The 57,730-nt window shown below is 56.7% G+C and overlaps 2 protein-coding genes across 4 annotated transcripts; one reads left to right on the forward strand and one right to left on the reverse strand.

Moving 5' to 3' along the window:
• The first annotated feature begins 6,683 nt into the window (after positions 1-6,683).
• On the forward strand, positions 6,684-16,717 carry PLK5 (polo like kinase 5 (inactive)). Its single transcript, XM_063620633.1, is given in 15 exon segments — positions 6,684-6,886; positions 7,911-8,024; positions 8,194-8,310; positions 9,078-9,207; positions 9,295-9,382; positions 9,491-9,586; positions 10,430-10,652; positions 10,806-10,932; positions 11,144-11,220; positions 11,627-11,711; positions 11,968-12,045; positions 13,910-14,013; positions 14,016-14,066; positions 15,556-15,666; positions 16,326-16,717. Coding segments are annotated over 15 exon segments (1,695 nt in total). The 5' UTR covers positions 6,684-6,778; the 3' UTR covers positions 16,512-16,717.
• Positions 16,718-36,680: 19,963 nt separating this feature from the next.
• MEX3D (mex-3 RNA binding family member D) lies at positions 36,681-50,167 on the reverse strand. Of its 3 annotated transcripts, none has more exons than XM_055249092.2 (3): positions 49,540-50,167; positions 37,597-38,937; positions 36,681-37,393 (listed from the first exon to the last, which is right to left on the reverse strand). In XM_055249092.2, the coding sequence occupies exons 1-3, from the start codon at positions 50,132-50,134 to the stop codon at positions 37,335-37,337; spliced, it is 1,995 nt and encodes a 664-aa protein (XP_055105067.1). In that variant the 5' UTR covers positions 50,135-50,167; the 3' UTR covers positions 36,681-37,334. The 3 variants fall into 3 exon arrangements, with proteins under 3 accessions (XP_055105067.1, XP_063476104.1, XP_055105068.1); XM_063620034.1 differs by having other exon boundaries at positions 36,681-37,383; positions 37,587-38,937; XM_055249093.2 differs by having other exon boundaries at positions 36,681-38,937.
• Positions 50,168-57,730: the final 7,563 nt, after the last annotated feature.

Below are 57,730 nucleotides of genomic sequence, written 5' to 3' on the forward strand. Positions count from 1 at the left end.
TGTTGTATTCAGTTCCTCAGAGGGTCCCTGATGAGTGTGGGACTCAGGGTGCCCCAGGGGTACCCAGCTCCCACCCTGCTCCCTGAACCAACTCTCTGCACTAAACCCTTGTTTCAGGCTCTGCCTTTGGGGGAACCCACACAGATGTGCCAGGAGGGTTGAGCAACCTGCCCCAGCTGCCAGTGCTAAAGCCCACCCACCTGGACAATATCAGTGGAGGAGGTGAAGAGAGTGGGTGAGGGGCCCCTGCACTAAACCCCAGGCTCCCAGGAGAAGGAGGAGGTGGCTTAAAGGAGAACTGGAAAAATGCATCCAGAAAGATGGGAAGGGGCCAGGCACAGTGGCTCACGCCTGTAATCCCAGCACTTTGGGAGGCTGAGGCGGGTGATCACCTGAGGTTGGGAGTTCGAGACCAGCCTGACCAACATGGAGAAACCCTGTTTCTACTAAAAATACAAAATTAGCTGGGTGTGGTGGTGCATGACTGTAATCCTAGCTACTCGGAAGGCTGAGGCAGGAGAATCGTTTGAACCCGGGATCCAGCCTGGGCAACGAGAGCGAAACTCCATCTGAAAAAAAAAGAAAAAAGATGGGAAAAAATCAGGAGCAGGGGTGTCCCAGAGGACAAGAGAGGACGGTGCTTTTATTATTATGATTATGATTATTATTATTAATTTTTTTTTTTTTTGAGACAGAGTCTCGCTCTGTCGCCCAGGCTGGAGTGCACTGGTGCGATCTCGGTCCACTGCAAGCTCCGCCTCCCGGGTTCACGCCATTCTTCTGCCTCAGCCTCCCGAGTAGCTGGGACTACAGGTGCCCGCCACCACGCCCGGCTAATTTTTTGTATTTTTAGTAGAGACGGGGTTTCACCGTGTTAGCCAGGATGGTCTTGATCTCCTGACCTCGTGATCCGCCCGCCTCGGCCTCCCAAAGTGCTGGGATTACAGGCGTGAGCCACCACGCCCAGCCACTTTTATTATTATTTATTATTGTTTTTGAGACAGGGTCCTGCTCTGTCACCCAGGCTGGGGTGCAGTGGTGTGATCACAGCTCACTGCAGCCTCAACCTCCTGGGCTCAAGCAATCCTCCCACCTCAGCCTCCCAGGTAGCTGAGACCACAGGCGTGCACCACTCCACGCGGCTAACTCTTTATTTTTTGTAGAGAAGGGGATCTCGCTGTGTTGCCCAGGCTAGTCTCAAACTCCTGGGCTCAAGGGATCCTCCTGCCTCAGCCTTTAGAGTAGAGTAGCTGGGATTACAGGCCTGGGCCCTGCATCTGGACAATAGTGCTTTTAGAGGAAACAGGGCTGAGAGAAGGAAGAACAGGGCTTGGTTTCGGGGCACAAGTCTGGACTCCCCCTCCTGCGCTCACACTGGGCCATGTCGTGCAGCATAAACCACAATCAGTGGGGTCTCTGGAGCCCTGAGGTGGTGGGATGTCTCCTGCCTGCTCTGCTCCCAGGGCCATGGGTTCCTGGGGACCTGCGTGGTCAGGCGTCCAGGCACGTGAGATCCACGGGTGCTTGCTAAAGGCCAGGAGACTAGGCAGGGACCAGGGAGCTGGGCTGAGTCACATTGGCTGGTGGCCTCCACCCTGGCGCTTTCCGGAAGGAGGGGGCTGGGGAGGCCTGGGCCTCCGCTGACCTTGGAGGCAGCCCCATGAGCCTCCTGGGCCTCCAGGGAGTCAGGTGCTTGCTGTCTCAGCTGCCACGCCTCCACCTGCAGTAGGTATTTTGAGCAAAGCTTCCCGGCACTTCTCCGCAAAATCCGCTGAGTCTGTGGTTTTCTCAGGTCAGCAAAAGAACAGAGACTGGAGAGGAAATCGAGCCTGTGGCCTGGGATGTGAGGGGTGCTGGGGGTACAGGGGCTGCAGCGCTAGACCACCCAGGCCTCAAGAACCCAGGGCAGGGGACAGGATGGGAGGGCCAGGTGGCCCTATTGAACCCTGCCCTGCCCCTTTGCAAAACGGCATCCTGTGCTCATAACACAAGCCGTGCCTCAGTTTCCCCATCTGTAAACTGGGGCATTAGTAGGGCTGTGTGTTTTAGGGGGTAGGGAATCTAATATATTCCCCCCCCCCACTTTTTTTTTTGACAGAGTTTCCCTCTGTTGCCCAGGCTGGAGTGCAGTGGCGAGATCTCGGCTCACTGCAACCTCCACCTCCCGGGTTCAAACGGTTCTCTGGCCTCAGCCTCCTGAGTAGCTGGGACAGGCCCCCACCATCACGCCCAGATAATTTTTTATATTTTTGGTAGAGACGGAGTTTCACCATGTTGGCCAGGCTGGTCTCGAACTCCTGACCTCAAGTGATCCACCTGCCTCAGCCTCCCAAAGTGCTGGGATTATAGCACTTTTGGTGTGAGATTACAGGACTTTTGGTGTGAGCCACCGCGTCCGGCCTTATTTTTCCCTTTTTAAATTGTAGTAATATATGGCCAGGCACGGTGGCACATGCCTGTAATCCCAGCACTTTGGGAGGCCAAGGAAGTTGGATCACCTGAGATCAGGAGTTTCAGACCAGCCTGGCCAACATGGCGAAACCCCATCTCTACTAAAAATACAAAAATTATCTGGGCGTGGTGGCACATGCCTGTAATCCCAGCTACTTGGGAGGCTGAGGCAGGATAATCATTTGAACCCAGGAGGCGGAGGCTGCAGTGAGCTGAGATTGCACCACTACACTCCAGCCTGGGCAAGAGAGTAAGAGTCTGTCTCGAAAAATAAAAATAAATAGCAGTAATATGTGCATAACATAAAATTTATCATCTTTTTTTTTTTTTTTTTTGAGGCAGAGTCTCGCTCTGTCGCCCATGCTGGAGTGCAGTGGCGTGATCTCTGCTGACTGCAAGCTCCACCTCCCGGGTTCACGCCATTCTCCTGCCTCAGCCTCCCGAGTAGTTGAGACTACAGGTGCCCGCCACCACACCCGGCTAATTTTTTGTATTTTTAGTAGAGACGGGGTTTCACCATGTTGCCCAGGCTGGTCTCAAACTCCTGACCTCAGGTGATCCGCCCACCTTGACTTCCCAAAGTGCTGTGATTACAGGCGTGAGCCACGGCACCCAGCCTTTTTTTTTGAGATAGGGTCTCACTTTGTTGTCCAGGCTGGAGTGCAGTTTTGTGATCATGGCTCACTGCAGCCCCAGATTCCTGGGCTCAAGCGATCCTCCCACCTCAGCCTTCTGAGTAGCTGGGACCACAGGCATGCACCACTATGCCCGGCTAATTTAGAAAATTTTTTGTAGAGACAGGGCCCTGCTTTGTTTTCCAGGCTGGTTTCCAACGGCTGGGCTCAAGCAAACCTCCTACCTCTGCCTCTCAAAGTGTTGGCATTACAGGTGTGATCCACTGCACCTGGTCCTCTTTATTTACCGTTTTTTTTTTTTTCTTTTTCTGAGAGGGAGTCTCACTCTGTTGTCCAGGTTGGAGTGCAGTCAGCTCACTGCAGTCTCTGCATCCTCGGTTCAAGCGATTCTTGTGCCTCAGCCTCTTGAGTAGCTAGGATTAGTCTCACACCACCAAGCCCGACTACTTTTTTTTTTTTTTTTTTGAGATGGAGTCTTGCTCTGTCGCCCAGGCTGGAGTGCAGCGGCGTGATCTCGGCTCACTGCAAGCTCTGCCTCCCGGGTTCACGCCATTCTCCTGCCTCAGCCTCCCAAGTACCTGGGACTACAGGCGCCCACCACCACACCCAGCTAATTTTTTGTATTTTTAGTAGAGATGGGGTTTCACCGTATTAGCCAGGATGGTCTCGATCTCTTGACCTTGTGATCTGCCCGCCTCGGCCTCCCAAAGTGCTGAGATTACAGGCGTGAGCCAGCGCGCCCGACTAATTTTTGTATTTTTAGTAGAGACGGGGTTTCGCCATGTTGACCAGGCTGGTCTCAAACTTCTGACCTCAAGTGATCCTCTTGCCTCGGCCTCCCAAAGTGCTGGGATTACAGGTATGAGCCACTGGGCCCAGCCAATTTTTTTTTTTTTTTAACTTTTGAGGTGAAATTCACATAACATAAAATTTACCCTTTTTAAAAGTGCACAATTCAGCAGCATTTACTGCCCTCACAGTGTTGAACAAGCACCCCCTCTAATTCAAATATTTCATCCTCAAAAGGAGATTTGTACCCAACAGCAGTCCCTCCCCATCCCCTAATCTGTGTAAGAGGCCTTCAGGGAGAGCCGAGGGGTGTCTTTGCGGGCATTCATCCTTAGCCCCCCAAAACTCCCCTGGGGCAAGGCTGTGGTGAGCAGGGAGCCTGGGGCAGGGTGGGGGATGGGGACAGCTGGTTAGGGGGGCTCACATAGGCTGGGGGACAGAGTCCTTGCTCAGAGGGGCACAGGCTGGGACTAGGAGGCCTTTCCCAGCTCCCATAGTGGAGTCTCAGCCAGGAAGAGTCGTGGGCGGCCAGGGGAGAGGGAGGGCGAGCCGGTCTCTTTGCAGGGAGCATCAGCTGACAGGCAGGCTGCCAGGCTCTGGGCCAGGAACTCTGATTTCTCTCCCCCTAGGAAGGTCAGACACCCGCCTCAGCACGAGGGCCTTGCCTGGCACTGCTCCCTGGGACTGCTGGGGCTGGCAGCCTGAAAGAGGGACAGACCTATTGTGGGGGGACCAAGAGCTCTGGATCCACTCCCAGCCAGACTCCAGGCTCAGCCACGTGCAGTCCGCGGTGATCCTGGGCTGGCACCGGACGTTTGGAGCCTCAGTTTCCTCATCTGTAACACAGGGCTAAGAACAGCACCTGCCTCAGGGACAAGTTACTTCCCAGAACGGGCCTGGCTCACTTCCTTCCACCTCCAAAGCTTTCCTCGACCCCTGACTTGGTGAAGTCTTGGACGTTCTTGCAGTCCCTTAAGCAGTGGTCCTTTCACGACGACAGGGCTGGGTCTGCCTTGGGCTCGCACAGCCTGACACAGGCCCATACGCAGTAAGTGCTTAACAAATAAATGCCTAAACTGATGCCAGGATGGATGGGTGCTATCAGGAAGGAAGCGGAAGCCAGGCCTGGTGGCTCACGCCTGTCATCCCAGCATTTTGGGAAGCCGAGGCAGGCGGGTCATTTGAGGTCAGGAGTTTGAGACCAGCCTGACCAACATGGTGAAACCCGTCTCTACTAAAAATACAAAAAAAAAAAAAAAAAAAAAAAAAAAATCAGCTGGGTGTGGTGGCGTATACCTGTAGTCCCAGCTACTCGGGAGGCTGAGGCAGGAGAATTGCTTGAACCCGGGAGGTGGAGGTTGCAGTGAGCCAAGATCACGCCACTGCACTCCAGCCTGGGTGACAGAGCAAGACTCTGCTTCAAAAAAAAAAAAAAAACAAACAAAAAAGCAAGCAAGGAACTGGCCTTCTGCCCCTGGAGGATTCCAGGGTGACAGTCGTGTGACAGCTCAGACACTCGGGCCCTGAGCAGCCCACCTTGCAGCTGCCTCACCTGGTTCTCATCAGCAGGGGACTTGGGCTCCCCAGCTGCAACCGGGTGGCCCCAGGCTGGCCAGGAATCTTCTGCCCTGGCCCTGGGACCAGAACCCCCGCAAAGGTGCCCGAGCTCAGCCCCGTCCAATGCACGGGGGCCCCATTCGTGACGCCAGGTGGACATGTGACGGCTCAGGTGTTTCCTGTCCCTAGTGGTGTGGCTGGGCCAGATTCCGAAATCTAGTCCCTGGAAAATTCCAGCCCCACGGAGCCTGGTAACCCCTCCCCATTCCTGGTGTTATGTAATATTTGGGGATTAATACCTCGGCGTCCAGGGGCGGCTGCCGGGATTCAAACCCAGCGCTGCCCTTTCCTGGGCTGACTGAGCGACTTCGCATCCCTGAGTCTCAATGTCTCGCCTGTACCATAGGGACAAGGCCCATTTTTGTGTCCCAGGCCGGGTGGAAGGGTGAGGGGAGACCTCACCAGGAAAGGGGTGCACCTGAGTCTGGGGCAGGGCTTGGAGCAACCACCCCCACGATTCCGGGGGGGGTCCCAAGACCCCCACTGTCTTCCCACCCAGCTGTTCTCTGAGTTCTCTGAGGTTTCTGGTGCTCTCTGAGGTCGCCATTTCAAGGACATCCCCACCTGGCTGTCCGTGCAAACCCCAGCCAGGGTCCACCTGTTGCTGCACACAGCCCATCCCTTCTCCGAGCTGAAGCTCCCTCATACGGGACATCCACTACCCTGTAGGACCCCAGCCCATGGGTCCCCAAGCCCTGGTCGTCTCCTGGGTCCCTATCCCAAGCCTCCCCGCCCTCCCCACCAGCCCCAGCATCACAAACGCCGGGCTTCTCTGCCGCTCCGAATTCTGCTGTGGCTCCCCAGTGCCCAGGGCCATCAAGCCCCACGTTTTCTCCAGCAGGGAGGACCCGAAATGGCACACATTCAGAACGACGAGGCTCATACCTCAAGCGCACTTTGGGGGAGAGGCACCCCGGAAGCCCCCAACCCCCCACGCGCGAGAGAGCCTGTTTCCCGCTCGGTAAAGCGGGCGTATCAGCGGTTCCCAGCCAGCCTGGGGGTGCAGGGTCGGAGGAGCTTGCGGGTTGAGCGTGGCCCCTGGCGCCCGGTTGGGCGCGCTCTGGTCCGTGGAACTTCCCCAGCCGCGGCGTCCCCGCCGCTCACGCGCCCCCCACTCCCCGGCCGGGCACCTCCCGCCCCTCCCCCGGCTGGCCCAGCGCCCGGGCTCCGCCCCTCCGCGCCCCCGCGGCCAATAAGATGCGCCCCGGTGGCTCCTGCGCCCCCAGAGCGGCCCCAGAGCGGCCCCAGCGCGGTGGTCCCCGCCCGGCTGCTCCAGAGCCCGCGCGATGGAGCCCCGGCCGCGGCGGCGGCGCAGGAGTCGCCCCCTGGTCGCCGCCTTCCTGCGAGACCCGGGCTCGGGCCGCGTGTACAGGCGCGGGAAGCTGATCGGCAAGGTGGGAGCCCCGCGCCCCGAGTCCGCGAGGGGGCCAGGCCGGGCCGGGCTGGGGTCCCGGGGCGCGCGGGCGATCCGGCGCGGTCTGCGCGGCGCGTCCCTGCGAGCGCGGGGTCTGGCGAGGGCGCGCGTCCGGAGCCGCGGGGCCTCCCGTGCGGGGTTTCGCATGGCGGGAACCGTGTTGGGCGCGCTGCGCGGCGTGTCCGTGGGTTGCGTGTCCGGGGTGTGGGCGTGCGGCTCGGCCTCAGGATGCGACGCTGTGTTGCCTCTGGCTGTGTGTGCGAGCCTGGCGAGGGTCTCAGTGTGCCGCGCCTGTGCCTGCTGCTTCCAAGTGTCTGGGTGCTGTGCGGTGTTCGTGTGTGTGTGTGTGTGTGTGTGTGTGTGTGTGTGTGTGTGTTGTGTTGCATGTTCACCTGTTGTGTTTGTACGTCATGCCTTTGTGTGTCCAGTCATCGTGTTGTGGGTCTGGGTGTTGTGTTCATGTGGTGTGCTTGTGTGTTTGTGTGTTCATATGTGGTGTGTCTAGGAGTTGTGTGTTCATGTGTTGTGTTTGTGTGTCTGTGTCTTTGTCCATGTGTTGTACTGTGTGTCCGGGTGTTGTGTGTTCATGTGTTTGTGTGTCCCTGCGCTGTGTCTGGGTATTGCGTTGTGTGTCCACACATGGTGACTGTGTGTCCATTGTATATTCATGTGTTTGTGTGTTGCTGCGTTGTGTATCTGGGTGTTGTGTGTCCATGCACGGTGACTCTATGTCTGGGCGTTGTGTGTTCGTGTGTCGTATTCAGGCATGGTGTTGTGCATCCGGTGCTGTCTTCTGGTTCGTGGCCTGTATGCACCAGGCATGGATGTGTCTGTGTGTCTGTGTCTCTGTGCCTTCTTGTGTGCGTCATGTCTTGTGTGTCCAGGCGGGAGGGTGGGAGCTGTGTGTTCTTTTTTCCCCGGTGTGTGTGTGAAGAGACCTGGACGCACCTGCGTCCCTGGCTGCCCCGTGCCTCTGTACACGCTGCCAGCTTGCACACCCACAGGGCGCCTTCAGCCGCTGCTACAAGCTGACAGACATGTCCACCAGCGCTGTGTTTGCCCTCAAGGTGGTGCCGTGTGGCGGCGCTGGGGCCGGGTGGCTTCGTCCACGGGGAAAGGTGCGTGTCCCCATCGGTCCCCAGGGCCCGCAGCCCACAGCATGTCCCGAGGAAGGCCCTGCCCTTTCATCCCAGCCCTGGGTGGGCATGAGATCGTACACGAGGCAGGCGAGCATCCTGCAGCCTGTGCCCCCCTGCAGGCGGGTACATGTCGGGGCCGTGCCTGCAGGTGGAGCGTGAGATTGCCCTGCATAGCCGCCTGCGACACCGCAACATCGTGGCCTTCCACGGACACTTTGCTGACCGCGACCATGTGTACATGGTGCTGGAATACTGCAGCCATCAGGTGTCCGGGGGGCGGGGAGAGGGCAGGATTCATGTCAGCCGTGCCCGTCTGTGTCCACCCCGTGTCCATCTGCCCCTCGCCGCTGCCCCCGTACCATCCTGTGTGCCCTCTGCCGTCCATTCGCCAGCGCTTCCTATGCCTACGTGGGGCCATTTGCGTCCATCCTTTACTCACCTGGGCACACCTAGGCTCTTGATCCACCTGGGTCCAGCTCATGCTGTGCTCATCAGGCCCATCTCGGACTCACCTGTGACCGCCTGGGCCCATCAGAATGTATTTGCCTCTTCTTGGCCCCCTTGGACTCACCCATGCCCACCTGTACCCACCAGCATGCTCCTGTGCCCCTCCTGCACCCCGCTGTGCCCACCGTGGCCTAGCTGAACTTTGTCATCATGCCTTCAAACACCCCTTTGAACTCACTGTGCCCATTAAGTAGACCTGAGCTCACCTGGGTCCACCTGTGCCAGAATATGCCCCCTCTGTGTTCTTTCCTAATCACCTGGCCCTTCTCAAGCTGACCAGCGTGTCCACCAGCGCCGTGTTCACCCTCAAGGTGGTGCCAGGTGCGGGACCGGGGCCGGGCGGCTGTGCCCGTGGGGAAAGGTTCGTGCCCCCCTCAGTGGCCACTTGGGCCCATCTGAACCCGCATGCGCCTATTGGGGTTGGTCACCTGCGCTCACCTGTGCTCATCCCATAATCAGCCATACCACCTCAGCGAGGTTGAGCTTACCTTTGCCTTCTAATCCGGGGCCGCTGGTCACCTACAGTCTTTGGCCCACGTGCTGAGGGCACGGCAGACCCTGACAGAGCCAGAGGTGCGCTACTACCTGAGGGGCCTGGTCAGCGGCCTGCGCTACCTGCACCAGCGGCACATCGTGCACCGCGACCTGAAGCTCAGTGAGTGCCAGGAAGGGGAACTGTGGGCGGGGGCGTCGGGAGGTGGGCACGGATCCGCCCCCATGCGCAATGCCCCTCCCACTGCAGGTAACTTCTTCCTTAACAAGAACATGGAGGTGAAGATTGGCGACCTGGGGCTGGCGGCCAAGGTGGGGCCAGGGGGCCGCTGCCACGGGTGAGAGCCGGGGGGGCTCTGAGCAGTCTGTCTGGGTGGGCACGGCTGGCCCTGAAGTCTGGCACCGGGATCCCATCTTTTCTGAGCCCCCCATGACGCCCTTCCTAGAGTACTCTGTGGGACCCCTAACTTCCTGGCCCCTGAGGTTGTCTCCAGAAATGGTCACTCCTGCCAGTCGGACATCTGGGCTCTGGGCTGCATCATGTGAGTGGGGTCCTGGAGAAGGTGGGCAGGGCCTCCGGGGGGCAGGTGTGGCGGGGGGGAGCCTACACGGAACAGGTGGGGACCGTTGTGCAGGGTGGGGCGCATGGAACAGGCACCTGTCGCCACCAAGTGTGTGGTATGGACAGGACGTGTGTGGGGATGCGTGTGTGAGGGAGGACGGGGGAGGGTGTGCACAGAGACGTGGACAGCTGTGGGCGGGTGGCAGTGGCACAGGCAGGTCAGGGCGTATGTGTACAGGGATGCAGCGTGTGCGGGTGCAGGGTAGGTGTGAGCGGGCATAGGATAGCGTTGGAAGGTGGAGGCCAGGTGCAGTGACTCACACCTGTAATCCTAGAGCTTTGGGAGGCTGAGGCAGGAGGATCGCTTGAGCCCAGGAGTTCAAGACCAGCCTGGCCAAGTTGGTGAAACCCTGTCTCTACAAAAATTAGCCAGGAGTGGTGGTGTGCGCCTGTAGTCCCAGCTATTCAGGAGGCTGAGTTGGGAGGATTGCTTGAGTTCAGGAGGTGGAGACTGCAGTGAGCTGTGATCGCACAACGGCACTCCAGCCTGGGTGACAGAACGAGACCCTGTCTTTAAAAAAAAAATAGAAGCATTGAAAAGGTGTATGCAGGTATATGCAGGTGAGTTCAGGGTGAGCCAGGTGCAGGCAGGGGATGGACAGATGCTGGTGTCCACCAAGCAGGGTGCATGGGAACGCACAGGGTGCCAGGTGCAGGCGGATGTTGGGAGATGAGGAAGGCGATATGGGTTGCACAGCCAAGCTGTGTAGGCAGGTCTGGCCAAGTGTGCAGGGGTAGCTCTGAGCGATGCCTGGACCCCCAGGTTCTTGCCCCCCACCTGGCCCAGGTACACGGTGCTGACTGGCACCCCGCCCTTCATGGCCTCACCCCTGTCGGAGATGTACCAAAACATCCGTGAGGGCCACTACCCTGAACCCACTCATCTGTCTGCCAATGCGCGCCGCCTCATCGCACACCTCCTAGCACCCAACCCGGCTGAGCGGCCCAGCCTGGACCACCTGCTGCAGGACGACTTCTTCACAGAGGTAGGCGGCGGTCCCCGGCATGGGGTCCCCAGCAGGCAATGAGCCAGAGCCTGCCCTGCTCAGCCGAGGGAGGCCCCGCCCTGCCGCAGGTAACCCATGTGCTCAGGGGCTGGGCGACCTAAGGCGGGGATAACCCCAAATCCCCATCCAAAGGGTTTCACTCCAGACCGGCTGCCGGCCCACTCCTGCCACAGTCCCCCCATCTTCGCCATACCCCCTCCTCTGGGCAGGATCTTCCGGAAGGTGGGCCAGCGGCTGCTCACCCAGTGCCGGCCACCCTGTAAGTACCACCCCTGCCCACACCTGCCCATACCTCCCACACCTGCTACCTACCCCCACCTGCCACCGCCTGCCCCCACCTCCCACCTGCCCACACCTGCCACCTGCTCTGCTCTGTCTCCACATCAGGGGTGGGTGTGGGTGGCCGGTGCCCCCCTACCCCCGGCTCGGGGCCCAGGCGTGCCCCCTCCAAGGTCTTGTGCCTCCCTCAGGCCCCTTCACACCTAAAGAGGCCTCAGGTCCAGGAGAAGGTGGGCCAGACCCTGATTCCATGGAGTGGGACGGCGAGGTGAGACATCGGGGTGGGGGGTACGGGGAGACACAGGTGGAGGGCATGCCTGTTCCCTGCTAAATCCCCTCCCCCATGCCAGCTTCTCTGAACCCTTTCTGGGGTCTCCAAGCCTGGCCCCCTCTCCCTAGTCCCGTCCTGACACATCAAAGCTGGGATCCATTTGTGACCAAATGTACCCACCTAGGGTTCCCCAAGGGCCAGGCTCCAGGCCATGGGAAGGGTCCCATCCATGGCTTCAGTCCATCACATTTATTGAGCACCTACTGTATGCCTCCGAGACACTCCGAGGCTGCCTCCCAAGGGGAAAGCAGTGCGTCTGTGTGCAGAGTGCGGGGGGGGCACAGGCAGGGGCCAGAGCCCGCCACCCACCTCACGCCTCTCCCTGGGGCTGCTCCCACCTCAGAGCTCCCTGTCTTCGAAAGAGTTTCCCTGCCTGGAAGGCCCCATCCACCTGGTCGCACGAGGGACCCTGAAGAGCAACCTTGCCGGTGAGCAGATCCCCGTCCCAGCCCGGGGCTGCAGGTGGGGAGGGAGGAGTTACAAGTGACGGGGGGGCCAAGGCCGTGGCTTACCAGGGTCACAGCCGCTGTCCCAGCCTCACCTTTCCCGCCTGTCAAATGGGAATGCCGCCTCTGGGTTGAGGGTGAGATATTCCTGGATGCAGCTGCAGGGAGCCGGGCTGCTTGGAGGAGCCTGGTGGTGGGAACCCAGGCCTGTCTGTGGCACATACACCTGTCCTCCCAGGGCCCGAGGGGAGCCAGCAGCTGGAGGTGGAGGCGGCCCTCAGACACCTGCAGCTGTGCCTGGACGCAGGCCCCCTGGGTAGGAGCCAGCCCAGCCCCCAGGATCACCTTTACTCTTAGTAGCCAAGTAAAATTGCCTTCATTCCCATCCTGGGCCCTCCTGGGTATTTCTGGGGGTGAGGAGTAGGGGTGAGGGAGGCCCAGGACATGGTGACATCAGGGGTTAGCTCTCCTGTGTGCAGAGCCTGGCACAGAGGGCTCTGGGGCAGCCTTATGCTTCAGGGTCTCTTAAATTCATGACCCGGTCTTGTTAGAGACCCAGTGAGTGAGGAAATGTGACCTGGGACATTGGCCACAGAGCCCTGTGCCCACAGGCCACACTCCAAAGGGGGACCCCTCTTATCGCCAGTGTCCCAGAACCCAAACCCTCTTCCTCTCCCCTCCTCTCCTTGAGCCTCCACTGACCCACATGTCCTGCCCCTCTTGGAGAGGAGCCCCAAACTGCACGCCAGTTCTCCAGCCCAGAAGCCTTTTCCTTTTTTTTTTTTTTGAGACGGAGTCTCGCTCTGTCGCCCAGGTTGGAGTGCAGTGGCGCAATCTCGGCTCACTGCAAGCTCCACCTTCTGGGTTCACGCCATTCTCCTCCCTCAGCCTCTCCGAGTAGCTGGGACTACAGGCGCCCGCCACCACGCCCGGCTAATTTTTTAGTATTTTTAGCAGAGACGGGGTTTCACCGTGGTCTCGATCTCCTGACCTCGTGATCCGCCCGCCTCGGCCTCCCAAAGTGCTGGGATTACAAGCGTGAGCCACCGCGCCCAGCCTTCTTTTTTTTTTTTTTTTTTTTTTTAAGAGATGGAGCCTCACTCTGTTGCCCAGGTTGGAGCGCAATGGTGCCATCGTGGCTCATCGCAACCTTCAGCCCCTGGGTGCAGTGATTCTCCTGCCTCAGCCTCCCGAGTAGCTGAGATTACAGGCATGTGCCACCACACCTGCTAATTTTTATACTTTTTTAGTAGAAACAGGGTTTCACCATGTTGGCCAGGCTGGTCTCGAACTCCCGACCCCAGGTGATCTGGCCACCTCGGCCTCCCAAAGTGCTGGGATTACAGGTGTGAGCCACCACGCCCAGCCTCGAGACCTCATCTCTACAAAAAAATGAGCTGGGCATGGTGGTGCACGCATGTTGTCCCAGATGCTCAGGAGGCTGAGGAAGGAGGATCACTTGAGCTTGGTAGTGGAGGCTGTGGTGAGCTGAGATTGTGCCACTGCACTTCAGCCTGGGCAACAGAGCGAGACCCTGTCTGAAAAGCCAACAGACAAACAAGCAAAAACCCAGAAACGGGGCCGGGCGCGGTGGCTCACGCCTGTCATCCCAGCACTTTGGGAGGCCGAAGTGGGTGGATCACAAGGTCAGGAGATTGAGACCATCCTGGCCAACATGATGAAATCCCATCTCTACTAATAATACAAAAATTAGCTGGGCATGGTGGCACGTGCCTGTGATCCCAGCTACTCAGGAGGCTGAGGCAGGACAATCGCTTGAAACTGGGAGGCGGAGGTTGCAGTGAGCCGAGATTGCGCCACTGCACTCCAGCCTGGCGACAGAGCAAGACTCCATCTCAAACAAAACAAAACAAAACAAAGAAACACACACACAGAAATGTGTAGTATTTTCAGAGCATTGCAAGCATTTGAGAATTGCTCACTCCCAGGGGTGTGCCAGTATCCCACAGCCTCCCTCTGTAAGCCAGAAATTAGTTACGGTTCCGTGGCTTCTGTTGATGTCTGGTCTCCCAGAATCCACAACCGAAGCCTCCAAGCCTCTGTCCGGTCCCCGCCGTGGGAAGGGTCTCACCCATGGTTTCAGTCCGTCGCATTTATTGAGCGCCTACTATATGCCTGACCCCTGACCCCTGGCTCAGCATACCTTTGTTTGTGCCCAGCCACACAGGACCCCCTGGGAGAGCAGCAGCGCATCCTCTGGGCCCCCAAATGGGTGGATTATTCCAGCAAATACGGCTTTGGCTACCAGCTCTCGGATGGGGGCAGTGGTGTCCTGCTTCCGGACGGCACCCACATGGCCCTGCGACCCCCCAGAGGGTAAGTTGTGGCCTCCTGTGCCCTGGGGGACCAGGCAGTCCCCCTGCCTTTTTTCATTCATCTCTCAAGTATTTATTAAGCACCTACTGTGCACACCTACAGGTGCTCCCTGCCTGGTCGGGGAGAACAACGCTAAACCAATGAATGAGCAAGTGCGTTTCTGTAGGAAATAACCCAGTGAAGAGGCAGATTAGGAGGGGAGGTGAATCTCAGCAGTGTGGGTGGGGGGAAGGGGTCTCTGAGAAAGTGACGTGAATGACAAGCAGCAGCCCTGTGATTTGGGAGGCCAAGGCAGGAGGATTCCTTGAGCCCAGGAAATCAAGATCAGCCTGGACAACATAGCAAGACCCCATCCCTACAAAAATTTTAAAAGTTAGCTTGGTGTGGTGGCGCACGCCTGTAATCCTGGAACGTTGGGGGCTGAGGTGCGAGACTTGCTTGAACCCGGCAGTTTGAGATCAGTCTGGGCCTCACAGCAAGACCCCATCTCCACAAAAAAATTAAAAATTACCTGGGCATGGTGGTGCACGCTGGTAATCCTGGCACCGTGGGAGGCTGAGGTGGAAGAATCGCTTGAGCCCACCAGTTTGAGATCAGCCTGGGCCACATAGCAAGACCTAGCTCTACAAAATTGTTTTTTCTTTTTTTTTGAGACGGAGTCTCGCTCTGTCGCCCAGGCTGGAGTGCAGTGGCGCGATCTCGGCTCACTGCAAGCTCCGCCTCCTGGATTCACGCCATTCTCCTGCCTCAGCCCCCTGAATAGCTGGGATTACAGGCATGCGCCACCATGCCCGGCTAATTTTGTATTTTTAGTAGAGACGGGGTTTCACCGTGTTAGCCAGGCTGGTCTCGAACTCCTGACCTCAGGTGATCCTCCCACCTGGACCTCCCAAAGTGCTAAGATTACAGGTGTTAGCCACCGTGCCCGGCCTTAACACAATCTTTCTAACGGGAGTGACACGGGGGCCAGCGGGGAGGTGGCTGCACTTATCAGGCGGGCAGTGGCGGAGGCCTGGCCTGCGCTGGTGACTGGGGAGGGATGAGAGGGGCTGGAGTGTGGACAGAGTTGGAAGGCAGGAAGGCTGGACCAGCTGTCAGCAGAGGTGGGGAGAGGACAGAGAGCCACACTGGGGCCTTATCAGCACACACTGGGCATATGGATAAGGTGTGGTCAGGGCAGAGCTGCTCCTTAAAGCCGCCATTCCAGGGGGTGTAGATCGATGGAAAGGTGTCCACTGGCCTGGGCTGCCCAGGACAGAGGCCCTGTGTCCTCGCCCCAGCCAAGTGTGCTACAAGCCCGACCGTGGGAGGCTGGAAACCTTCACCGTGAAGGATGTGCCCGGCCCGCTGGGCGCCAAGCTGGCCGTGCTGCAGCTCTTTGCCGGCTGCCTGCAGCGGCGGCTGCGGGAGGTGAGAGCTGGGGTGCAGGGGAGGGCGAGGGGTGGGGACGCCCCCTGCGTCACATGACCTCAGCCGAGTCTGTCCACAGGAGCGGACCCTCCCCACACCTGTGCCACCTGCTGGACCCGGCCTCTGCCTCCTGCGCTTCCTGGCCTCTGAGCAAGGCTTGCTGCTGCTGTTCAGCAATGGGATGGTGCAGGTGAGCCCGGGCTCAAACTCAGGGGCCACCCGGGCTCGGCAGGGTGGGGTCTGGCCCTCCTGGGCTGTTATGAAGCAAGCTTTGGGGGAGCCCTAGGAAGCATTTGCCTCCCGAAAAAAAAAAAGTATTGGCTCCTATGTAGAAAAACCACAGCATGGAAAACACATGACGTTTTTGGGCCAGGCGCTGTGGTCCACGCCCGTAATCCCAGCGCTTTGGGAGGCCAAGGCGGGCAGATCACAAGGTCAAGAGGTTGAGACCAGCCTGACCAACATGGTGAAACCCTGTTTCTACTAAAAGTACAAAAATTAGTTCGGTGTAGTGGAGCCTTCCTGTAATCCCAGCTACCCAGGAGGCTGAGGCAGGAGAATCGCTTGAACCTGGGAGGCGGAGGTTGCAGTGAGCCGAGATGGCACCACTGCACTCCAGCCTGGGCGACAGAGCAGGACTCCATCTCAAAAAAAAAAAAAAAAAAAAAAAAAAGTCAGGGTCTTGCTGGAAGACTGTGGGCAGGGGAGCCCCCATGTGAGCCTGTTTCCCCAGCTGTACACAGACTGGGGGCTCTGGGTCCAGTGTCCACTTGTCCTCCTGGAGCGCCAGGGCTGGAGGCAGGTGCAGGGGGACCCTTCTCCCCTTGACTGGTATCTTACCCTTTGCAGATGAGCTTCAGTGGACTACCGGCCCAACTGGTGCTGAGTGGCGAGGGGGAGGGTTTGCAGCTCACTCTCTGGGAGCAGGGCTCCCCTGGCACCTCCTACTCCCTGGACATCCTGCAGAGCCACGGCTGTGCCCCCGCCACCCGACAGCGCCTTCACCACGCCCTCCGCATGCTGCAGAGTATCTAGTGCCCCTGAGGGTCAGAGTGGACCCCTGCATGGCAGTGCCAGGGACCCAGGCTCCATTTCCATTCCTGTGGCTCCCCCAGAGGGGCTGTCCTGGGGGAGAGCTGGGGGCACACGGGAGGTGGGTTCTCGCCTTGTGGCATGACCGCTCAACCCAAACTTTGCTGAGATCTCTTCCTTTTTCATTAAAGACAATTTGAAATGCTGTAGCCCGTGATCCGCCTCTCTCTGGGGGAAAGCGTTTGAGGAGCTTTGGCAAAGGAACGTTGACCCCATGTGACCTTGCATCCTCCCTGTTTCTCTCAGTGGCAGAGGTGGGTTACATTTTCACGAATGCAGACATTAGCACCAGAGGGCCAGTGTAGTGGCTAATGCCTGGAATCCCTGCACTTTGGGAGGCCAAGGCAGGAGGATCGCTTGGGCCTGGGAGTTTGACACCAGCCCGGGCAACATGGCAAGACCCCATCTCTACAAAAAATTATCTGGGCATGGTGGTGCGTGCCTGTAGTCCCAGCTACTTGGGAGGCTGAGATGGGAGGGTCGTGTGAGCATGGGAGTTTGAGGCTGCAGTGAGCTGTGATTGCACCACTGCACTCCAGCCTGGGCGACAGAACAAAGACCCTGTCTCAACAACAACAAAATTAGTACCAGAAGTGGGGTTCTGCCATAACTCCAAATCTAAACCACGGGATACTTGCTTAATGGGTGGACGGGAAAGAAGCCGACACTGAGGCTGGGAAGATGGCTGGCCATGCACTGGGGCATAGTCAGCACAACCGTCACCTGTGCTGCCCTCGGGTGGACGGTGCACTCATGCACCCAACCTCTCTGGGCTGATGGAGCACTGGTTGTTAGGTCAAAATATCATACGAGGCCAGGTGTGGTGGCTCACACCTGTAATCCCAGCACTTCGGGAGACCAAGGCAGGCAGATCGCTTGAGCTCAGGAGTTCGAGACCATCCTGGCCAATATGGTGAAACTCCGTCTCTACTAAAAATACAAAAAATTAGCTGGGTGCGGTGGTAGGGGCCTGTAGTCCCAGCTACTCAGGAGGCTGAGGCAGGAGAATCACTTGAATGCAGGAGAATCACTTGAACCCAGGAGACAGAGGTTGCAGTGAGCTGAGATTGCACCATTGCACTCCAGCCTGGGCAACAGAGCGAAAATCCCGTCTCAAAAAAAAAAAAAAAAAAAAAAAAAAAACTGGATGCAACCTAAGTGTCCAGCGGTGGGAGACTCAAACATCTGGCCATCCCCTGGGATGAGTGAGGCTGGGGAAGTGGGAAGGCTCACGGGGGGCATTAAGGCAGGCTGAGGGCTGCGGAGCTGATGACAGAAAAACCCTTGCTGATCGCGGAAGGACTCCAGGCCCCTCAGTAGCTCTTTTGTTTTTTTGAGACGGAGTCTTGCTCTGTCGCCCAGGCTGGAGTGCAGTGGTGCGATCTCAGCTCACTGCAACCTCCACCTCGGGTTCAATGGATTCTCCTGCCTCAGCTCCCAAGTAGCTGGGATTACAGGCATGCGCCACCACGTCCGGCTAATTTTTGTATTTTTTTTTTTTTTTTTTTTTTTTTGAGGTAGAGTCTCACTCTGTCACCCAGGCTGGAGTGCAGTGGCGCGATCTCGGCTCACTGCAGGCTCCGCCCCCCGGGGTTCACGCCATTCTCCTGCCTCAGCCTCCCGCGTAGCTGGGACTACAGGCGCCTGCCACCTCGCCCGGCTAATTTTTTTTGTATTTTTAGTAGAGACGGGGTTTCACCGTGTTAGCCAGGATGGTCTCGATCTCCTGACCTTGTGATCCGCCCGCCTTGGCCTCCCAAAGTGCTGGGATTACAGGCGTGAGCCACCGCGCCCGGCTAATTTTTGTATTTTTAATAGAGACAGGGTTTTGTTTTTTTGGTTTTTTGAGACGGAGTCTTGCTCTGTCGCCCAGGCTGGAGTGCTGGAGTGCAGTGGCACAATCTCGGCTCACTGCAACCTCCGCCTCCTGGGTTCACAGACTACAAGTGCCTGCCACCACGCCCGGCTAATTTTTTTTTGTATTTTTTAGTAGGGATGGGGTTTCACCGTGTTAGCCAGGATGGTCTCGATCTCCTGACCTCGTGATCTGCCCACCTCGGCCTCCCAAAGTGCTGGGATTACAGGCGTGAGCCACCGTGCCTGGCCTAGAGACAGGGTTTCACCATGTTGGTCAGGCTGGTCTTGAACTCCTGGTCTCAGGAGATCCTCCCACCTCAGCCTCCCAAAGGGCTGGGATTACAGGCATGAGCCACTGTGCCTGGCCCCCTCATTAGCACTTGAAGCCACAATTCTCAGTACGAGGCTCCTGGGCTGTGCTTGGGGCGTCTGCTAAGGTGCTCAGAGGTGTATCCTATGCTGGAGAAAACTCCACCTCGACCGACGTGGGATCAGGAGACCGGGGCTCCAGTCCCAGCTGGCCACTTCCAGGCACATCCAGGCCTCAGTTTCCCTGCCTGTTTAAGGGGGGCATGTATTCTCTGGAATCCCTACCAGCAGTGTGATTCTGTGTGAAGTTTCACTTCCAAGTTCCCATTATCAACCCCAGAAACTCATCATAAAAGAGGGAGAAGTGAGGCTGAGTGCGGTGGCTCACGCCTGTAATCCCAGCAGGCTGGGAAATTGAGGCGGGTGGATCACTTGAGGACAGGAGTCTGAGACCTGCTTGGGCAACATAGGAAGACTCTGTCTCTACTAAAAATTTAAAAGCCAGGCCTGGTGGCACATACCTGTGGTCCCAGCTACTCAGGAGGCCCAGGTGGGAGGACTGCTTGAGCCCAGGAGTTCAAAGGTACAGTGAGCTATGATTGCACCACAGTACTCCACCACTACTCTGGGTGGTAGAGTAAGACTTTTTCTCAAAAAATAAAAATAAAAAATAGGCTGGGCGCAGTGGCTCACGCCTGTAATGCCACCACTTTGGGAAGTCAAGGTAGACAGATCACCTGAGGTCAGGAGTTCGAGACCAGCCTGGCCAACATGGCGAAACCCCGTCTCTACTAAAAATACAAAAATTAGCGGCCTGGCGTGGTGGCTCACGCCTGTAATCCCAGCACTTTGGGAAGCCGAGGCGGGCGGACCACAAGGTCAGGAGATTGAGACCATCCTGGCTAACGTGGTAAAACCTCGTCTCTACTAAAAAAAAAAAAAAAAAAAAAAAAGAGCTGGGCGTGGTGGTGGGTGCCTGTAGTCCTGCCTACTCAGGAGGCTGAGGCAGGAGAATGGCATGAACCCGGGAGGTGGAGCTTGCAGTGAGCCAAGTTCACACCACTGCACTCCAGCCTGGGAGACAGAGCGAGACTCCGTCTCAAAAAATAAAAATTAAATCAAAAATAAATAACAGGGATAAGTGATATTCCCATCTACCAGCCTCCATATATAATACACGCATGTGTGTATATATATGAGACATTCAGCCGGGCGTGGTGGCTCACACCTGTAATCCCATCACTTTGGGAGGCTGAGGTGGACAGATCACCTGAGGTCAGGAGTTCGACACCAGCCTGACCAACATGGAAAAACCTCATCTCTACTAAAAATACAAAAATTAGCTGGGCGTGGTGGGGAGTGACTGTAATCCCAGCTACTTGGCAGGCTGAGGCAAGAGAATCGCTTGAACCCAGGAGAGGGAGTTTGCAGAAGGCGCCACTGCACTCCAGCCTGGGCAACAAGAGCGAGACTTCGTCTAAAAAAGAAGAAAAAAGAGAGACATTCATGGAGGTGCGCACAAAAGGGCATCATTGACATCTGGAGTGCAGTGGCGCGATCTCAGCTCACTGCAAGCTCCGCCTCCCGGGTTCATGCCATTCTTCTTCCTCAGCCTCCCGAATAGCTGGGACTACAGGTGCCCGCCACCATGCCCAGCTAATTTTTTGTATTCTTAGTAGAGACGGGGTTTCACCATGTTAGCCAGGATGGTCTCAATCTCCTGACCTGATCCGTCTGCCTCAGCCTCCCAAACTGCTGGGATTACAGGCATGAGCCACCACGCCTGGCCACCTTAGCCTTTAGAATACTAGTTGTTCTCGGCCGAGTGCCGTGACTCATGCCTGTAATGCCAGCACTTTGGGAGGCCGAGGCGGGCGGATCACGAGGTCAGGAGTTCAAGACCATCCTGGCCAACATGGTGAAAACCCGGCTCTACTAAAAATACAAAAATTAGTCAGGCGGGGTGGTATATGCCTGTAATCCCAGCTACTCTGGAGGCTGAGGCAGGAGAATCACTTGAACCGGGGAGTCAGAGGTTGCAGTGAGCCGAGATTACACCACTGCACTCTAGCCTGGCGACAGAGAGAGACTCCGTCTCAAAAAAAAAAAAAAAAAAAGAATAGTATTTGTTCTCAATGGTGGGGAGGTGATTCTGTCCCCAGGGGACACTAGGCTATGTCTGGGGACATCTGTGGTCATGATGACGGGGCTGCTCCTGGCATGGAGTGGGTGAAGGCCAGGGACGCAGCTCAGCACCCTGCAATGCCCAGGACGGCCCCACCCCAGAGAATGGCTTGGCCCCAACGTCCACAGTGCCCAAGAGGAGAGACCCTAGACCCTGGCTTCGAGATAGGAACCGACATATTTACAGGCCTAGCGTTTAATTCCTAAAGCGGATTTCCTCTGTAATCAGGAAAAAAAAAAAAAAGCAATGAAGAAACGGCATTCCCGGGAGACGCTGCACATTCCCAAGCCCACGCTGCACCTCACACGCAGCAGGGAGCAACGTCCCCGGAGTGGCCCCTCGCTGAGGTCAGTGATGCAGGGGGCGAGAGAGGGGTCGAGGTGGGGACGGCCTCCTGCCAATCACAGCGTGTCCTGGGACCACCCATCTGCAGGCAGGGCACTCCAGCACTCAAACGGGGGCGTGATGAGTCCGAGGCCACCCAGCAGGTCTGAAGCTTCCTAGGGGACCTCCTCACAGCTCTTTCCCTTTGGAACCATATTCTATCAATTCTGAAAGTAAAATGCAGATTTTTTTTTTTTTTTTTTTTGAGACAAGGTCTCACTCTGCAGCCCAGGCTGGGGTGCAGTGGTGCCATCTCGACTCACTGCCCCCTCCACCTCCCGGGTTCAAGCGATTCTCCTGACTCAGCCTCCCAAGTAGCTGGGATTACAGGCATGTGCCACCACGCCTGGCTAATTTTTCTATTTTTAGTAGAGATGAGGTTTCACCATATTGGTCAGGCTGGTCTCGAACTCCTGACCTGTGAGCCTCCCGCCTTGGCCTCCCAAAGTGCTGGGATTACAGGCGTGAGCCACTGCACCTGGTCTCCTTTCTTTTTTTCTCTTTTTTTTTTGAGATAGAATCTCACTCTGTCGCCCAGGCTGGAGTGCAGTGGTGCGATCTCAGCTCACTGAAACCTCTGCTTCCTGGGTTCAAGCAACTCTCCTGCCTCAGCCTCCTGAATAGCTGGGACTACAGGCGTGTGCCACCATGCCCAGCTAATTTTTGCATTTTCAGTAGAGACGGGATTTCATCATGTTGGCCAGGCTGGCCTCAAACTCCTGACCTCGGGCAATCTGCCCACCTCAGCCTCCCAAAGTGCTGGGATAACAGGCATGAGCCACCGCGCCTGGCCCATTTCTTTTATTTTTATTTATTTATTTATTTTGAGATGGAATCTCACTCTGTCGCCCAGGCCGGAGTGCAGTGGCCGGATCTCAGCTCACTGCAGCCTCCTCCTCCCGGGTTCAAGCAATTCTCCTGCCTCGGCCTCCTGAGTAGCCAGGACTACAGGCGTGTGCCACCACACTTGGCTAATTTTTGTATTTTTAGTAGAGATGGTGTTTTACCGTGTTACCCAGGCTGGTCTTGAACTCCTGACCTGAGGCAATCCACCCGCCTCGGCCTCCCAAAATGCTGGGATTACAGGCGTGAGCCACTGCGCTCGGTCTGGATGCCATTTCTTCGTCACAAAATTGCAACTTTAACAAATCAAACTCAAGTCCCAGGGTCCACCACAACCTGTCCCTGGGTCCCCTCTGTTTCTGGGAAGTGGCAGGGTCTCCTAGTTTTTTCCCATCTGTTTCCTACGCTCACTTTCCTGGAGAGAATAACTGACACATGGCAGCGTCCCCGCGTCCCCTCTCGGCCCTGTGCCTGTGTGTGTTGCTGCATCTGTTGAGACGGTGCCAACTCTTTGCTTTTTATGGAATGGGGGATGAAGCAAAGCCAGCATTTGTGGATGGGTGAGAAAATACGACCAAAACAGACACTGGGGCCCCTGTTGGGAGTAAAGAAAGCTGCAGGCTGGGCTGGGGCAGGGGGGGGAAGCAGGGGGATGGGTCAGGGGAGGTCATGTGCCTTGGTATGGCCAGACCTAGGAGGAGGAATCAGTGGGGAGAATTTGGAGATGCCCCAGGGGACCCCACAGGAATGGAGTGTGGGTGAGGGAGGAACAAAAGCAAGCAGAGAAAACACAGAGCAAGTGCATCACTGCCTTTAAAAACAAAATGAGCCGGCCGGGTGCGGTGGCTCACGCCTGTATTCCCAGCACTTTGGGAGGCTGAAATGGGCGGATCACCTGAAGTCAGGAGTTTGAGACCAGCCTGGCCAACATGGTGAAACCCCGTCTCTACTAAAAATACAAAAATTAGCCTGGTGTGGTGATACTCACCTGTAGTCCCAGCTATTTGGGAGGCTGAAGCAGGAGAATCGCTTGAGCCCGGGAGGTGGAGGTTGCAGTGAGCCGAGATCGTGCCATTGCACCCTAGCCTGGGCAACAAGAGCAAAACTCTGCCAAAAAAAAATATAAAATAAAAAAATAGGCCGGGCGCGGTGGCTCACGCTTGTAATCCCAGCACTTTGGGAGGCCGAGGCGGGCGGATCACAAGGTCAGGAGATCGAGACCACGGTGAAACCCCGTCTCTACTAAAAAATACAAAAAATTAGCCGGGCGTGGTGGCGGGCGCCTGTAGTCCCAGCTACTCGGAGAGGCTGAGGCAGGAGAATGGCGTGAACCCGGGAGGCGGAGCTTGCAGTGAGCCGAGATTGCGCCACTGCACTCCAGCCTGGGCGAAAGAGCAAGACTCCGTCTCAAAAAAAAAAAAAATAAATAAAATAAAATAAAATTAAATAAAAGAAAGCCCTAAAGAAGAAAAACTTTTGTTAGAAGTTAAGACATTTATTGACTTTCCCATGTCAACAATCGTGGGTTATTATGCCATTTTTTTTTCTTTTTTTTTGAGATGAAGTCTCGCTCTTTTGTCCCACGCTGGAGTGCAGTGGCATGATCTTGGCTCACTGCAACATCTGCCTCCCGGGTTCAAGCGATTCTCCTGCCTCAGCCTCCCAAGTAGCTGGGATTACAGGTGCGTACAACCATACCCAGCTAATTTTTTGTATTTTTAGTAAAGATGGGGTTTCACCATGTTGGCCAGGCTGGTCTCGAATTCCTGACCTCAGGTGATCCGCCCACCTTGGCCTCCCAAAGTGCTGGGATTACAGGTGTGAGCCATCACGCCCTGCCATATGTCATGGTTTAAACAGGTATCTTTATCTCCTCAGTGCTGTGGCATCCTATAGAGAACTTCAATTTTTTTTTTTTTTTGAGACGGAGTCTCACTCTGACGCCCAGGCTGGAGTGCAGGGGCGCGATCTCGGCTCACTGCAAGCTTCGCCTCCCAGTTTCACGCCATTCTCCTGCCTCAGCCTCCCGAGTAGCTGGGACTACAGGCGCCCGCCACCACGCCCGGCTAATTTTTCTGTATTTTTAGTAGAGACGGGGTTTCACCGTGTTAGCCAGGATGGTCTCGATCTCCTGACCTCGTGATCTGCCTGCCTTGGCCTCCCAAAGTGCTGGGATTACAAGCGTGAGCCACCGCACCCGACCAACTTTTTTTTTTTTTAAACGACAGGGTCTCATTCTGTCCCCCAGGCTGGAGTGAGGTGGTAAAATCACAGCTTACTGCAGCCTCTACTTCCTGGGCTCAAGTGATCCTCCCACCTTGGCCTCCTGCATAGCTAGGACTACAGGCATGCACCACCATGCCCAGCTAATTTTTTTTTTTTTTTTTTTTTTTTTTTTAGAGACAGTGTTCCCAACATTGCCCAGGCTAGTCTCAAACTCCTGGGCTCAAGTGATCTTTCTGCCTCAGCCTCCTAAAGTACAGGGATTACAGGCATGAACCACCACACCCAGCCCCTGGCCGACATTTTGACTGCGACCTTAGGAACACCCGAGCCAGACCTGCCCAGTCAAATCACTTCCGACTTCCTGATCTGCAGAAACTATAAGAAGTAAGTGTTTGCTGGCCGGGTGCGGCGGCTCACGCCTGTAATCCCAGCACTTTGGAGGCCGAGGCGGGCAGATCACGAGGTCAGGAGATTGAGACCATCCTGACTAACACAGTGAAACCCCGTCTCTACTAAAAAAAAAAATACAAAAAAATTAGTCAGGCGTGGTGGCGGGTGCCTGTAGTCCCAGCTACTCGGGAGGCTGAGGCAGGAGAATGGCATGAACCCAGGAGGTGGAGCTTGCGGTGATTGGGTGATTGGTGATCACGCCATTGCACTCCAGCCTGGGCAAGAGAGCAAGTCTCCATCTCAAAAAAAAAAAAAAAAAAAGTTTGTTGTTATTTCAAGACACCAAGTTCTTCTTCTTCTTCTTTTTTTTTTTTTTGAGACAGAGTTTCCCTCTGTCACCCAGGCTGGAGTACAGTGGTGCCATCTCGGCTCACTGCAACCTCTGCCTTCCGGGTGCAAGCGATTCTCCTGCCTCCCGAGTAGCTGGGATTACAGGCACGCGCCACCATGCCTGTCTAATTTTCGTATTTTTAGTAGAGACAGGGTTTCACCATGTTGGCCAGGCTGGTCTCGAACTCCTCACCTCAGGTGATCTGCCCGACTCTGCCCCTCAAAGCGCTGGGATTACAGGCGTGAGCCACGGCACTCGGCCTGTTTTCTTTTTTTATAGCAAGACAGAGTCTCTCTCTGTCACCTAGGCTGGACTCAAACTCCTGACCTCAAGCAATTCCCCCATCTCAGCCTCCCAAAGCACTGGGATTACTGTGAGCCACCGTACCTGGCCCAGACACCAAATTTGAAGGTAATTTGTGACCCAGCAATAGCTAACTAATACCCAACCCAAAACATGCAAGAAACAGCTTCATTTCTGCCCAGAACATTTGTTTCTGGGGAGAAAAAGACAAAACATCCACAGAGTGTTTAACTGGGTGTCTTGCAAAATGACCTACCTAGAGTATTTATTTCCAACTGCTTGTGGGCGTCAAGAACAGCAACAATCTGCACCGTCTCCCACGCCCCGAGCCCACAATGGTAGTTTATTAAAAATAAACCAACCACAGAATATATTAATTTTCTAACCTCCCAGGCCAATTCTTATTTCTAGGTATAAGAACTTCCAGAGATGGCAAAGCACCCACACCGCCCTCGTGCTAAAGTTTCTGGAATCTTCCTTAGACGAGTGAACTGTGTGCTGCCAGAAATAAAATTAATAGCCTCACTTTTTTGGGTGCTGACAAGGAATGGAACATCAAGAAATGGTCATGAATTCACTCCACTCCTGGCTCAAAGATTTTTTTTCTTTCTTCCCTTCTTCCTTCTCCCCTCTTCTTCCCCCTACTTCTCCTCCTCTTTGTCCTCCTCCTTCCTTCTCCTTCTTTTTCTTTTTGGAAACCACTGATTTAACCCTGAGAGAGGGAAAACTTGTCCTGGCAAGAATTTCCAAAGCTCAATTTTATTTTTTAAGACAGAGTCTCGCTCTTGTCACTCAGGCTGGAGGGCAGTGGCGTGCTCTCAGCTCACTGCAGCTTCCGACTCCCGGGTTCAAGAGAGATTTTCTCGTGCCTCAGGATCCCAAGTAGCTGGTACTACAGACGTCATCATGCCCGGATAACTTTTCTACTTTTAGTAGAGACGGGGTTTCACCAGGTTGGCCAGGCTGGTCTCGAACTCCTGACCTCAGGCGATCCACCCGCCTCAGCCTCCTAAAGTGCTGGTGTTACAGGCGTGAGCTCCAGCGCCCGGCCCCAAAGTTCCATTTTACCCTTTTTCCCACGCTGAGGCTACAGCTGAACCCAGCCTCCGGACCACCTCCTCATTGGTCTGTGGGAGCACGTGACATCATGCCTCCTCCGATCACCGGCAAGCAAGGCGGGGCCAAGGGCGGCTACCTCTGGGGCCAGCAGGACTGGCTGCTGCCCGTGGCAACTGTGTGGGGCGTCATAAAGCTTCCTTGCACTTTGGCAACGCCCCGGGAGCAGGGACCTTTTCTCTCCCACTTTACAGATGGGGATACGGAGGCGCTGGTTCTCCTCAATCTATGAAAAAGTGGGGTGCTGGTAAGTAGGTCAACCTGGGTCCCACAGGGAGTTTTCAAAATCCTGATGGCTCCAGAGAATTACACCGAGCGGAAAAAGCCCGTCCTGGCCGGGCGCGATGGCCCAGGCCTGTAATCCCCGCACTTAGGGAGGTCGAGGCAGCCGGATCACAAGGTCAAGAGATCAAGACCATCCTGGCCAACATGGTGAAACCCCGTCTCTACTAAAAATAGAAAAATTAGCTGGGCATGGTGGCGGGTGCCTGTAGTTACAGCTACTCGGGGAGCTGAGGGAGGAGAATCACTTGCCCCAGGGAGGCGGAGGTTGTAATGAGCCAAGATAACGCCACTGCACTCCAGCCTGGGCGACAGAGCGAGACTCCGTCTCAAAAAAAAAAAAAAAAAAAAATTAGCCAGGCACGGTGGGGTGTGCCTGTGGTCCCAGCTACTCAGCTGGGTGAGGCGGGAGGATCACTTGAGCCCAGGAGTTCCAGACCAGTCTGGGGAACATAGACCCCAGCTCTATAAAAAATAAAAAAAATTAGCCAAGGATGATGATGCACACCTGTAGTCCTAGCTGCTTGGGAGACTGAGGACGGAGGATGCCTTGAACCCAGGAGCTCATCTAGGTTGCAATGAGTTGTGATTGCACCAGCGGAGTCCAGCCTGGGCAACAGAGCAAGACCGTCTAAAGAAAAAAAAAAGTTTATATAACATTTTAGAAATGGAATTAGGGTTAGGGATGAGGGTGGGGAGAGGGTGCACAAACAGCAAGAGATCCTGGTGGTGATGGAAATGCTCCATGTCACGATGGTGGATACACGAATCTACCCAGGCCAGCAAATTATAGGAGACTAAAGACATGACACACACACACACACACACACACACACACACACACACACGATCACAAGTTAAACTGAGGAATCTTGAGTAAGACTGATGGATTGTATCCATGTGAAATCCTACTTATATGTTTTTTTGAGATGGAGTGTCGTTATTACACCCCAGGCTGGAGTGCAATTTTGCGATCTTAGCTCACTGCAGCCTTTGGGGTTCAAGCAATTTTCCTGCCTCAGCCTCCGGAGTAGCTGGGATTACAGGTGCCCACCACCATGCTGGGCGATGGTCGGCCAGGGGCAGGAAAACGGGGGGGAGCAGGTGCGCCGGTTTGTGCGCGGGGGAAGCTCGCAGCCCCGAGCGAAGGGACCTGTGTCTCCACTTTGGACAAATCTCCCGGGAATTTCCCGGGGGTTCAGGGCTCCGATGTAGCTGCTGGGCAGGGTGTCATGTGCGGCGCTGGCCACACGGTGGCAACAGAGAACGTGCCGTTCTGGTCCAGCCTGGCGGCTGTGGGGTCGAAATGGGGAAGGAGATGGGTTCGCGATGGAGTCGGGGAGGCAGTGGGGTAGGAGAGAGCGCCCCCTTTTTTTTGAGACAGAGTTTCTCGTTGCCCAGGCTGGAGTGCAATGGCGTGATCTTGGCTCACCTCAATCTCCCGAGTTCAAGCGATTCTCCTGCCTCAGCCTCCCGAGTAGCTAGGATTACAGACATGCACCACCACATCCGGCTAATTTTTGTATTTTTAGTAGAGACGGCTTCGCCATGTTAGGCTGGTCTCGAACTCCTGACTTCATGTGATCCAACTACCTCGGCCTCCGAGTGTTGGGATGACAGGCGTGAGCCACCACGCCCAGCCGAGAGAGCCTACCCACTGTGGGCTTTGGCAATAAGGCGCTCAATCAATTATAATAAACACCTATGGAATTAATTCCCGTCTGTGTTCCCCAAACCGTCCCCCCCAACCCCCACCGCCGCCCAGTAATTCAGGGACCACAAGAATGGAGGTCTCTGGCTTATAACTCTCGCTGTGAAGCCTGGTGCAGGAGCTCGCACCTGTAATCCCAGCACTTTAGTAGGCCAAGGCAGGAGGATACGACCGAGCCTGGGTAATGAATTGTTTTTTATTTATTTTTATTTATTATACATATTTATTATACTTTAAGTTCTAGGGTACACATGCATTCTCAGCAAACTTTTTTTTATTATTTTATTTTTTATTTATTTTACTTATTTATTTTTTTTTTGAGACAGAGTCTCTCTCTGTCGCCCAGGCTGGAATGCAGTGGCGCGATCTTGGCTCACTGCAAGCTCCACCTCCCGGGTTCACGCCATTCTCCTGCCTCAGCCTCCCGAGTACCTGGGACTACAGGCGCCCGCGACCACACCCGGCCAATTTTTTGTATTTTTAGTAGAGACGGGGTTTCACCTCGTTAGCCAGGATGGTCTCGACTTCCTGACCTCGTGATCCGCCGGCCTCGGCCTCCCAAAGTGCTGGGATTACAGGCGTGAGCCACCGCACCCGGCCAATTTATTGTTTTATTATTTATTTTCATTTATTTTTTTGAGATGGAGTCTCGCTTTGCTGCCCCGGCGAGAGTGCAGTGGTGTGGTCTCGGCTCACCGCAACCTCTGCCTCCCAGGTTCAAGCAATTCTCCTGCGTCATCTTCCCGTGTAGTTAGGATTAGAGTCGCCCACCACCACGTCCGTCTAATTGTATTTTTAGTAGAGACGGGGGTTTCGCCATGTTGGCCAGGCTGGTCTCGAACTCCTGACCTCATTGATCCTTCCACCTCGGCCTCCGAAAGTGCTGGGATTCTAGGCGGGAGCCACTGCGCCCCGCCAAGGCTGGGTAATTTATAAACAAAGGAGGTTCATGGACTCACAGTTCTGCACCGCTGGGGAGGCCTCAGCAAACTTACAATCACGGTGGAGGGTGAAGCAGGCGCGTCTCAACTGACTCAGGCGAAAAGAGAGGGAGGAAGAGTGGGGAAAACTGCCTTATAAAACCATCAGATCTCGTGAGATCTCACTCACTATCAGAGAGCAGCATGGAGGAACCGCCCCCATGGTCCAATCACCTCCCACCTGCTCCGTCTCTCCACACGTGGGGACCATGGGGATTACAACCGAGATGAGATTGGGGTGGGGACCCGGAGCCAAACCGCCTCAGGACCTCTGTCCCCCCTACTCTGCTCCCACTGCCTCTGGGCACGCTGGCACCCCTGCCTCCTCTTCCCTGGTTGGTCCTTGATGAGATGTGTGTCCAGGGGTCCCAGAACCTGGCGTTGCTCAGGCTGGAGTGCAATGGCGCGATCTCGGCTCACTGCAAGCTCCACCTCCCGGGTTCACGCCATTCTCCTGCCTCAGCCTCCGGAGTAGCTGGGACTACAGGCGCCCGCCACCACGCCCGGCTAATTTTTTGTATATTTAGTAGAGACGGGGTTTCACCGTGTTAGCCAGGATGGTCTCGATCTTCCCTCGTGATCTGCCCGCCTCGGCCTCCCAAAGTGCTTGGATTACAGGCGTGAGCCACCGCACCTGGCCCAAGACCCTGACTCAAAGAATAAGGCCGGGCCAGGTGGTTCACACCTATAATCACAGCATTTTGGGAGGCCAAGGAAAGTGGATCGTTTGAGCTCAGGAGTTGGAGACCAGTCTGGGAAACATGGTGAGATCTCCTCTCTATTAAAAACACAAAAAATTAGCCAGGCACAGTGGCACATGCCAGTAATTCCAGCTACTCAGGAGGCTGAGGCAGGAGAATCGCTGGAACCCAAGAGGTGGAGGTTGCAGTGAGCCGAGACTGTGCCACTGCACTCCAGCCTGGGTGACAGAGAAAGACTCTGTCTCAAAAAAAAAAAAAAAAAAAAAAAAAAAGGCCAGTCTCAGTGGCTCACGCCTGTGATCCCAGCACTTTGGGAGGCTGAGGTGGGTGGATCACCTGAGGTCAGGAGTTCGAGACTAGCCTGGCCAACATGGTAAAATCCCATCTCTACTAAAAATACAAAAATTAGCCGGGCATGGTGGCGGGTTCATGCAATCCCAGCTACTCGGGAGGCTGAGGCAGGAGAATCGCTTTAGCCCCGGGAGGCAGAGGTTGCAGTGAGCCATGATCATGCCACTGCACTCCAACCTGGGTGACAGAGCAATAACCTGTCTCAGATAAATAAATAAATAAATAAATAAATAAAATTCAAGATCAGTAGAATAAAAAATTCAGCTTCCCAGTTGTCCTCGCCTCATTTCAGGTGACAAATCATGCACAGCTGGTGGCTCTGTATCACACAGTGCAGATTTAGACCATTCCCATAATCGTTTTCATCATTGTAGAAAGTTCTATTGGACAACGCTGGGCTAGAACATTCTAGAAGATTCTAGAAAGATCCAACACAGGAGCCACCAGCCACCTGAGGGTCATTACATTTAAATTTAGATTTAAATTCTGTTGGCTGGTGAAGTCCAGCACATGCTTGTGTGCGTTTTTTTTTTTTTTTTTAGGGGTGAGGTAGTTAGACTGCAGCAAAAACAGGGGCTCCCATCACAGTTCTGTGCAGGGGGTGAGTGAGACTGAAGAAGCCAAAGACCATATCCCAATACACTTTCTGAAATCATCTCCCATGATTTTCACCTGTTCTCTGATTACTCTTTGTTCCCTGAGTGTGCCCTGTCATCCCACCTCCACACCTTTGCCATACTGTCTCCCTTTGACCCCCACATCCAACCAGCCCCTGTCTAGCCTTCTGCAGCATCCCCAAGCAGAATTCATTGGGCAGAATTCATCTATCCCTCTTCTGAGCTCCTGATTCACCCATCCATCCACCCATCCACCCACCTGTCCACCCATCCACCCATGCATCCATCCAACCATCCACCCACCCATCCACCCATCCAACCATCCACCCACTCATCCATCCACCCACTCATCCACCTGTTCACCCATCCACCCATCCATTCATCCATCCAACCATCCATCCACCCATCCATCCATCCATCCATCCATCCATCCATCCAACCATCCACCCACCCATCCATCCATCTCCAACCATCCACCCACTCATCTCTTCATCCATCCATCCATCCATCCAACCATCCACCCACCCATCCATCCATCTCCAACCATCCACCCACTCATCTCTTCATCCATCCATCCATCCATCCATCCATTTACCCACCCTCCTCCCATCCATCCACTCACCCATGCACTTGTCCACCCATCCACCCATCCATCCACCCACCCATCCATTCACCTACCCACCCATCCATCCGTCCATTCGTCCACCCACTCCCCCATCCCCCCATCCAACCACCCATTCCTCCATCCATCAATTCACCCACCCTTCCAGTCACCCACCCATCCATCCATCCATCCATCCATCCATCCATCCATTTACCCACCCTCCCATCCACCCATCCACCCATCCACTTGTCCACCCACCCACCTGTTCACCGATCCACCCATCCATCCATCCATCCATCCAACCATCCATCCATCCATCCATCCATCCATCCATCCATCCATCCATTTACCCACCCTCCCATCCATCCACCCACCCATCTACTTGTCCACTCATCCACTCATCCATCCACCCTCCCATCCGTTCACCCACCCACCCACCCATCCATTAATTTATCCACTCGCCCGCCCACCCACCCAGCAACACATTATCCACCTACCCATCTAATCATCCATCCATCCACCCTCCCACCCACCCATCCATCCATCCATCCATTTGTCCACCCACCCACCCCCATCCACCCATCCAACCACCCATTCATCCATCCAATTCGCCCACCTATCCACTCACCCATCCACCCACCCATCTACTCATCCATCCGTCCATCCATCCATCCATCTACTCATCCACCATCCACCCACCCATTCACCATCCATCCATCCATCCATCCATCCACTCACCTGCCCATCCACCCACCCATCCATCCCCTCCAGAATGTAAGCATCTGAGGTCAGTGATTTCGAGGGTGCCTATAGTGGGCCAGCTCTTACTGAGCACTTGCCCTGTGCCAGGCTCTGTTGCTCACCAGCTGGTGGCTTACCCTTGGTTAAGCCCCTAATTCCTCATCCTATGGATGCAGAAAACGAGGTTGAGAAGACGAAGTGACACGCCCAGGGACAGCCCAGGAAGGTGGCGCGGCAGACGGGCTCAGGCATCTGACTCTAGAGCCCACCATTTTCCTCGTGCATGGTGGACATGGGGCACGGTCTCTACCCTGGGGACATCCCAAGGGACATACAATGTGTGGGTGGTGTATCCTTCCCCCGTGGAGCCTACAGATGGGAGAACCACCGCCCTGCCCCTCAGTGTCCCCTGTGTCTGATGAGAGCTGGAACAGAGGGTTTTCAGCAGACATTAGACTAGGGTCACCCCACCATGCCAAGTCCATGAATCAAAGGAGGTGAGTGACTATAGCAATGAGACTTTGTGCCCAGGACACAGGCCAGGCCTCAGCCCTTGGCTTCCCTGAGCTGTGCCAAGACATGGAGGGACCAATGCACGGGTCCTTGCTTTGCCATTGCTGCCCAGCCCTTCCAGAAAATTATTCCAGCTCCTTGGTCAGAAATGTGGTCCCTGTAGGTGGTTAGAGTTTGAGTTATTCCAACTCCTGTTAACTCTGATGATGGAAAGGTTGGCATGGAAAAGTTGGCTTTCAGGCACAGCTGGATCCAGGGCCTCGGGCAGCAACTTTAAGAATCCAGACTGGGCCAGATGCAGTGTCTCACGCCTGTAACCCCAGCACTGTGGGAGGCTGGGGCGGGCGGATCACTTGAGGCCAGGAATTCGAGACTTGCTTGGGTAACATCGAGAATCTACATCTCTACAAAATATACAAAAAATTAAAAAATATACAAAAAATTTGGGCATGACGGTATGTGCCTGTGGTCTCAACTACTAGGGAGGCTGAGGTGGGAGGATCATTGGAGCCCAGGAGATCAAGGCTGCGGTGAGTTATGGTTGCACCACCGCACTCCAGACAGGGCAACAGAGCAAGACCTTGTCTCTTAAAAAAAACAAAAACAGAATCCATCCCTGGCCATTTCTTGGGCTGTCCCCAAAGGCCACAGACACTTCAGACTCTCACGTGTCAGCTGAGCAACCCTGCAGTGGGAGTGAGTTCATCCCTCGGATGTCTCCGGAAGTCCTGGGACCAGCATGGTGACACCCCAGCCCCTGGCTGGGAGGCCTCAGCTCCTCTATCACTACATCTCTCAGAAACCCTTAGAGCGGGTCCTGGCCAGTCTAGACTTGGGCCCTGCCCTGGCGGATCACCCAGCAGCCTCCTCACGCTTTGTCATTCCCTTCTGCCGGGCAATTCCCCACCCCACCTCCCAGGGTCTTTGTGCCTAGCCCTGTCACCTCCTCTCTTCTCTCAATTTGTTGTTGTTGTTGTTGTTGACAGAGTCTTGCTCTGTCACACAGGCTGGAGTGCAGTGGTGCAATCTCAGCTCACTGCAGCCTCAACCTCACTTTGCTCAAGTGATCCTCCCGCCTCAGCCTCCTGAGCAGCTGAGACTACAGGTGTGTGCCACCACGTCCAGCTTCCTCCCAGTTTGGAGGTGCCTCTCCTCTCCCAGCCTCCCCAGCAGTTAGGTGACAAACTGACCCCACTTGGGGCTCCCCAGAAGCAGAGCTGCTCCATGACACCCCCTGACTCCTTGCAGCACCAGACAAAATCGTCCTCTTCTGCCCATTCTATCGGAACCCAGGTGCTGCAGGAACCCCCATATCCTTCCAAAAGACTCTCCTCCACCCCCTTGATATTTGTCCCATCTTTGATCCCTTGACCCCTTGGGGGCTGCTCTCATTCTCTCCATGACCCAATTGCAGAGATGGGAGGGGGCGTCCTCACACCCGCCCCTCCCTGTGGCCTTCTGCAGTCTTGGCCGAGGCACAGACTGCAGCCGAACCCAGCAGCTCTGCACAGCTGTGGCCAGACCCAGGTTAACAGTCCCTCCTGGCCAGGCACGGTGGCTCACACCTGTAATCCCAGCACTTTGGGAGGCCGAGGCAGGCGGATCACGAGGGCAAGAGATTGAGACCATCTGGACAACTTGGTGAAACTCTGTCTCTACTAAAAACACAAAAATTAGCCGGGCGTGGTGGTGGGCACCTGTAATCCCAGCTACCTAGGAGGCTGAAGCAGGAGAATCTCTGGAATCTGGGAGGCGGAGGTTGCAGTGAGTCGAGATCATGCCCGGCTAATTTTTTGTATGTTTGGTAGAGATAGGATTTCACCGTGTTAGCCAGGATGGTCTCGATCTCCTGACCTCGTGATCTGCCCGTCTCAGCCTCCCAAAGTGCTAGGATTACAGGCATGAGCCACCGCGCCTGGCCCCTCTCCCTCTCTTACAAAAACACTCATGGCCGGGCGTGGTGGCTCACCCCTGTAATTCCAGCACTTTGGGAGACCGAGGCGGGCGGATCACAAGGTCAGGAGATTGAGACCATCCTGGCTAACACGGTGAAACCCCGTCTCTACTAAAAATACAACAAATTAGCCGGGCGTGGTGGCGGGCGCCTGTAGTCCCAGCTACTCGGGAGGCTGAGGCAGGAGAATGGAGTGAACCCGGGAGGCGGAGCTTGCAGTGAGCCGAGATGGTGCCACTGCACTCCAGCCTGGGCGACAGACCGACTGCATCTCAAAAACAAAACAAAACAAAAAACAAAACAAAACAAACAAACAACAAAAAAACAAAAAAACTCATGATTGGATTTAAGGCTTGCTCTAATTCATGATGATTTCATCTTGAGATCCTTAATTATATGTGCAAAGACCCTTTTTCCAAATAAAATCACATTCTCACTTTCTGGGGGACCCCTTATTTTGGTGAGGGGACTCCATTCAACCAATGACACGCCCCTCAGTCTCACCGAGAGGGAGTTTGGGCCTCGAAACAGCCCGCGTTTTGCAGAGGAGGGAGTTCCAGGCCAGGGGCCTGGGCAGGGCTGGGCTTGAACTCAGGTGTCTGTCTCTGGTGGTTCCTCTCCATCTGAGCCTCCTCGCCTCCTTCTGGAAGCTCTCCAGGTCTCTTTCCACACGTGCTTCTCTTTCCCTAGTGGGTTCTAAGTCCCAGGCCCCTCCCCAAGTTCCACTCCCCAAACCTGCAGCCTGTGTGCCTGGCCCCTTCCTTGTCCCCAGAGTGGCCCATCCTGACACCCAGGGGCTTCCTGGCCGTTTTGGGATGGCGTGCTGGGACGGCTCACCATGGGTCCAGCCTGTGGTCTCTTTTTTTTTTGTTTTTTTTTTTGAGACGGAGTCTCGCTCTGTGGCCCAGGCTGGAGTGCAGTGGCGCGATCTCGGCTCACTACAAGCTCCGCCTCCTGGGTTCACGCCATTCTCCTGCCTCAGCCTCCCAAGTAGCTGGGACTACAGGCGCCCGCCACCACGACCGGCTAATTTTTTTTGTACTTTTAGTATAGACGGGGTTTCACCGTGTTAGCCAGGATGGTCTCAATCTCCTGACCTCGTGATCCACCTGCCTCGGCCCCCCAAAGTGCTGGGATTACAGGCGTGAGCCTCCGCACCCGGCGAGCCTGTGGTCTCCACCCCAGCTCTGAAGAGCTACATCTGGTGGCCCCATGTGTCATGGCTCCCAGAGCAGTAGGGGGATGAGCACGGCTCAAACGTCCTTCACAGACCAGGAGGCATCGGGGTCAAACCTGGGACGGGCATTTCCAGGCCTCAGTTTCCCCATCTGCACGACTGCTGGATGGTCTGTTGGGATGGATCCCACACACCAGAGAGCTACGCAGATGTCCCCGAGGGAGGACAGCCTGTGTCCCCGTTCTCCGTGGAATCCATGGTTGAACACCCACAGGGATGGGGGGGTACCTGAGGTTTGCTCACGGGGAGACCCTCCCCCACAGACCCAATTCCTTCGTCTGTAACAAGAGACAGTGCCTGGTCGGGGTGAGAGCCTGGACCACCGAACTGGGGGGTGAGGGGCTGGATCCGGGTGTCCCCTGCCCCAAGGTCTCCCCTCCTGGTGCCCACCCCCCACACCACGCTGAAGCCGTGTGCTCACATGTAGAAAAGAGGCTTTATTAAGAAGGCTTTGAAGTCAAAAAATAAAACTCTTGATACAATTTTTTAACCCTTAAATCAGCTCAGCAAATATATAATCAGTAATTTAGCTGTGTAAGATTAAAGGTCCATTACTTTATTTAAAATAAAATATATTTTAGTTCTTAAAATTTATTCCATAAAGTACATATTTCCCTATAAATTCCCTACATATACACAAGAGGTAAAAAGTAAAAGTAAAAAAAAAAAAATTAAAAAAATTTAAAAAATGACAACAGAAACCGCAGTAGAAAGGGGATTAATAATTAACAGAAAGTTAGAAATTTGATTGGAACGCCCCTCGCCCCCGCCCCCCTGCCCGCCTCCGGCCGCGCATGGTTGATGTACAAAAGCATAAATGGATAGCCCCAAAAAGGGAGTAAAAATGTCACCCTCCTCCTCTGGAACGTCTGTGCGGCCTGAGACCGGCCGGCGAGAAAAGTCAAATCAGAAAACGGCTCCGGACAAAAGGAAACACACTGAGCGCTGGAAAAACCGTGTTTTTTGTTTTGTTTTGTAAGGATCACCCTGGAGGGGAGGGGTGTCTAAAAATAAAAAAATAAAAAAAAGTGCAAGCGGACCTTTTCCTCCGGTTTATTGTAACCTGACCACTCAATACTGTCCTTGCAGGGCTGAGGCGCCGCCGGGCTGCGGGGTCTCCGTCTCCACGCCTGGGACGGCAGTTAAAGCTCATCTGTAAACACTGGCCGCCGCCCACCTCCCCGCCCCTCGGCCTCCGCCCCTCGCCCCCTCCCCGTCCCTCTCCCACCCCGGGTCCCGCCCCGTCTCCCGCGCCCACCCCGGCCCCCGCAGATGGCCCCGATGGCGGCGGAGGCCTCGGCCACGTGGCGGTCCGCGCTCTAGGAAAAGATATGAATGGCCTGGGTGGCCGGCGTGCGGCAGGCGGGACACTCGGGCTCGCTCTTGCCGCAGATGCGGACGGCGCAGTCCATGCAGAAGAGGTTGTGGCCGCAGGGGACCAGCGCAGCCATCACCTCGCCATCGGCGCACACCACGCACTCTCGCGCCAGGGCCGGGGCCGAGGACGCCGAAGGGGGCTTGCGGCTGTTTTCGGAGGCGCCGGAGTCCAGGGGGGCGCAGGCGGCGGCCGCGGGGCTGCTGGGCAGCGAGGTGGCCGTGGAGAAGGCGGCGCCGCCTGGGAAGGATACGGGGCCCTGCGGGGGTCGCCAGGAAAGCGCGCCCACCGGGTCCGGGGCGCCGCGGCGGGACAGCGGGAGCTCCAGGCGGAGGCCGCCGGGCTCCGGCAGCGTGGGCGAGTGGCGGGGGGTCCCGGCCCCGCTGCTGCGCCGGGCGCCGGCGGCGGCTGGTCCCGGGGCTCCGTTGACCGTGGAGCAGCCGCTGAAGGCGGGCAAGGGGGCGGCGCGCTCGAAAGGCGCCCAGATGGTGGCCGCGGCGGGCACAGTCAGGTCCAGCGCCAGGAAGTCGAAGCCGAAGTCGCAGTCGTCGGGGGCGGCCGTCCCCACCGGGGCACTGGGACCCTCCCCGCCGAAGGCGAAGCCCCCGTTGCCGGAGCCGCTGTAGGGGCTGGCGGGGCCTGGGTCTGGCACGGAGGGGCCGCCGCGGCTGCCCGCGTAGAAGGCCTCGGGGGCGCTGGGTGCGCCCAGGGCTGTGTCCCCGCGGAGGCCGGCCGTGGCCGTGGGGGGCCGTCGTCCCGGGTTGGGGGTCTTGGTCCAGAGGCTGGCGGCCGCCCCGAGCAGGTCTAGGCAGACGTCGGTGCCGTTGGCGTGGAAGTCGCTGTCAGGGCCTGCGTCGGTGAAGGCGCCAGTGCGCAGCGTGATGTGCGCCTCGATCTCCTCGCGCGCGCGGTCCACGTTCTCGGGCATCCCAGTGACTGCGAACACCGGCTCCTTGTCGCGCCCGGGCGTCACGATGTAGGTGTGCGTCCGCTGCTGGATGCGCTTGATGGTGGCGCCCTTGGGCCCCACTACCAGCCCCACCACCCGGTAGGGCACGCGCACCTGGATGGTGGTCTGTCCGGGGAGGTTGGGCGGGCCCTGGGCGGTGCCGGGCAGACCGCCGGCCTTGCTGCGCGTGGCGCGGATGATGGAGAAGTGTTCGGCCGCCGACAGGATTTCACGCTTGGCCATCTCCACGTCCTCCTTCCGGCCCGTCACGATGAAGACCGGCTCCTCGCCCCGCACCGGGGTCTTGATGTAGGTGTTTGTCTTGGCCCGCAGGGCCTTGATCTTGCAGCCTGTCGGGGACGGGGGGGAAGGACAAGGTGACCCAGAGCCCCCTGCGCAGCTCAGCTCCGCTAGGCATGCGGGCTGCAGGGCCAGTGAGGGAGCCCCTACCTCCCAGCCTGTGCCCAACACTTTATCCTCAGACACTCCACGTCCCTGCTTCCCTCAGCCTCAGTTTCCCCCTGGGCTCTGGAGTTTGGCCTAAAATCAAGACCGCAAGGGGACCCTGTATTAGGTTGAAAGGTGTGCGCCATAATTTATGTTCACCTGGAACAGCAGAGTGTAACGGCTGGGGTGTGAATGTTTCCCCCAAGTTCATAAGCTGGACCCTAATATGCGGCGTTGATAGTAATTAATAGGTAGGGCTGGCTGGGCCCGGTGGCTCACCCATGTAATCCCAGCACTTTGGGAGGCCGAGGCAGGCGGATCACTTGAGGTCAGGAGTTCCAGACCAGCCTGGCCAACATGGTGAAACCCTGTCTCTACTAAAAATACAAAAAATCATCGGGGTGTAGTGGCAGGCACCTGTAGTCCCAGGTACTTGGGAGGCTGAGGCAGGAGAATCACTTGAACCCAGGAGACGAAGGTTGCAGTGAGCCGAGATTGCACCACGGCACCCCAGCCTGGACGACAAAGCAAGAATCCAACTAAAAAAAAAGCGGGGTGCAGTGGTTCACCACTGTAATCCCAGCACTTTGGGAGGCCAAGGCAGGCGGATCACGAGGTCAGGGGCTCAAGACCAGCCTGGCCAACATGGTGAAACCCCATCTCTACTAAAAATACAAAAAATTAGCCAGGCGTGGTGGCAGGCACCTGTAGTCCCAGGTACTCGGGAGGCTGAGGCGGAAGAATCGCTTGAACCTGGGTGGCAGAGACTGCAGTGAGCCAAGATCGCACACCACCACACTCCAGCCTGGGGGTGACAGAGCTCGACTGTCTCAAAAAAAAAAAAAAAAAAAAAAAGCCGCAATTAGCCAGGTGTGGTGGTGCACACCTGTAATCCCAGCCACTGGGGAGGGCTGAGGCAAGAGAACCGCCTGAACTCAGGAGGTGGAGGTTGCAGGGAGCCAACATCATGCCACTGCACTCCAGCCTAGCCACAGACCAAGACTTCATTTCAAAAAAAGAAAAAAAAAAAAAAAAAAAAAAGAGCCACAGCGGCAGGGTGCAGAGGCTCACACCCGTAATCCTAGTACTTCGGGAATCTGAGGCAGGAGGATCACTGGAGCCCAGGAGTTTGAGACCAGCCTGGGCAACATAGTAGGACCCCATCTCTACTACAAACAACAACAACAAATTAGCCAGGTGTGGTGGTGCACACCTGTAGTCTTAGCTACTCAGGAGGCTGAAGTGGGAGGATCACCTGAGCCCGCGAGGTGAAGGCTGCAGTGGGCTATGATCACACCACTGCACTCCAGCCAGGGCGACAGAGCAAAACCATGTCTCAAAAAAAGAAGGAAAAAAAAAGAGACACACATACACAGAGGAGCTGGCCTTGTGGGGACACAGACAAGAGACTGCAGTGATACCTCTACAAGCCAAGGACTGGCCATAGCCCCTAGAAACTGAAGGCGCCCCCCGCCCTGCCCCACGGAGCCCTCCCTGCCCACACCTTGACTTGGAACTTTTATCTTACGGAAATGACAGAGGAGACGTTTCCATGGTTTCAAGCCCCCACTGTGTCAGCCCAGAGAGCAACTGCAGACCCTCTGACACCACCTCCCAGCCCCACAGGAGGGGAAGCCGAGATTCAGATTGTGGAAACTGCCTACGATTTCCTTCCGGCCAAATGACCCTCTCCTCAGGCTACCAAGACCCTGGCCTAAGGGGAGCCGAGGTCTCGGCCGGACTGTGACGCCCGCACCCTGACTCCCGATGCCTCGGAAGGGTCCAAGTGGGCCCTGAGGGGCCTGCTGTGGCTTCATTCTTGTTGGCTGGGCTGGGGGTCTGACCTGGTGGGGGGCATGGGTGTCAGTGTGGGAGGCAGGGATCTCCTCACTGATTGTCTAGGCAACCGCTGACCAGGTGTGGCCTTCTCGGGGTCCCAGACATCCCTACCCCACCCCTGAGGCCTTAATGGTTTTTTTTTTTTTTTTCCTTTTTTGAGTTCGTCTCACTCTTGTTACCCAGGCTGGAGTGCAGTGGTGTGATCATAGCTCACTGCAGCCTTCAACTCCTGGGCTCAAGTGATCTTCTCACCTCAGCCTCCAGAGCTGGCATCACCATGCCCAGCTTAGTTGAGACGGAGTTTCGCTCTTGCTGCCCAGGCTGGAGTGCAGTGGTACAATCTCGGCTCACTGCAACCTCCGCCTCCCAGGTTCAAACAATTCTCCTGCCTTAGCCTCCTGAGTAGCTGGGATTACAGGCACCCACCACCACACCCAGCTAATTTTTTTTATTTTTAGTACAGACGGGGTTTCACCACGTTGGCCAGGCTGGTCTTGAACTCCTGACCTCAGGTGATCCACCTACCTTGGCCTCCCAAAGTGCTGGGATTACAGGCGCCACCACGCCCAGCCTATTTTTATGTTTTGTAGAGATGGGGTCTCACTGTGTTGCCCAGGCTGGTTTCAAATTCTTGGGCTCAAGCAGTCCTCCTGCCTCGGCCTCCCAAAGTGCTGGGATGACAGGCGTGAGCCACTGTGCCAGGCCCTTGAAGGAGTTTTGAGCCACTGCCCGCAACCCCTCAGGCTCTGGGGAAGCAGAGGGAGCTGCAGGGATGTTTCAATACAGTCAGAAGGTGGCTCTGAGAGGAAAACAGTGTTGCTAACTCTCCCCACAGTGCAAGAGATAAAATGAGCAGGATCAGCACTTTTGATGGGGAAGAAGTCAGAAACTGCCTGGGCCAGGAAGATGGAAGGCGTGGGGCCTGGAGGCTGGTGGTCCCAGGGGCTTGGTAGGGAGGACCCTGGGAGGGGTGGCGGGGGCGCACCCACTCGGAGGGGCTCAGTAGGGAGGACCCTAGGAGGGGTGGCGGGGGTGCACCCGCTCGGAGGGGAACAGCAGTTTTCCCGCCCCAGCTGCGCTGCCACCACACCTGTCCCTCCCGGTCGCAGCATTTTGTTCGCCTCCATCGCACCCAGTCCCCTCCATTCCTCTGTGCAGTCCGGTGTCTCCCTCCTCCAGGAAGCCCACCCTGACTGCACCGGGTGGGGCCTGCTCTTCTGAGTATCTCCTAACATGCCTGACTTCCTGAGCTGCCTCCCTGAGGCCAGGGGATGGGGCTGGGGAGTCCCTGGGCACTCGGGGGACCTTGCTATGCCTGTTTCTTCACTGTGAAAGGGGAAGGTAACAGGCCTGGCTTCACAGGCCCTCAGAGGGCCACGACCAGGCCGTTGGCTCCCGGCAGCCACCCTGGCAGGTCTCACTGCAGCCCACAGTGTTTGCTTTAGGCAGATCCTCCTTGAGGAGAGGAAACTGAGACACAGGGAGCGGAGACCCAGCAAGGCTGGGGCAGGAGGTGCCACCCACAGATGGAGGCTCCGCTGGCCCTGCCCACAGGCACTAAGTGAGCCTGTTCCCCATCAGGCCGACCCGGCAGAAGGTAGAGCCCGCCAGCGTTGCCAGGGTACAGCACGGGGTCCTCCCTTGCTGATCTGGGAGCTGCCCCGGGGTCTCCAGAGGGTTACACATAGGAGACGCTGCCCCAACGTGGCCACCGCTGAGCTCACAGGCTGTGGTCACAGAAAGTCTGGTCTGGGTGAGATGACAAATTTGGGAGATGGGGGTGGCAAGGAAGGGGGCGTGTGACTGTCTGAGCAGAAACCAGGATGGTGCTGGGAGCCACGCGTGCGTCGGGGCAGGGGAGGGACCTGGCGCCTCCCCCTCCCCTTACTCCATCCTGCCCTAACCCAGACGGTGGCGCTGGGTGGAGACCTCACAGCTAGAAGGCCTCTAGGACCTCAAAGACGGAGCTGGAGCTCAATTCATCGGTGCTGCCTCTGCTTTGACACGTGCTGGCCCCCAAAACTCCACCCACATCAAGACCCCAAGAGGCCAAGGAATCAGGGCTCCAGGAGTGATCCCGGCCCCACCCCTGCCCCACTGCAAATGACACAGCAAGGCCAGAGGGACAGGAAGCCTGAGGGACGGGCTCTGGGGGACACGGAAGGTTGGCAGGCACTCAGATGCAGATTCGTGGGCCATGTCCCCAGGATTCCAACTCGGAGGGCTTGAGATGCCTGGGAATCGGAGTGACCACTCCAGAGTCTGGCCTTGACCTGTCCCACACCCCCAACCCACAGCAGCCAAGTCTCCCCATACGAGGGCAGGGCCTTGGGCCCCACGCAGTGCACACACCAGCGGGCATCACTCATCCGGCCCGTCCAGGGTCCTGGCTGCAATGACCGTGCACTACGGACTCACCAATGAAACCACAAGTCCTGGCGTGGGAGCCGAGGCTGCCAGCCCAGGCTGGATGGATTTGCCATGGCAGGCAGGGGAACGTGAACTCCAGGGAGCCGCTGAGGCAACAGCAAGGGCAGGATTCTGGAAGCCGGATGGGGCGAGAACAAGGCCCCACAGCCAACACTCAGTCCAACACGGGGCCGCCCCCAGCCAGGCAGCCGGGCGACGCAGGACAGCAGCATCCCAGACCTGGGCCACCATGGAAGCCAGCGGGAGCTGAGGGGTCTGGTGGGGAGGAGGGAAGCTGGTTCAGCTGTCAAACAGGGATGTCAAAACCCCCTCCCAGGCCAGGAACAGTGGCTCACACCCATATGTAGTTCCAGCACTTTGGGAGGCCAAGGCAGGAGGACCACTTGAGGCCAGGAGTTCGAGACCAGCCTGGGCAACATAGCAAGATCCTGTCTCTATAAAGGTTCTCACTCTGTTGCTCAGGCTGGAGTGCAGTGACACCATCACAGCTCACTGCAGCCTTGACCTCTTGGGCTCAAGCAATCCTCTCACCTCAGCCTCCCGAGTAGCTGGGACTACAGTTATGCACCACCACGCCCGGCTAATTGTTTAAAGCTTTTCTGCAGACACAGGGTCTTATTATGTTGCCCAGGCTAGTCTGGAACTCTTGGGCTCAGGTGATCCTCCCATCTCAGCCTCCCAAAGTGCTAGAATTACAGGTGTGAGCCACCACATCCAGCCTCTACAAAAAATTTTTAAAAATTAGCCAGGTATGGCCGGGCATGGTGGCTCATGTCTGTAATCCCAGCACTTTGGGAGGCCGAAATGGGTGGATCACGAGGTCAGGAGATCAAGACCATCCGGGCTAACACGGTGAAACCCCGTCTCTACTAAAAATACAAAAAATTAGCCGAGCGTGGTGGTGGGTGCCTGTAGTCCCAGCTACTCAGGAGGCTGAGGCAGGATAATGGCGTGAACCTGGGAGGTGGATGTTGCAGCGAGCCGAGATCGCGCCACTGCACTCCAGCCTGGGCGACAGACTGAGACTCTGTCTCAAAAAAAAAAAAAAAAAAAAAAATTAGCCAGGTGTGGACCAGGTGCGGTAGATCATGAGGTCAGGAGTTCGAGACCAGACTGACCAACATGGTGAAACCCCATCTCTACTAAAAATAAGAAAACTGGCCGGGCATGGTGGCAGGCTCCTGTAATCCCAGCTACTCGGGAGGCTGAGGCAGGAGAATCACTTGAACCCAGGAGGTGGAGCTTGCAGTGAGCTGAGATTGCACCACCGCACTCCAGCCTGGGCGACAGAGTGAGACTCCGCCTCAAAAAAAAAAGAAAGAAAAAAAAATTAGCTGGGTGTGTTGGTGCGCACCTGTGGTCCCAGCTACTCGAGAGGCGGAGGTGGGAGGATCGTCTGAGCCCAGGAGGTTGAGGCTGCAGTGAGCTACGATCGCATCACTGCACTCGGGACAGAGCAACGGAACCAGACCCTGTCTCAAAAACAAAACAAAACAACAACAAGAAAAAACCGCTAGGCATGGTGACTCACACCTGTAATCCCAGCACTTTGGGAGGTGGAGGCAGGCGGATGACCTGAGCTCAGGAGTTCGAGACCAGCCTGGCCAACATGGCAAAACTCCGTCTCTACTAAAAATACAAAAATGAGCCTGGCGTGGTGGCGGCAGATACCTGTAATCCCAGCTACTCGGGAGGCTGAGGTGAAAGAATCGCTTGAACCCGGGAGGTGGAGGCTGCAGTGAGCCGAGATCGAGCCACTGCACTCCAGCCAGGGCGACAAGAGCAAGACCCTGTCTCAAAATGAAAAGAAAAAACCCCTTGGGGAATGAAGGGAACATGTACACTGTACTAATGCCAGAGCTCTCAGTCGGTTCTGCCGTGTGGAGGTTGCCTAACAGACCCTTTCTTTCTAGCTCTGCAGTGTACAGATAGGAAAACCAAGGCATGGTCCCCACCAACACCCCAGCACTGTCCCCAGCCGCGGGGAAAACCTAAGGCCTGCAGGGATGGGAGAAGAGGAAGAGCCTCTAGGGCTTCAGCCAGGAACAAGGGACAGGAGGGGAAACAGCGAGGCGGGCGCCTCCCGCAGCTGAGGGGGACCATCGAAAATCACTATCCTTGGCCTGTGCCAACAGCGGAGAGAGGGAGCCCTGAGCAGCTTCCAGTCCAAGCCCTGCCTTCAACATCACTCACTCATTCATTCATTCGCCACAGAACACCTGTGTACAGGCCCCCGGCAAGATACTGAAGACCCAATCGCGACCAAGCACCTGCCCTGGTTCCTGTCCCTGGGAACGTGCAGGGGGAGAGGCCGCCTCCGAGCACAGATTCACCCAGGGTGCCCGGCAAGTGGGGTGAGAAAGGAGGGTACACGTTGGGGTCTCATCAGGAGCAGGGCCGGAGGTCCCCTAGAGCGCCTTTGCCGGCCGGCTGGAGGGAGACGCTGTCCTTTTGGATGTCCACTTTGCCTGTCTCCCAGACAGCGCTGCCTCCCCTTGCCCCCAGCCCTCGAGCTTTGGAATCTGAAATTTTCTTTGCCGACCCACCAGAGAAACTAGGGTTTGAATCCCGGCCCATGATTTTTTTTTTTGTTTTGGAAACAGGGTCTTGCTCTGTTGCCTGGACTGGAGAGCGATGGCAAGATCATAGCCCACTGCAGCCTCAACCGCCCAGGCTCAAGTAATTCTCCTGCCTCAGCCTCCGGAGTAGCTGGGGCCGCAGGAGCGTGCCACCATGCCTGATTTTTCTTTTTTTTTTTTTTTTGTAGAGACAGCGTTTCGCCATGTTGGCCGCGTTGGTCTCGATTCCAGGGACCTCCTGGCAGAAGGGATCCTCCTGCCTCAGCCTCTCGAAGTGCTGCTGTCCCCTCAGTTTTTACCTATCCCTTTACCAATTGCAGCCTCTGCCTCCCCATCTGTGACTTGGGAGCTGCAGGACCTTCCCTGGGGCACATCATGGGCCTCAGTGAGATGGGGCAGGCCAAGTCTGGCATAGGCTTAGCACACAGTAGGCACTCAATAAAGATTCTAGGCAATGGCTGGGTGTGGTGGCTCACGCCTGTAGTCCCAGCACTCTGGGAGGCCGAGGCGGGCAGATCACCTGAGGTCAGGAGTGTGAGACCAGCCTGGCCAACATGGCAAAACCCCATCTCTACTGAAAATACAAAAACCAGCTGGGCACAGTGGCACGTGCCTGTAATCCCAGCTACTAGGGGGGCTGAGGCAGGAGGATCGCTTAAACCTGGGAGGTGGAGGCTGCAGTGAACCAGGATAGCGCCACTGCACTCCAGCCTGGGCAACACAGCGAGACTCCATCTCAAAAAAAAAAAAAAAAAAAAATAGAAAACGAATGAATTGGAGCCTCCAGCGGACGGGTGGGAACTCAGAGGGTGTGAATGACCACAGTCTGCCCAGAAAGCACTCGGACCCCCTCTAGGATCAAGAGAACTGAAGCTCAGAGAACAGCACGTGGCTACCGGGGAGAGGGCTGGTGCCAGGCCTGTGTGACTCTGGTCTAGGTGGGGAGGCCAGACAGGTGCACCCTTCCTGGCCTCCAGGAAAGGGGTAGCCTTGGAGCTTGGGTTTGATAGAGAAGCATGAGAAGTTCAGAGAGCCCCAGGGTGGAGAGGAAGGTAAGTAAAGGGGCAGGGCTGGGGCACAAAGGACATTGAAAGGTATGCTTGAGAACGAGGTGGGTGGGAGAAGCTGGGAGCCACAGATGGTTCTACAGTGTGGAAGATGTAAGGACTACTGAAGCTCCCAACCTGTCCTGGTATCCACGGTTGCATCCCTGGCAACCCGCACTCCACTTACGGGGTGGCTGCTGTGTGTGACCTGGAGCTGAGATTAAAACCAGCAACTTGAGTCCAGGCATAGTGGCTCACACCTGTAGGAGCCCCAGCAGCACTGTGGGTGGCTGAAGGTGGGAGGATCGCTTGAGGCCAGGAGTTCAAGAGCAGCCTGGGCAACAGACCCTGTCTCTACAAGAAAATTTTTAGAATAAAAACAAATAAATAAAACTGGCCATGCACAGTAGCTCACACCTGTAATCCCAGCACTTTGGGAGGCCGAGGCAGGTGGATCACTTGAGGTTGGGGGTTCGAGACCAGCCTGGCCAGCATGGTGAAACCCCGTCTATTAAAAATACAAAAATCAGCTGAGCGTGGTGGCATGCACTTGTAATCCCAGCTACTCAGGAGGCTGAGGCAGGAGAACTGCTTGAAACCGGAAGGCAGAGTTTGCAGCGAGCCCAGATCACGTCACTGCACTCCAGCCTGGGTGACAGAGCGAAACTCCGTCTCATAAATAAATAAATAAAACCAGCATCTTGCCCCAGAACCCTCTACCCTGATGGAGGTGAGACGTCCGCACATCACAGAGAGGGGTCGTCATCTGCGCAGGGCCACAGGGCCGCAGGGACACGGCCGCCTGTAGGACAAGCAATCAGGGACCACTCTACCCCCACCCCCACTGTGCCCCAGGGCGTGCCTTGCTGACCGCCACCTTACAGCAAGAGCCCAGTAAGTGGGTGCAGAACACACAGTCCGGAGGTGGGGGGCTGAGCCTGGTGCCCACGGACTCCATTTCCCATGGACCTGCCCCTAGAGAATTCCCACCCTGAGGCCACAAGTCTAGAAGCCCTCAGCCTGACCCTGACTCCTGCCAGACCCCTATGTGGCCTCGCTCAAAGGCCCTTGGGTGCCAGGACAGGCGCGTTCACAAAGAACACAGCCACACCCTCCACCACCTGGCGGCTCAGCCTCCTGCCTTTGGGCACTTGGTCCCCAGGCCTCGGCTTGGACATCTGTCTCCACAGGCTCCCGGACACTCTGCACAGGGCAGCTGTCCCGTTCTAGGCCCTGGGTATGGGACATGGAGGCCAGGTGGAAGGCCTCAATGGGGAGGCAGTAACAGGACGGTAGGATGCCCTCCTGCCAGGGGGCTCCACTGAGGGCAGCCAGCAGGGCTGAGACAGCACCCAGTCCCTCCCCACCCACCACTCCAGAGCTTGCTTCTCCGGCCCAGCACCATGCCTGACCCTCCGTGGGTCCCCCCATGAGCCGGACAAATGAACGACCAAAAGACAGGAGGCCGTGCTGCCCCACCCACCTGGACCGAGGGAAGGGGCGGAGGGGAGGGCACCCTGGTGGTCCGCCGCCTGGGGCTAGGGCCATAGATGGCCTTGCAATCCCAGACCCCCACACTTTTCTCTGGCCTGGGTTCCCGAGGGCCCGGGAGAAGCAAGGACCCCCAGCCCAAGTGTCCTGCGGCCCCACCTCCAGCCCCGCCAAGGCCCCACCCCAAGTTCTAGAACCTGGCTGATCAATGGCGGTCAGCGGGGACCCAGGAGCGGGGAGGGGTGGCGGGAAGGCAGGAGAAAGTTGAGGGAGGCAGGCGGGCGGGTGGCTAACGGGGTGGTGGGTGTGAGCTGGGCCAGGCACTGCCCACCACCCGCCCGCCCGCCCCGCAGCTCGGGGGCCAATGAGCAGCGGCCGGCCTGATGTCACCCTGCAAATCTCAGCCTCGCTCTCTAACAAAGAGAACAATGGGGCGGCCAGAGGGAAGCTCCGACGATGCCACCGCTGGACCCCACACCCGGGGCCTGCCGCCAGCCGGCCTGCCCAGCAGGCTGCACCCCAGAAGTAGCTTTGACAACCGGTCCTTCCCCAGGCCCCGAAATCCCTGACTCGGGGCCGGAGGGTGGAGCAGAGACCCTCTCCAGCCCGGTCCCGTCCCCACCCCAGTCAGGGCCCCAGGCTGGAGACTGAGACGTGCGCTCTTTGTACTGTCAGCCTTCTCTCCCGGCCCTGCAGGCGGCCCCCCTAAGCCACCCCTAAACCTGCGCTTGCCCCGCCCCGCCGCCTGTGCTGGGTGTGGGGCGCCCCCCGCCCGGCAGGAGCCCCGGGCCCTCGAGCCCCTCTCTGGGGTGCCCCTGCGGACGGCCGAGGGCCTGGGCTGCGGCGCGGCTCCCGGGAGCCTTTCCGGGCTGGAGGCGGCCCAGACAAAGGAGGCGGCAGGGCCGGAGCGCGCAGGGGAGGAGCGCGGGCTGCGCCCAACTTTCTCCCGCGGCCGCTGCAGGACAAAGGCGCAAAGGCAGCGGCCGAGGCCGGAGCCCACGCGGGGCGTGTCCGGTGCGGGGCGTCCGGCGCGGGCTGGGCTGGGCTCGGGCGACCCCCTTCCCCGGGGCGGGCGGTGCGGGGACCCCCAGGACAGCAACCCCCGACAAGGGCCACTCACCCTGGCGACCCACGATCTCGGCGACGTGCTCGGAGCTGGGCACCGGGACGCACTCGGTCATGTTGACGCTTTTCTTGCGGCTGCCGATCACGCTCATCTGGTCGGCCAGCAGCGTCGGGGGGCCCAGGGCCGCGGGGTGGGGCGCGAAGCCCGCGAACACGTCGGGGGGCGAAGGCCGGGGCGGCGGCGGCGGGGGCGGCGGACTCGCGTTGGGGTCCAGCAGCGGCAGCGACCCGGGGGCCGCGGCCACGGCGGGGGCCAGGGTCGGGGGCGCGCCGGCCTCCGGTCCGTCGGGGGGCACAGGCTCCGGAGCCGCCCCGCCGTCCGCGCCCCCCGCCGCCGCTGCGCCGTCCCCGGCCGCCCCCTCCTCGTCCGTGTCACCAGCGCCCCCCAGCCCGAGCGCCGACAGCTGGTCCAGCGCCAGGCGGAGCGCGGCGGCCGCGTCGTCGGGTTCGGGCGGCGGCCGGGGCGCGGGCGCGGCCTCCTGGGCGCCCTCGGGCGGGGGCGCAGGTCCGGGTCCGGGGTCTTCCCCCGCCGCCCCCGCGCCGCCGCCGCCGCCCCCGCCGCCGTCGGGCTGGCCGAGCGAGCTGGGCATGGCGGGCGCTAGCGCTGGGGCCCGCGCTCCTGCCGCCCGCGCCGCCGCCGCCGCCCGCGCCGCCCTCCGCCTCTGCGAGCTGGGCCGCCGGCCGCCTGCATCCAGCGGCGGGGGCGGGCACGGGGGGCCGGGCGGGCGGGGCGGCGGCGGCGCGGGGCTGCTCGAGGCCGGGCCGGGCCGGGCGGCGGCAGCGACTCTGGCTGCGGCTCGGCGGCGGCGGCGGCGGCGGCTCCTCGGCGGCCGAGGCGGCGGCGGCGGCGGCGCGGGACGCTCCTTCCCTCCCGCCGCCTCCCGCGGCCCCGCCCCGGCCCCGCCCCCGCGACGTCACACCGCGGCCCAACAATGGGCGGCCCCCAGGGCGCAGGCGCGCGGGGCGGGGCCGGGGGCGGGCCCGGGGCGTGCCGACGCCGGGCACGTGGTCCAGGCCCCGCCCCTGCTCGGCGCTCCGGCGGGAACCCGGGCGCATCCGCACGTGCGGGCGCTGCTGCAAGTGTGTGCCGCCCACCCCCGGCCTGGACAGCGCTCACGCTCCGAGCCTGAGAGTCCCCGCCTCGCGCGCCCCAGGGCCCGTGGTCCCGCTCCCCAATTCCCGCTAGAGATCCGGCTCGCCCCCAAGCGAGGTCCCTTGCTCCACGCCCGCTTTCTTGTGCCCGGGACCCCCACCTCTCTGCATAAAGGCATGGGGTCTTCTCCAAGTCCCCCTCGCGATCCCACTGGACTTCGAAGTCAGGCTCCTGCCCCGCCCACCGCCTCTGTGCCAGGGTCCACCCCTCGCCCCACGGTGCACCCCCCAGGGCCTAGGGTCCCAGTCCCCAAGTACCCCTTGCTATCAGGGTGGGCTTTAGGGTCAGGCCCCTGCCCCACCCCCAGCCTCTGTGCCAGGGACAGCTCCACAATCATGCACCCCCAGGGCCTGAGGTCCCTCTCCCCTAGTCTCCCCTAGCTCCCCTCTCGCTGGCTCCAGGCTTTGGGGTCAGGCCACCTCCTCCACGCCACCTCCTCCGCCCCGCCCAAGGCCACAGACCCGGTCACTGTGCCCCCAGCCGGAGACCTCACTATCACAGTGGTGCTTCCCTGGCGAGGGCAGGCTCACACCAGCCAGAACGCTCCATGTGGAGCCCCACCCTCTTCTGGGGTGCCTTTCCCCGCAACGGGCGTTGTCCACCTCTCAAGCCACCCTTGCCGGGCGCGGTGGCTCACGCCTGTCATCCCAGCACTTTGGGAGGCCGAGACGGGTGGATCACGAGGTCAGGAGTTCGAGACCAGCTTGGCCAACATGGTGAAACCCCCGACTCTACTAAAAAGACAAAAATTAGCCAGGCGTGATGGCGGGCACCTGTAATCCCAGCTACTCGGGAGGCTGAGGCAGGATAATTGCTTGAACCCTGGAGGTGCTGGTTGCAGTGAGCCGAGATTGCACCACTGCACTCCAGCCTGGTTGACAGAGCAAGACTCCTCTCAAAAAAAAAAAAAAAAAAAAAGCCACCCTTTCCCAGTGGCTCTTCCTCCAGCTGTCCTTCGGGGCCTTCCTTGTGCCTGTGGGGTTTTTTGTGATAAACCTACCTGGCTGGGTCTACCTGCCCCCCTCTTCTACCAGACCTGTCCCTGGCTGGCTGTGCAAACTTGGACCAAAGGCAGGGCCCTCCCAGCAGGAGTGAGGCAGCCTGCCCCTTTGCCTAGCAAGGCTTCTCCTCTGTCCCCTCCCCTAGCCTCACACACCCTGGGTCCCCCTCAGCCATTCATCTAGTCCCTCAGCCACAGCCACCCACTGCTGGGCCCTTCACTTTTGGTGGCTTCTCTGCCCACTTCCTCCAGGCAGGCAGGGTCAGGATCCCCCTGCCTGGAGCCCTTCTCCACCCAAAATCTCTCTCCTGACCCCAGGCTACGTCCAGCCCCACTTCGCCTCCTGGGGTCCTGGACTTCTCTTTTGTGCACGCCCATGCTTGGAATTGTTTTTCCATCTCTCTCTCTCTCCTTTCTTTTCTTTTCTTTTTTCTTTTTCTTTCTTTCTTTCTTTCTTTCTTTCTTTCTTTCTTTCTTTCTTTCTTCTTTCTCTTTCCTCTCTTTTCTTTTTCCTTTTCTTTTCTCCTTTCCTTTCTCTTTTCCTTTTCTTTCTTTTCTTTCTTTCCTTTTTTTCCTTCTTCCTTTCTCTTTCTTTCTTTCCTTTTCTTTCTTCCTTTCTCTTTCTCACTCTTTCTCTTTCTTTTCCTCTTTTTCTTTCTCTTTCCTCTTTTCTTTCTCTTTTTTCTTTTCCTTTTCTTTTCTCTTTCTTTTCTTTTTTCATTCTCTTTTCTCTTCCTTTTTTTCTTTCTTTGTCTTTCTTTTTCTTTCTTTCTTTCTTTTCTTTCTTCTCCTTCCTTCCTTTTCTTTCTTCTCCTTCCTTCCTTCCTTTTCTTTCATCTCTTTATTTCGTTCTTCTTTATTCCTTCCTCTCCCTCCCTTCCTTCCTTCTTTCTTTTTTTTTTTAGACGGAATCTCGCTCTGTCACCCAGGTTGGAGTGCAGTGGCGCCATCTTGGCTCACTGCAAGCTCTGCCTCTGGGTTCACACCATTCTCCTGCCTCAGCCTCCTGAGTGGCTGGGACTACAGGGGCCCACGACCACGCCCAGCTAATATTTTGTATTTTTTAGTAGAGACAGGGTTTCACCGTGTCAGCCAGGATTCTCCCTTCCTTCTCTCCTCCCCTTCCCTCTCCTCTCCTCTTCTTTTCTTTTCTTTTTCGGACAGAGTCTTGCTATTTGCCCAGGCTGCGGTGCAGTGGCTATTCACAGGTGTGACCCCAGGACACATCAGCATGAGAGCTTTGACCAGCTCCGTTTCTGACTTGGGCGGGTTCAGCCCTCCTTAGGCAACCTGGTGGTCCTCCCAGTCCAGGAAGGTCATCATATTAATGCAGACACCAGCCCCAGCATAGCTCACTACGGCCCAGAACCCCCGAGCTCAAGCAATGCTCCCGCCTCAGCCTCCCGAGTAGCTGGGACCACAGTTGTGCACCACCACACCCGGCTACATTTTGTATTTGTAGAGACAGGGTCTTTTTTTGTTGCCCTGGCTGGTCTTGAACTCCTAACCTCAAGCAATCCTCCTGCCTCAGCCTCCCAAACTGCTGGGACTACAGGTGGGTAGCACTATGCCCAGCCACTTGCAATTATTAGTGGCATTGTCGGCCGGGCGTGGTGGCTCACACCTGTCATCCCAGCACTTTGGGAGTCCGAGGCAGGTAGATCACCTGAGGTTAGGAGTTCTACATCACCCTGGCCAACACAGTGAAACCCTGTCTCTACTAAAAATATGAAATGAGCCAGGTGTGGTGGTGTGAGCCTGTAGTGCCAGCTGCTTGCGAGGCTGAGGCAGGAGAATTGCTTGAACCCGGGAGGTGGAGGTTGCAGCAAGTCGAGATCACACCACTGCACGCCAGCCTGGGCAAAAGAGCAAGACTCCATCTCAAAAGCAAACAAAAAAACCCTGTGTCTAATAAACAAATGAATTTATGAATGAATGAAACAATGAATATTTAATTCTTTCCCAGTTCTGGAGCCTCAGAGTCAAAACTCAAGGTGTGGGCAGGGCCATGCCCCCTTCAAAGGCTCTGGGGAGGGTCCTTTCTGCCTCTTCCAGCTTCTGGGGGCTCTAGGCCTCATCACTCATTGTGGCTGCATCACTCTGACCTCAGCCTCTGTCTTCACACACCCACATCTCCCTATATGGGTCCTGGTTTCCCTCTTCTCATGGGAACAGGAGTCACGGGATGAGAGTCCACCCCACTCTCGTCCAACTTTGGCTTAACTTGATCACGTCTGCAGAGACCCTCTTTCCAAACAAGGTCCCATTCAGAAGTTGTGGGGTCAAGGACACAGACATCTTTGTGGGGGCATGATTCAACCCATAATATACCTCCTTGGTTGTGACAGCCCAGATGCCCACAGATGTGGCCCCTGGGCCCAGAGTCACCTCAGGTGGGAAGCACTGGCGTAGGCGGTGGCTGTATCGTGGTCACTGTGAAAATCTTTCAGGCCCACTTTGCATCTGATGTTTTTTACTTTTTCTCTTCTTTTTCTTTCTTTTTTTTTTTTTTTTTTGAGACGGAGTCTAGCTATGTTGCCCAGGCTGGAGTGCAGTGGTACAATCTCAGCTCACTGCAAGCTCCGCCTCCTGGGTTAAAGCGATTCTCCTGCCTCAGCCTCCTGAGTAGCTGGGACTACACACATCTGCCAACACGCCCAGCTAATTTTTGTATTTTTAGTAGAGACGGGGTTTCACCATGTCGGTCAGGCTGGTCTTGAACTCGTGACCTCAGGTGATCTGCCCGCCTTGGCCTTCCAAAGTGCTGGGATTACAGCCTTGAGCCACCGCGCCTGGCCGCGTCTGACATTTTTTCATAGGAAAATGTTGGAAGAAAATTACATAGGAGGCCGGGCGCGGTGGCTCACGCTTGTAATCCCAGCACTTTGGGAGGCCGAGGCGGGCGGATCACGAGGTCAGGAGATCGAGACCACGGTGAAACCCCGTCTCTACTAAAAATACAAAAAAAAAAAAAATTAGCCGGGCGTGGTGGCGGGCGCCTGTAGTCCCAGCTACTCGGAGAGGCTGAGGCAGGAGAATGGCGTGAACCCGGGAGGCGGAGCTTGCAGTGAGCCGAGATTGCGCCACTGCACTCCAGCCTGGGGGACAGAGCGAGACTCCGTCTCAAAAAAAAAAAAAAAAAAAAAAGAAAATTACATAGGAAGGGCAGGGTGGGGGTTATGGGAGACAAGAGGAGCCGTGATCATCGCTGATGAAGCCCGGGGGTGGGCCTGGGGGATCCATCGTCTTGCTTAGGGTCCAGATCTTTGTTTTGTTTTCTGTTTTTGAGAACGGAGTCTTGCTTTGTCACCCAGGCTGGAGGCCAGTGGGGAGATCGCAGCTCACTGTAGTCTCCACCTCCCAGGCTCAAGTGATTTTTGTGTCTCAGCCTCCTGAGTAGCTGGGACCACATCCAGCTAATTTTGGTATTTTTAGTAGAGACAGGGTTTCACCATGTTGGACAGGCTGGACTCGAACCCCTGGCCTCAGGTGATCCGCCTGCCTTGGCCTCCCAAAGTGCTGGGATTACAGGTGTGAGCCACCGCGCCCAGCTGCTTGGTGTGTACATTTGAAAGCTTCCATAAGAAAAAATACATATTTTAAGTTTTAAAAAAGTGTTCTTTGAGAGATTGATTTGTAAACGTTTGTGGATGAAAATAGCATCAACCCCCAGCCCCCGCCCCGGGTGAGGCATAGGCGGGCTTGGAGAGCAGGCAAAATGGTGGAGTTAAGAGAGGAGGCTTCTGGGGCCAGCGGGGGACCTGGGTTTGCTTTATTGTCTTATTGCTTTTATTATATTTAGTACAAGGAGCCCGATGTGGTGCCTGTAATCCCAACACTTTGGGGGACCAAGGTGGGAGGATCGCTGGAGGCCAGGAGTTCAAGACAAGCCTGGTCAACACAGTTAGACCCCTGTCTCTACAAGAAATCTATTTATTTATTTTTATTTATTTTATTTTTTGAGACAGAGTCTGGCTCTCATTGCCCACGCTGGAGTGCAATGGCGCGATCTTGGCTCACTGTAAACTCCGCCTCCCGGGCTCACGCCATTCTCCTGCCTCAGCCTCCTGTGTAGCTGGGACTACAGGCATCCGCCACCACACCCGGCTAATTTTTGTATTTTTAGTAGAGATGGGGTTTCACTGCGTTAGCCAGGATGGTCTCGATCTCCTGACCTCATGATCCGCCCCCCTCGGCCTCCCAAAGTGCTGGGATTACAGGCATGAGCCACCGTGCCTGGCCAAAAGTGTTGGGATTATAGGCATGAGCCACCGTGTCTGGCCTATTTATTAGTATAATTTTTCTGAAGACAGAATCCCTTCACTCTGTTGCCCAGGCTGGAGTACAGCGGCACAATCTCAGCTCACTGCAACCTCTTCCTCCCTGGCTCAAGGGATTATCCTGCCTCAGCCTCACGACTAGCTGGGACTACAGACACCTACCACCATGCCCAGCTAATTTTCGTGCTTTCTAGTACGTGTTGGCCGCACTGGTCTCAAACTCCCGACCTCAAGTGATCTACCTGCCTAGGCCCTGCAAAGTGCTAGGATTACAGGCGTGTCCCACCTTGCCCAGCCCGTGCAAAAAATTTAAAAATTAGCCGGGTCTGATGGCACACACCTATGGTCCCAGCTACTTGGGAGTCTAAAGTGGGAGGATTGCTTGATCCCAGGAGGCAAGAGGTTGCAGTGAGCTGAGATTACACCACTGCACTCCAGCCTAGGTGACAGAGTGAAATCCTGCTTCAAAACAAAGAAAAAAAAAAAAAGGCCAGGTGCAGTGGCTCACGCTTATAATCCCAGCACTTTGAGGGGCCAAGGTGGGCAGATCAGTGGATCACCTGAGGTCAGGAGTTCGAGACTAGCCTGTCCAACATGGCAAAACCCCGTCTCTACTAAAAATACAAAAAATTAGCCGGGCGTGGTGGCGCACACCTGTAATCCCAGCTACTTGGGAGGCTGAGGCAGAATTGCTTGAACCAGGGAGGCGTTACAGTGAGCCGAGATTGCACCACTGCATTCCAGCCTGGCGACAAGAGCGAAACCCCATCTCAAAAAACAAAACAAAAGTCAGAAAGGAAAAGGAAAATGCGCAGGGAGAATCCTGTGATGGAGAAGGAAGGAAGGCAGGACAGCAGAGACAGGAGCATTTTATCGCTTGTAAATTACATCTCAAAAAACCCACTTCACACACGTTAACCGGAAACATCTTCAAATGAACGGCCATGAGTGTGCATTATTTTGGTAACCAGAGAAGGCTAAAAATTAAAACTGTGAAAATTAAAACTGAGCAGGGAAGGCAGTTTTGTGGTCTCATCTTATTTGCCCTCAACAAAATTCTTTTGCCCGTGGCCAACATGGTGAAACCCCGTCTCTACTAAAAGTACAAAGATTAGCTGGGTGTGGTCATGAGTGCCTGTAATCTCAGCTACTGGGCAGGCTGAGGCTGGAGAATCTATTGAACCCGGGAGGAGGAGGTTGCGGTGAGCCGAGATCGCACCATTGCACTCCAGCCTGGGCAACAAGAGCGAAACTCCGTGCCAAAAGAAGAAGAAAAAGAAAAGTACACAATTTTGGTGAGGCACGGTGGCTCACGCCTGTAATCCCAGCACTTTGGGAGGCTGAGGTGGGCGGATCACTTGAGGTCAGGAGTTTGTGACCAGCCTGGCTAACATGGTGAAAACCCGTCTCTACTGGGGGTGGTGGCACATGCCTGTAATCTCAACTACTTGGGAGGCTGAGGCGGGAGAATGGCATGAACCCGGGAGGCGGAGCTTGCAGTGAGCCGAGATCACACCATTGCACTCCAGCCTGGGTGACAAGAGCGAGACTCCATCTCAAAAAAAAAAAAAAAATTGTGGAACGTTATCATTTTTTTTTTTTGTGAGACGGAGTCTCGCTCTGTCGCTCAGGCTGGAGTGCAGTGGTGGGATCTCGGCTCACTGCAAGCTCCGCCTCCCGGGTTCACGCCATTCTCCTGCCTCAGCCTCTCCAAGTAGCTGGGACTACAGGCGCCCGCCACCACGCCCGGCTA

This window comes from Symphalangus syndactylus, chromosome 17 (assembly GCF_028878055.3).
Source record: "Symphalangus syndactylus isolate Jambi chromosome 17, NHGRI_mSymSyn1-v2.1_pri, whole genome shotgun sequence".
NCBI classification, from domain to species: Eukaryota; Metazoa; Chordata; class Mammalia; order Primates; family Hylobatidae; genus Symphalangus; species Symphalangus syndactylus.

Bases quoted from the DNA above. Each gene is read 5' to 3' on its own strand.
- MEX3D (XM_055249092.2), bottom strand. From the start codon at position 50,134: ATGCCCAGCTCGCTCGGCCAGCCCGACGGCGGCGGGGGCGGCGGCGGC. The intron at 38,938-49,539 runs GTGAGTGGCCCT...CGTCCCCGACAG, and splicing joins CGAGATCGTGGGTCGCCAGG to GCTGCAAGATCAAGGCCCTG. The intron at 37,394-37,596 runs ATATCTTTTCCT...CTGCCGTCCCAG, and splicing joins GCCGGCCACCCAGGCCATTC to GCGTGGAGACGGAGACCCCG.